Source organism: Bufo gargarizans, chromosome 1, assembly GCF_014858855.1.
Source record: "Bufo gargarizans isolate SCDJY-AF-19 chromosome 1, ASM1485885v1, whole genome shotgun sequence".
Classification (NCBI taxonomy): Eukaryota; Metazoa; Chordata; class Amphibia; order Anura; family Bufonidae; genus Bufo; species Bufo gargarizans.
The window spans coordinates 746,503,768-746,575,856 of record NC_058080.1 but is presented as its reverse complement, the minus strand read 5'-3'; the positions used below and the strand labels follow the sequence as shown (position 1 = coordinate 746,575,856).

Below are 72,089 nucleotides of genomic sequence, written 5' to 3'. Positions count from 1 at the left end.
GACATTTTTGAGGTAGAGGTGGCAAGAGGTGGAAATGGCTTGGACGTGTAGGTTGAAGGAATTAGCAGAAGCATAGGTTACTTGAAGGCAGTGGTCTTGCAGGACCGTGGAGAGCATGCAGCCAGGGGTGTAGCTACAGGGGGTGCAGAGGTGACATTCGCTACTGGGCCCAGGAGCCTGAAGGGGCCGAAAGACCCTTGTGCTGCATAAGAAGACACAGGTATTATAGAAAGTGCATGCTGGTCAAGTCATACCTCTGTCGGGAGGAAAGGTGTTAGGTCAAGAATTTGGCATGGGGGAGGTGCCGTTGCAATTTTTGCATCGTGAAGCATGAAGGCAATATTTGTTCAGATGAACACCGATGAACACCGTAAAAAATAAAAAATAAAAAATAAAAACTGTGTTAAATAAATACATTTTTTGTCACCTTACATCACAAAAAGTACAACAGCAAGCGATAAAAAAGGTGTTTGCCCACCAAATTAGTACCAATCTAACTGTGCCCTCATCCCGCAAAAAACGAGCCCCTACCTGAGACAAATACATATTTGCTATCGCCGCATTCGTATCGACCTGCTCTATAAAAGTATCACATGACCTAACCCCTCAGATGAACACCGTAATAAAAACTGTGCTAAATAAACAATTTTTTGTCACCTTACATCACAAAAAGTGTAATAGCAAGTGATCAAAAAGTCATATACACCCCAAAATAGTGCCAATCAAACCGTCATCTCAGCCCGCAAAAAATGAGACCCTATCTAAGATAATCGCCCAAAAACGGAAAAAACTATGGCTCTCAGAATATGGAGACACTAAAACGTGATATTTTTTTTTTGTTTCAAAAATGATATTATTGTGTAAAACTTCATACCCTAACCAAGGTAATCACCCAAACACGGAAAAAAACTATGGCTTTCAAACTATGGAAACACTAAAACATGATTTTTTTGCTTCAAAAAATAAATCATTGAGTAAAACTTACATAAATAAAAAAAAAGTATACATATTAGGTATCGCCGCATCAGTGACAACCTGGTCTATAAAAATATCACATGATCTAACCTGTCAGATGAATGTTGTACATAAAAATGGTGCCAAAACAGCTATTTCTTGTTATCTTGCCTCACAAAAAGTGTAATATAGAGCAACCAAAAATCATATGTACCCTAAACTAGTACCAACAATCCCATAGTTTCTAAAATGGGGTCACTTTTTTGGAGTTTCTACTCTAGGGGTGCATCAGGGGGGCTTCAAATGGGACATGGTGTCAAAAAAGCCAGTCCAGCAAAATCTGCCTTCCAAAAACCGTATGGCATTCCTTTCCTTCTGCGCCCTGCCGTGTGCCCGTACAGCAGTTTACGACCACATATGGGGTGTTTCTGTAAACTACAGAATCAGGGCCATAAATATTGGGTTTGGTTTGGCTGTTAACCCTTGCTTTGTAACTGAAAAAAGTATTAAAATGGAAAATCTGCCAAAAAAGTGAAATTTTGAAATTGTATCTCTATTTTCCATTAATTCTTGTGAAACCCTAAAGGGTTAAAAAAAGTTTGTAAAACCAGTTTTGAATACCTTGAGGGGTGTAGTTTAGAGAATGGGGTCATTTTTGGGTGGTTTCTATTATGTAAGCCTCGCAAAGTGACTTCAGACCTGAACTAGTCCCTAAAAATTGGGTTTTTGAAAATTTCTGAAATATTTCAAGATTTGCTTCTAAACTTCTAAGCCTTGTAACATCCCCCAAAAATAAAATGTCATTCCCAAAATGATCCAAACATGAAGTAGACATATGGGGAATGTAAAGTAATAACTATTTTTGGAGGTATTACTATGTATTATAGAAGTAGAGAAATTGAAACTTGGAAATTTGCAATTTTTTACAAATTTTTGGTAAATTTGGTACTTTTTTATAAATAAAAATGTTTTTATTTTACTTCATTTTACCAGTGTCATGAAGTACAATATGTGACGAAATAAACAATCTCAGAATGGCCTGGATAAGTCAAAGCATTAAAGGTTATCCTAAAACGTAACCTTTAATCAGTTTCATATCTAATAGTTAACTAAGGATGTTTTTAAAATTGCCAGTCCGTCTCTGCAATTGTAGGTAGTGGGTATCTTTCCCTGTTGGTATCTCCTAACACGGAATATACACTGTTGCCTTCCTGGCTGCGCGCTGCCAGTATTGCTGGAGGTACAACGTAGCTAATGTCTCCTACTTATGTTTTGCTAGAGACTGTGCTGTATTAAAACACGAGATCCACGCTGCCCCCGACATTAAAACATAAAGTAATTGTGCTCCAACAAAAACTTTAACAGTGCAACAACAAAACAATTGTGCTCGGAAATATTATTTACAAACAACTGGCACCGCGATGGGCACGATTTGTGCACCAAGTTTTGCTAACCTTTTTTTTAGGGTGGTGAATTTGTCATAGGCACAGTACCATAAAACAAATTCTGGACGACACTGGCATATTACAAACAGATACTGATATACAGGAAGTGATACCACGATACCCCACGATAACGTATAGAAGGGGAAACAATATGAGAGAAATGCTAGTTCATAGCCACTACCAACCTCACAAAACAACCTGGCTGGATCACAAAGGTTCGTACCCATGCGGGGACTGCACCTTTTGCGGCCGTATGAAGATCACGAAAACGTTTGAGAACCTGGTGGATGGGGGGAAGGGGGGGGGAAGTATGAAATAAGAGACTACATCAATTGCAAAACGAAAGGAGTAGTGTATATCATCCAATGTGACTGTCCCAGACTGTATGTAGGTAAAACTACTCAGGAACGAAGAAGATGAATTTCTAGACACCTGAGCAGCATCAACACGGAAGAAGACACAAGCCTAGCCAGACATGTGAGAGAAAAACACAAAGGAAAAAGCATGGATTTGAAGTTTTGGGGAGTAACTAAGATAAAATCAGGCCCACAGAAAGGCGATATAGACAGGAAACTTCAGCAGGAGGAGACAAGATGGATTTACCTGCTGAATAGCCTATCCCCAAGAGGCCTAAATGAAGGGTTCACGTATTCGTCCTTCCTGTAGCTCAGACCCCCTCCTAAGAAATTAAATACAAATAAAAAGAATTACTGAAAAGAAGGAAACAATAAGAATATTAACTGAAAACAGAGTCACTGTTCGGCAAAAATAATAACACAAATTATGCACAAACTATGCAAAAGCAGAACAAATGAAGGCATAGAAAGGACAATGGGGACAGACTTACCCGTACCTGGAGACCAATGTTTTGTGGAATGCGGAACAGATAGTATGTCATATAGACCATGTCCAGGAAAAAGTGCAGCATATAGGACATATTTGTGAACCAGTGAAACCATGTAGCGATAAGTACATCGAGCTCATGGATATACATCCAGGCACCAATATCCTAAATAGTATTATAAATGAAGCTTCATACACTGCAAGTTGATGTAAGGAAAAGTGCCAAAAACCAGTAATATGAGCCTATAATGAACGGCCCTAGGTCATAAAGGATCGCATAGGGAATCAAGCACTGATGCATATGGAGGCATAGGGAATCAAGCACTGATGCATATGGAGGCATAGGGAATCAAGCACTGATGCATATGGAGGCATACGATCTAAAATATAGTAATGTAGAAAGAGGAAACAAAGAGACCAAGTCCGGTGACATGCGCTCTGGCAAATATCCTTCACATTGGTAACTGAGTACTAACACATGCGCAGACGCAGTACCTAGCCATAGAAGTGCTGAAAACTATGTCTCCTGATAAGAAGAGTCAACAAAGAGACTAAGTCCGGTGACATGCGCTCTGGCGGTAGACGATTCAGGCATAAGTAACTAAGTACTAACGCATGCGCAGATGCAGTATCTGTCTATACATGTGCAGGAACATGGCCTGCTGGAGAGAAAAATACAAGTATCCACACATGAAGTAGACGGTAGCGTCGAAAAACGAAGTCCCAGGACATGCGCAATAGTATGCTAGTTTGGAGGAAAAATCGAAGTACTCACGCATGCGCAAATGCAGTACCTGGCCATGGTAGTGTCGAAAATGAAGTCTTAGGACATGCGCAGTAGTAGCGCTTGCTGGAGAAGAAACCTAAGTCCATAAGACATGCGTCGCGCGGACAGATGACAAGGTATGATCGCGACCAACCAGAAAGCAGAGTCTGGATGGGCGGCGACACCGGGGGGAGGGACCGGTGGGATGGAACGAATCATGGTCCGAGGCATACTGGGGAGTCGATCTCCATTGGATAGCCTTCCAGTGATGACATCATAAACAAAGGTTATATAGTTAAGCTGAACAGCAACACGCTCACACTCTGCCCTGACCCCTGAAGACGCCAGTACTCGGCGAAACATGTCGGGGGCCAGCGTGGATCTCATGTTTTTATACAGCACAGTCTCTAGCAAAACATAAGTAGGAGACATTAGCTACGTTGTACCTCCAGCAATACTGTGCGCGCAGCCAGGAAGGCAACAGTGTATATTCCGTGTTAGGAGATACCAACAGGGAAAGATACCCACTACCCACAATTGCAGAGACGGACTGGCAATTTTAAAAACATCCTTAGTTAACTATTAGATATGAAACTGATTAAAGGTTACGTTTTAGGATAAGAAAGTGCAGAATGAAAAGGTTAACGTTATCAGCACTTAAAGTGACACTGGTCAGATTTGCAAAAAATGGCCAAGTCCTTAAGGTGAAATAGGGCCGAGTCCTTAAGGGGTTAAAGGGGCAGGGAGCTGTGGATGACACTGTTAAGGGAGTGCTATGGAGGTGACAGTTCAGGGATCAGGTAGGGTGGCCATTCAGGCCACCCTCAAAAGACAGACTTAAAACCCCGCCCCCAGGTCCTGCTAAGCCACACCCCCTCCCACTCTGCAGCCAACGGGGAAAAAATGAAGGTAAAAATCATCTTCTGTCAGCTGCAGGGGATCGAGGGACGGTGACTTTCTCCCTGCAGCTCATGCTCAGACAGTACAGTGCTGCTGTCTGAGAGTGAGCTGTGCAAAAGAGCATCCCTGTGTCCGTCCAGGCCCTGGAGTCTGAAAGCTGGACTGTCCGGCCTAAAACCGGACCTCTGGCCACCCTAGGGGCAGGCTGCTGTGGACACTGCTGTATTTAGTGCAGTGCCAGACAAAAATGGCTTTTTCTATTTTATTTTTATTTTTTTGTGTGCATTTCATACAGCAGGTGATCATCACACGCTATTTTGGGGAATATTTGAGAAAACTTACATTTCAAAATTGTATTTTCAGTGGTAATTCAATTTCTTGCCTCAGGCTGTGAACAAACCCCATTTATGTCTGTATTTAAATAAAGGTCCACGTCTTACATCACAGACAGATCTGGTGTGTGGTAGACAGAGGGATATCTGCTTAGCAAATGTTTGGCAAAAGAAAACACAGTCATTTCTAGGTCCGTCCACTAGTAACATGTCCGCTCCTGCCGCCACTGCAAACCCACCACAGCCAGACATCTCCTGCCCCTTGTCCGTCATGTTCCATAGTGTACTGCCACCAACTACTACCACCACACAGCCAGACATCTCCTGCACCTTGTCCATCATGTTCCATACTGTACTGCCACCAACTACTACCACCACAGCCAGACATCTCCTGCACCTTGTCCATCATGTTCCATACTGTACTGCCACCAACTACTACAACCACACAGCCAGACATCTCCTGCACCTGGTCTGTTATGTTCCATACTGTACTGCCACCAACTACTACCACCACACAGCCAGACATCTCCTGCACCTGGTCTGTTATGTTCCATACTGTACTGCCACCAACTACTACCACCACAGCCAGACATCTCCTGCACCTTGTCCGTCATGTTCCATAGTGTACTGCCACCAACTACTACCACCACAGCCAGACATCTCCTGCACCTTGTCCATCATGTTCCATACTGTACTGCCACCAACTACTACCACCACAGCCAGACATCTCCTGCACCTTGTCCGTCATGTTCCATACTGTACTGCCACCAACTACTACAACCACACAGCCAGACATCTCCTGCACCTGGTCTGTTATGTTCCATAGTGTACTGCCACCAACTACTACCACCACACAGCCAGACATCTCCTGCACCTTGTCCGTCATGTTCCATAGTGTATTGCCACCAACTACTACCACCACAGCCAGACATCTCCTGCACCTTGTCCGTCAGGTTCCATACTGTACTGCCACCAACTACTACCACCACACAGCCAGACATCTCCTGCACCTTGTTCGTCATGTTCCATACTGTACTGCCACCAACTACTACCACCGCACAGCCATACATCTCCTGCACCTTGTCCGTCAGGTTCCATACTGCACTGCCGCTGCTGCTACCAGTTACTACTACCACTGGTGCCTCTACCATTCTCACTACACAGCCAGACATAATTTTATATTCAAATCCAGCCTTGTCTATGATGTTCCATGATGTTCCATACTGTACAGCCATTTATGTTGACGCACCACTGCTGCTTCCACCACTACACAGCGAGACATCTGCTGCTTTGCCCGCATCATGTTTCAAACTGTATTGCCGCTGATGACAATTTGTCACTGCCGCTATCACCATCACACAGCCAGTTATCTGTCGCTGTTATGTCCACCCTGATCTCTTCTGTATTGGAAATGTAGGCAACACCCATCTAGGACCTGCGCCTCATAAAGGAATACATTTTGGAAAGCCATTTAAAAAATCACACTTCTTAAATTTTTAAAAAATAATCGCGATCACAGCCACCAAATTTTTATCAAATTTGTGTAACAACTTCCTAGTTCTTAATAGATGGAAAAAGTCCTTTCGGAGTATGGATAATAGCCATTTCAATGTGAGCGACGGCTAAATCACATCAGCAGTACGAATCATCCCTGGTCCATAATAGATGGATAAGGTCCGTCTGGTGTATGGGAAATAGTTCACTGTGAGCAGGCTAAACCACATGTCTGAAGAGGACCTCACCAGCAGGAGAACCTCTCTGTATATAACACATAGAAAAGGTCCGTCTGTTGTATGGGAAATAGACAGTTCACTGTGAGCAGGCTAAACTCCATGTCTGAAGAGGACCTCACCAGCAGGAGAACCTCTCTGTATATAACACATAGAAAAGGTCCGTCTGTTGTATGGGAAATAGACAGTTCACTGTGAGCAGGCTAAACCCCATGTCTGAAGAGGACCTCACCATCAGGAGAACCTCTCTATATATAACACACAGAAAAGGTCCGTCTGGTGTATGGGAAATAGACAGTTCACTGTGAGCAGGCTAAACCCCATGTCTGAAGAGGACCTCACCAGCAGGAGAACCTCTCTGTATATAACACATAGAAAAGGTCCGTCTGTTGTATGGGAAATAGACAGTTCACTGTGAGCAGGCTAAACTCCATGTCTGAAGAGGACCTCACCAGCAGGAGAACCTCTCTGTATATAACACATAGAAAAGGTCCGTCTGGTGTATGGGAAATAGACAGTTCACTGTGAGCAGGCTAAACTCCATGCCTGAAGAGGACCTCACCAGCAGGAGAACCTCTCTGTATATAACACATAGAAAAGGTCCGTCTGGTGTATGGGAAATAGACAGTACACTGTGAGCAGGCTAAACTCCATGTCTGAAGAGGACCTCACCAGCAGGAGAACCTCTCTGTATATAACACATAGAAAAGGTCCATCTGGTGTATGGGAAATAGACAGTTCACTGTGAGCAGGCTAAACTCCATGTCTGAAGAGGACCTCACCAGCAGGAGAACCTCTCTGTATATAACACATAGAAAAGGTCCGTCTGTTGTATGGGAAATAGACAGTACACTGTGAGCAGGCTAAACTCCATACCTGAAGAGGACCTCAGCAGCAGGAGAACCTCTCTGTATATAACACATAGAAAAGGTCCGTCTGGTGTATGGGAAATAGACAGTTCACTGTGAGCAGGCTAAACTCCCTGTCTGAAGAGGACCTCACCAGCAGGAGAACCTCTCTGTATATAACACATAGAAAAGGTCTGTCTGGTGTATGGGAAATAGACAGTTCACTGTGAGCAGGCTAAACTCCATGTCTGAAGAGGACCTCACCAGCAGGAGAACCTCTCTGTATATAACACATAGAAAAGGTCCGTCGGTTGTATGGGAAATAGACAGTTCACTTTGAGCAGGCTAAACTCCATGTCTGAAGAGGACCTCACCAGCAGGAGAACCTCTCTGTATATAACACACAGAAAAGGTCTGTCTGGTGTGTGGGAAATAGACAGTTCACTGTGAGCAGGCTAAACTCCATACCTGAAGAGGACCTCACCAGCAGGAGAACCTCTCTGTATATAACACATATAAAAGGTCCGTCTGGTGTATGGGAAATAGACAGTTCACTGTGAGCAGGCTAAACTCCATGCCTGAAGAGGACCTCACCAGCAGGAGAACCTCTCTGTATATAACACATAGGGCCCCCTTTGTGCCCATTCTAGTAATAATTCTCCTTATAATTTGCGCCCGTACAAAAAATACCCCATTATAATGTGTGCCAGTGCAAATACCCCTTTACAATATGTGCTAGTAAATAAATTCTTCCTATTATTGTGCACAAGTGCAAAATATACCCCTTTACAATGTGTACCAGCAAAGAAAATACCCCCTTATAATTAATGCCAGTGCAAAAAATGCTTCCTTTTAATGCGTGCCTATGCCAAACATACTCCGTCTTAGTGGCCCTAGTAGAGTCATAATCTCCATAGTTCCCCCCTGCAATGCATGCCAGTCTAAGAACATGCTCCACCCCCTTATGTGTGCCAGCCCCTATTCAGTGCCCCAGTAGATGCTCTCATAGTGCTCACCTCACCCCTAATCTCACCATAGTACCCCCAGTAGATGTCCCCATAGTGCTCACCTCACCCCTAATCTCACCATAGTACCCCCAGTAGATGCCCCCATAGTGCTATCCCCCCAATGTCCCCATAGTGCCCCCAGTAGATGGGCCAGTAGTACTCCCCCCCATGTCTCCATAGTGCCCATGGTAGATGGCCCCATAGTTTCCCCCACTCCCATGTTAGATGGAACCATAGTGCTCCAGTAGATGTCCCCACATCATGATACTTTTTTCCACTGTGAGTAATGCAGTCTAGTCCTCTTCTGGCTTGTTTCCTGAGACGTACGCTGCCTGGCTCAGGCGGTGGGATGATGATTATGTCATCGCGCCGCCTATGCCGGCCTTTGACTGGGCCTGGAGCCTACCAACCTATCAACGGTACGACCACTGGCTTAGGGGCCAGGTCGCAGTTGCGACAGCTGCGGCCCCTATAGCAACGCCAGTGATGAGCTATTTAAAGAGAGGTCAGCGCTCGTATGAGCAGAGAAGGCATTGCTGGTACCATTGTTGCGCTCTCTTTAACCACCTCCGGACCGCCTAACGCACATGTGCGTTCCGGAGGTGGCAGGCTGGCGCACAGTCACGCATATACGCGTCATCTCGCGATACGCGAGATTTCCTGTGAACGCGCGCACACAGGCGCGCGCGCTCACAGGAATGGAAGGTAAGCGAGTGGATCTCCAGCATGCCAGCGGCGATCGTTCGCTGGCAGGCTGGAGATCCGAATTTTTTAACCCCTAACAGGTATATTAGACGCTGTTTTCATAACAGCGTCTAATATACCTCCTACCTGGTCCTCTGGTGGTCCCTTTTGTTAGGATCGACCACCAGAGGACTCAGGTAGGTCAGTACAGTCGCACCAAACACCACACTACACTACACCCCCCCCCGTCACTTATTAACCCCTTATAAACCCCTGATCACCCATGATCACCCCATATAAACTCCCTGATCACCCCCCTGTCATTGATCACAGCCCTGTCATTGATCACCCCCCTGTCAGGCTCCGTTCAGACGTCCGTATGATTTTTACGGATCCACGGATACATGGATCGGATCCGCAAAACGCATACGGACGTCTAAATGGAGCCTTACAGGGGGGTGATCAATGACAGGCGGGTGATCACCCATATACACTCCCTGATCACCCCCTGTCATTGATCACCCCCCTGTAAGGCTCCATTCAGACGTCCGCATGATTTTTACGGATCCATGGATACATGGATCGGATCCGCAAAACACATGCGGACGTCTGAATGGAGCCTTACAGGGGGGTGATCACCCATATACACTCCCTGATCACCCCCTGTCATTGATCACCCCCCTGTAAGGCTCCATTCAGACGTCCGCATGTTTTTTGTGGATCCGATCAATGTATCCATGGATCCGTAAAAAATCATGCGGATGTCTGAATGGAGCCTTACAGGGGGGGTGATCCGTGACAGGGGGGTGATCACCCTGATCACCCCCTGTCATTGATAACCCCCCTGTAAGGCTCCATTCAGACGTCCGCATGTTTTTGTGGATCCGATCCATGTATCCATGGATCCGTAAAAAATCATGCGGATGTCTGAATGGAGCCTTACAGGGGGGGTGATCCGTGACAGGGGGGTGATCACCCTGATTACCCTGATCACCCCCTGTCATTGATAACCCCCCTGTAAGGCTCCATTCAGACGTCCGCATGTGTTTTGCGGATCCGATCCATGGATCCGTAAAAATTATACGGACGTCAGAATGGAGCCTTACCAGGGGGGTGATCAATGACAGGGGGGTGATCCGGGAGTCTATATGGGTGATTACCCCCCTGTCATTGATCACCCCCCTGTCATTGATCACCCCCCCTGTCATTGATCACCCCCCCCCTGTAAGGCTCCATTCAGACATTTTTTTTGGCACAAGTTAGCGGATTTTTTTTTTTTTTTTTTGTTTTTTCTTACTAAGTCTCATATTCCACTAACTTGTGTCAAAAAATAAAATCTCCCATGAACTCACCGTACCCCTCACGGAATCCAAATGCGTAAACATTTTTAGACATTTATATTCCAGACTTCTTCTCACGCTTTAGGGCCCCTAAAAAGCCAGGGCAGTATAAATACCCCACATGTGACCCCATTTCGGAAAGAAGACACCCCAAGGTATTCGCTGAGGGGCATATTGAGTCCATGAAAGATTGACATTTTTGTCCTAAGTTAGCGGAAAGTGAGACTTTGTGAGAAAAAAACCAAAAAAATCAATTTCCGCTAACATATGCAAAAAATAAAAAATTTCGAGGAACTCGCCAGGCCCCTCATTGAATACCTTGGGGTGTCTTCTTTCCAAAGTGGGGTCACATGTGGGGTATTTATACTGCCCAGGCTTTTTAGGGGCCCGAAAGTGTGAGAAGAAGTCTGGGATCCAAATGTCTAAAAATGCCCTCCTAAAAGGAATTTGGGCCCCTTTGCGCATCTAGGCTGCAAAAAAGTGTGACACATCTGGTATCGCCGTACTCAGGAGAAGTTGGGGAATGTGTTTTGGGGTGTCATTTTACATATACCCATGCTGGGTGAGAGAAATATCTTGGTCAAATGCCAACTTTGTATAAAAAAATAGGAAAAGTTGTCTTTTGCCAAGATATTTCTATCACCCAGCATGGGTATATGTAAAATGACACCCCAAAACACATTCCCCAACTTCTCCTGAGTACGGCGATACCAGATGTGTGACACTTTTTTGCAGCCAAGGTGGGCAAAGGGGCACACATTCCAAAGTGCACCTTTCAGATTTCACAGGCCATTTTTTACAGATTTTGATTGCAAGGTACTTCTCACACATTTGGGCCCCTAAATTGCCAGGGCACTATAACTACGCCACAAGTGACCCCATTTTGGAAAGAAGACACCCCAAGGTATTCCGTGAGGGGCATGGCGAGTTCCTAGAATTTTTTATTTTTTGTCACAAGTTAGCGGAAAATGATGATTTTTCTTTTTTTTTTCTTTTTTCCTTACAAAGTCTCATATTCCACTAACTTGCGACAAAAAAAAAAAAATTCTAGGAACTCGCCATGCCCCTCACGGAATACCTTGGGGTGTCTTCTTTCCAAAATGGGGTCACTTGTGGGGTAGTTATACTGCCCTGGCAATTTAGGGGCCCATATGTGTGAGAAGAACTTTGCAATCAAAATGTGTAAAAAATGACCGGTGAAATCCGAAAGGTGCACTTTGGAATATGTACCCCTTTGCCCACCTTGGCAGCAAAAAAGTGTCACACATCTGGTATCGCCGTACTCAGGAGAAGTTGGGGAATGTGTTTTGGGGTGTCATTTTACATATACCCATGCTGGGTGAGAAAAATATCTTGGTCAAATGCCAACTTTGTTTAAAAAAATGGGAAAAGTTGTCTTTTGCCAAGATATTTCTCTCATCCAGCATGGGTATATGTAAAATGACACCCCAAAACACATTCCCCAACTTCTCCTGAGTACGGCGATACCAGATGTGTGACACTTTTTTGCTGCCAAGGTGGGCAAAGGGGCACATATTCCAAAGTGCACCTTTCAGATTTTGCAGGCCATTTTTTACAGATTTTGATTGCAAAGTTCTTCTCACACATTTGGGCCCCTAAATTGCCAGGGCAGTATAACTACGCCACAAGTGACCCCATTTTGGAAAGAAGACACCCCAAGGTATTCCGTGAGGGGCATGGCGAGTTCCTAGAATTTTTTATTTTTTGTCGCAAGTTAGTGGAATATGAGACTTTGTAAGAAAAATAAAAAAAATAAAAATCATCATCATTTTCCGCTAACTTGTGACAAAAAATAAAAAGTTCTATGAACTCACTATGCCCATCAGTGAATACCTTAGGGTGTCTACTTTCCGAAATGGGGTCATTTGTGGGGGTTTTCTACTGTTTGGGCATTGTAGAACCTCAGGAATCATGACAGGTGCTCAGAAAGTCAGAGCTGTTTCAAAAAGCGGAAATTCACATTTTTGTACCATAGTTTGTAAATGCTATAACTTTTACCCAAACCATTTTTTTTTTGCCCAAACATTTTTTTTTTATCAAAGACATGTAGAACAATAAATTTGGCGAAAAATTTATATATGGATGTCGTTTTTTTTGCAAAATTTTACAGCTGAAAGTGAAAAATGTCATTTTTTTGCAAAAAAATCGTTACATTTTGATTAATAACAAAAAAAGTAAAAATGTCAGCAGCAATAAAATACCACCAAATGAAAGCTCCATTAGTGAGAAGAAAAGGAGGTAAAATTCATTTAGGTGGTAAGTTGCATGACCGAGCGATAAACGGTGAAAGGAGTGTAGTGCCGAAGTGTAAAAAGTGCTCTGGTCATGAAGGGGGTTTCACCTAGCGGGGCTGAAGTGGTTAAACAACTGAGGGGCGCCGGGAATCTGACCCCCACCGATCTGATATTGATGACCTGTTAAGAGGCTAGTATCAAACAAAAATGGAAGAGCAGCACCCACGGACCTCACCGACCACACCGGACTGCACCAGCCAAACCGCGACTGCAGATCCTCAGCAGTCCAGAGACCAGCAATCAACAGAAGGTAACGGCAGCATCTCCAGTTCTTTCTTTAATTATCGTACTTCAAAGAATGTGTACACAAAAAGCCAGATGGCAACGTTTCGGCTACGTGGCAGCTTGATAAAGGCAATCACGTAGCTGAAACGTTGCTATCTGGATTTTTGTGTACACATTCTTTAAAGTACGATTAATAAAGAACTGGAGATGCTGCCGTTACCTTCTGTTGATTGCTGTCCAGAGGATAGGTCAGCAATGGAAAAAAAAAAAAAAAAAAAGCGGACAACCCCTTTAAGCTCCAGATGGGTATTAATGCTTGCATTTTTCTACAGAATTAACGCCTTATCAGGTGTAAGAGATCTACTTAATACTGAATGCAGTTTTTGTTGAGGAATGTGGGGACAGATCCTAAATACATTTCTTGTGTTAATGTGGTGCCCACTTGGCATTGAAGGACAAAATGTGTTGGAAGAAGGCAAGTTTCATTGCCAGATACAGTTGGCTTTTTCAGATTTTTAACCCCTTCTACCCGGGCCAGTTTTTCGCCCTCCTGCCCAGGCCATTTTTTGCAAATCTGACATGTGTCCACTTTATGTGGTAATAGCTTTGGAATACTTTTCTTTATCCAAGCCATTCTGAGATTAATTTCTCATGACACATTGTACTTATGATAGTCATAAATTTGAGTCAATATATTTCACCTTTATTTATGAAAAAATCCCAAATTTACCCAAAATTTAGAAAAATTTCAATTTATCTGCTTTTAAAACAGAAAGTGATACCTCATAAAATATTTATTACTTAACATTCTCCATATGTCTACTTTATGTTGGCAACATTTTATAAATGTCATTTTATTTTTTAGGACGTTATAAGGCTTAAAAATTTTAAGAATTGCTTCTACAATTCTAATAAAACTTCCAAATCCCACTTTTTAAGGACCAGTTCAGTTCTAAAGTCACTTTGTGCAGCTTACATAGTGGAACCCCCCCCCCCCCATAAATTATCCCATTGTAGAATTACACCTCTTAAGTTACTCAAAACTGATTTTCTCAAACTTTGTTAAAGGAAAATGGAGATGAAATTTCAAAATTTCACTTTTTTGGCAGATTTTCCATTTTATTCCATTTTTTTCTTTAACACATCAAGGTTTAACAGCCAAACAAAACTCAATATTGATTCTGCGGTTTACATAAACACCCCACACGTGGTCGTAAACTACTGTATGGGCACATGGCAGGGTGCAGAAGAAAAGGAAAGCCATATGGTTTTTGGAAGGCAGATTTTGCTGGACTGCCTTGTCCCATTTGAAGCTCCCTAGATGTACCTTACAGTAGAAACTCCCAAAAAGTGACCCCATTTTGGAAACTAGGGGATAAGGTGCCAGTTTTATTGGTACTATTTTGGGGTACATATGATTTTAATTGCTCTATATTATGTTTTTTGTGGCACCGTTTTTATTTTTTATTTTTTACAACATTCATCTGACAGGTCAGATCATGTGCTATTTTTATAGAGCAGGTTGTTACGGACACAATGATATCAAATATGTCTACTTTGTTTGTTTCGTTTTTTTCCTGCCGATTGTATTATGCAGGGGCTCGTTTTTTACAGGAAGAGTTGATGTTTTTATTGGTACTATTTTTGGGTAGTATATGATTTTTTGATCATTCATTATTACACTTTATGGGGCATGGTGACCAAAAAATTGGTAATTTTGGCACAGTTATTATTTATTTATTTTTACAGCATTCACCTGAGGGGTTAGGTCATGTGACATTTTTATAGGGCAGATCGCTACTGACGTGGCAATACCTAATATGTATAATTTTTCTTGTTTATTTTTTACACAATAATAGCATTTTTTTTACCCAAAAAAATATGTTTTAATGTCTCCATAGTCTGAGAGCCATAGCTTTTTATTTTTTGACCGATTGTCTTACTCTTCTAATTTGGGAGGTATACGCCTTTTTTATCGCTTGGTGTTGCGGTTTTTGTGAAGTAAGGTGCCAAACTGTTTTTATTTTTTATCTTTACGGTGTTCACCTGAGGGGTTAGATCATGTGATATTTTTATAGAGCAGGTTGTTAAGGACGCGGCGATACCTAATATGTCTCCTTTTTTTTAATTTCACTTTAGCACAATAATAGCAAATCATATTTTAGTGTCTTTATTGTCTGAGTCATTTTTTTTGACTAATTGTCTCAGGTAGCATCTAGTTTTTTGCAGAATGAGGTGACGGTTAGATTGGTACTATTTTGGGGGGCATACACTTTTTTGATCGCTTGGTGTTGCAATTTTTGTGATGTAAGGTGACAAAAAATAGATTTTTTTTGACAGTTTTTTTTTTTTTTACGGTGTTCACCTGAGGGGTTAGGTCATGTGATATTTTTGTAGAGCTGGATGTTACGAACACCTTGATACCTAATATGTATACTTTTTTTTATTTCTAAAGATCAATTCACTGCATACAAGCAATCCCTCCTCAAATTCAAATCCTCACTCGCTGATGCAAAACAGGCCTACTTCTCATCTCTCATACCTTCTCTTGCTCAGAGCCCTAAACAACTTTTAAACACTTTTAACTCCCTTCTCCGTCCCCCAGTGCCCTCACCCTCTCCTCTCATCTCAGCTGAGGACTTTGCCACATACTTCAAATACACAGTTCCCACAGACCCTCTACACAACTGCTCAGTCCTCTTCTCCCAAAACCCGCTTCTCCACCATTACAGAAAAAAAAACTCTCCACTCTACTCTCCAGATCACATCTCACCACCTGTGCACTTGACCCAATCCCATCCCACCTCATCCCTAACCTCCCCACAGTGTTTATCCCAGCCCTAACTTATCTCTTCAACCTATCACTAACCTCTGGTGTCTTCCCCTCTGCTTTAAAACATGCTACCATACACCCATCCTCAAAAAGCCTTCACTTGACCCATCTTCTTTGTCCAGTTATCGCCCCATATCACTTCTTCCATATGCCTCAAAGCTACTTGAACAACTATTCGGAACTGTCCTCTCACCTCTGCTCCTGCTCCCTCTTTGACCGGCTACAATCTGGCTTCCGACCCCACCACTGAACTAAGACTGCCCTTACCAAAGTCACCAATGACCTACTAACAGCCAAAACCAAAAAACATTATACCTTACAGACCGGACGTTTAGAGTCTCCTACTCTCGCACCACCTCCCTCTCTGTTGGTGTCCCGCAAGGCTCTGTCCAAGGACCCCTGCTCTTCTCTATCTACACTTTTGGCCTGGGATATCTCATAGAGTCCCATGACTTTCAGTATCACTCTTATGGTGACGACACACAAATCTACCTCTCTGGTCCAGACATCACCACTTTACTATCCAGAATCCCACAATGTCTATCTTCTACAGTCATGTGAAAAAATTAGGACACCCTTTGAAAGCATGTGGTTTTTTGTAACATTTTTAATAAAAGGTTATTTCATCTCCGTTTCAACAATACAGAGAGATTAAAGTAATCCGACTAAACAAAGAAAACTGAAGAAAAGTCTTTTCAAGATCTTCTGTAAATGTCATTCTACAAAAATGCCTATTCTAACTGAGGAAAAAGATAGGACACCCTTGCCCCTAATAGCGAGTGTTACCTCCTTTGGCTGAAATAACTGCAGTGAGACGGTTCTTGTAGCCATCTACCAGTCTTCGACATCGGTCTGAGGAAATTTTACCCCACTCCTCAATGCAGAACTTTTTCAGCTGTGAGATGTTTGAGGGGTTTCTTGCACGTACAGCCCTTTTCAAGTCACCCCACAGCATCTCAATGGGATTCAAATCTGGACTTTGACTTGGCCATTCCAGGACTCTCCATTTCTTCTTTTTCAGCCAATCTTTGGTTGATTTACTAGTATGTTTTGGGTCATTGTCATGTTGCATGGTCCAGTTCCGCTTCAGCTTTAATTTTCTAACTGATGGTCTCACATGTTCTTCAAGCACCTTCTGATACACAGTAGAATTCATCGTGGATTCTATGATGGTGAGCTGACCAGGTCCTGCTGCAGCAAAGCAGCCCCAAACCATGACACTTCCACCTCCATGCTTCACAGTTGGTATGAGGTTCTTTTCTTGGAATGCTGTGTTTGGTTTACGCCAAACATGTCCTCTGCTGTTGTGTCCAAATAATTCAATTTTGGACTCATCTGTCCAAAGAACATTATTCCAGAAGTCCTGGTCTTTGTCAACTTTATCTCTGGCAAATGTCAGTCTGGCCTCGATGTTTCTCTTGGAAAGCAAAGGTTTCCTCCTTGCACACCTCCCATGCAAGTTAAACTTGTACAGTCTCTTTCTGATTGTAGAGGCATGTACTTCTACATCAACAGTAGCCAGAGCCTGCTGTAGTTCTCGAGATGACACTTTAGGGTTTTTGGAGACCTCTTTTAGCATCTTGCGGTCTGCTCTTGGGGTGAACTTGCTGGGGCGACCAGTCCTGGGCATGTTGGCAGTTGTTTTGAAAGCCCTCCACTTGTAGACTATCTTCCGGACAGTGGAATGGCTGATTTCAAAATCTTTTGAGATCTTTTTAAATCCCTTCCCAGACTCATAGGCTGCTACAATCTTTTTTCTGAAGTCCTCTGACAGCTCTTTTGCTCTCACCATGGTGCTCACTCTCACTTCAACAGTCAGGAGCACACCAAACTAAATGTCTGAGGTTTAAATAGGGCAAGCCTCATTCAACATGCAGAGTAACGATCTACTAATTATGTGCACCTGGTGTGATATACCTGTGTGAGATCTGAGCCAATTTAAGAGGGAATACATGTGAGGGTGTCCTATCTTTTTCCTCAGTTAGAATAGGCATTTTTGTAGAATGACATTTACAGAAGATCTTGAAAAGACTTTTCTTCAGTTTTCTTTGTTTAGTTGGATTACTTTAATCTCTCTGTATTGTTGAAACGGAGATGAAATAACCTTTTATTAAAAATGTTACAAAAAACCACATGCTTTCAAAGGGTGTCCTAATTTTTTCACATGACTGTATATCATCCTTCTTCTCCTCTCGCTTTCTAAAACGTAACATGGATAAAACAGAATTCATAATCTTTCCCCCATCTTGCTCAACCCACCCAACAGACCTATCTATCACGATCAATGGCTACACACTCTTCCCGGTCAACCAAGTCCGCTGCCTTGGAGTGACCTTGGATTCTGCCCTCTCCTTCCGACCGCACATCCAAGCCCTTTCCACCACCTGCCGCCTCCAACTCAAAAACATTTCCCGCATCTGCGCTTTCCTTAACTTTGAATCTGCGAAAATGCTTGTACATGCCCTCATCATCTCCCGCCTACACTACTGCAACATCCTCCTCTGTGGCCTTCCATCTAGCACTCTCGCACTCCTCCAATCTATCCTCAACTCTGCTGCCCAATTAATCCACCTCTCACCCTGTTACTCCTCTGCCTCTCCCCTCTGCCAATCCCTTCACTGGCTCCCTATTGCCTAGCGAATTCAGTTCAAATTACTAACAAATACATACAAGGCCGTCCACAACCTGTCCCCTCCCTACATCTCTGAGCTACTTTCCCGATACATCCCCACACGCAATCTCCGATCCTCACAAGACCTCCTTCTCTCCTCTCCTCTTATAACCTTTTCCCACAATCGCCTCCAAGATTTCTCCTGTGCATCCTCCATACTCTGGAACTCGCCACCCCAACATATCAGACTCTCGTCTACAGTGGAATCCTTCAAAAGAAACCTAAAAACCCACCTCTTCAGACAAGCCTACAACCAGTGACCCTGCTGCCTCTATACCTTCTCCCATACCATGTAGATTGTAAGCCTCTCTCCTTCTGTATCAGTTTGTAACTCGTCTTGTTTATGCTTAGTGCAATTGTCTGTATTATGTATGTATACCCCTGTTCATATGTACAAAGCTATGGAATGAATGGCGTTTTAATAATAAATAATAATAATAATTTATTTCACTTTAACACAATAATAGCATATTTGAAACAAAAAAATGATGTTTTAATGTCTCCATGTTCTGAAAGCTATAGTTTTTATATTTTTGGAGAGATTTTCTTATGTAGGGTCTCATTTTTTGCGGGATGAGGTGACGGTTTTATTGGTACCATTTTGTAGGACATACGCCTTTTTGATTTCTTGTTGTTGTACTTTTTGTGATGTAAGGTGACAAAAATAGCTTTTTCTGACACCGTTTTTATTTAATTTTTATCGGACGGGTTGGATCAGGTGATATATTTAAAGAGCCGGTTGTTACGGAAGCGGCGATACCTAATATGTGTGTTTTTTTTTCTTCTTTTTCTATTTTTTATTATAAAATCTGGGGAAAGGGGCGTTTTTTTCTTCTTTTACTTGAAATTCTTTTTTATTTTCTTAAAAACACAATTTTTTTTACAAACTTTATTTCTGTCCCACTCTGGGACTTGAACTTTTTGGGGTCTGATCCCCTCTGCAATGCATTACAATACATCTGTATTGTAATGCATTGCCTGTTAGTGTATATGAGGCTGGATCTTCTCGGCACCTGTAGAAGGCAGGTCCCGATGCCGTGCAAGGCATTGGGCAGCCTCTGCACAGCATCTGGCTGCATTGTCACACATCGGGTCCCCGCCACAGCAGTGTGGGGACCCGATTGGCTCCATCACCCGCAGCAAACCCCTTCCATGTCGCGGTCAGCGCTGACTGCAGCATAGAAGGGGTTGATCTGCCGATGATGCCAGCGGATACAGTAGGGGCCCGGCTATCAGGGACTGCCGGACCCCTGCAGTGATCACCATGATGTACTATTTGGTCAAGATGCGGGAAGCCACTGATTTCCATGATGTAATAGTACGTCATACAGTGGATATAAAAAGTCTACACACCCCTGTTAAAATGTCTGGTTTCTGTGATGTAAAAAAATGAGACAAACATAAATACATTCAGAACTTTTTCCACCTTTTAATGTGACCTATATACTGTACAACTCAATTGAAAAACAAACTGAAATCTTTTAAGTAGAGGGAAGAAAATATATAAAAATAAAATAATATGGTTGTATAAGTGTGCACACCCTTAAACTAATACTTTGTTGAAGCACCTTTTGATTTTATTACAGCACTCAGTCTTTTTGGGTATGAGTCTATCAGCATTGGACATTTTGACTTGGCAAGATTTGCCCACTCTTCTTTGCAAAAACACTCCAAATCTGTCAGATTGCGAGGGCATCTCCTGGGCATGGCCCTCTTCAGATCACCCCACAGATTTTCAATCGGATTCAGGTCTGGGCTCTGGCTGGGCCATTCCAAAACTTTAATCTTCTTCTGATGAAGCCATTCCTTTGTTGATTTGGATGTATGCTTTGGGTTGTTGTGATGCTGAAAGATTAAGTTCCTCTTCATGTTCAGCTTTCTAGCAGAAACCTGAAGATTTTGTGCCAATATTGACTGGTATTTGGAACTGTTCATAATTCCCTCTAGCTTAACTAAGGCCCCAGTTCAAGCTGAAGAAAAACAGCCCCAAAGACTGATGCTGCCACCACCCTGCTTCACTGTAGGTATGGTGTTCTTTTGGTGATGTGCAGTGTTGTTTTTGCGCCAAACATATCTTTTGGAATTATGGCCAAAAAGTTCAACCTTGGTTTCATCAGACCATACCACTTTTTCCCACATGCTTTTGGGAGACATATGAAGAATACGGGAGATTGTTGTCACATGTACCACACAGCCAGTACTTGCCAGATATTCCTGCAGCTCCTTTAATGTTGCTGTAGGCCTCTTGGTAGCCTCCCAGACCAGTTTTCTTCTCGTCTTTTCATAAATTTTGGAGGGGTGTCCAGTTCTTGGTAATGTCACTGTTGTGCCATATTTTCTCCACTTAATGATGTGTTCCATGGTATATCTAATGCCTCGGAAATTCTTTTGTACCCTTCTCCTGACTGATACCTTTTAACAATGAGATCCCTCTGACGCTTTGGAAGCTCTCTGTGGACCACAGCTTTTGCTGTGAGATGCGACTAAGAAAATTTCAGGAAAGACCAACTAGAGCAGCTGAACTTTATTTGGGGTTAATCAGAGGCACCTAAAAGATTCCACCTAAAAGATTTCAGTTTGTTTTTTTATTGAGTGGTACAGTTTATAGGTCACATTAAAGGTGGAAAAAGTTCTGAAATGATTTATCTTTGTCTCAGTTTTTTACATCACAGAAACCTGACATTTTAACAGGGGTGTGTAGACTTTTTATATCCACTGTATATCAGGAACGGGTTAAGCTACAGTATGTTTGTGTAATAAAAGTTGTAAACCAGAACCTGAACCATGTCATCTTATAAATTTGCCTTTGAACAAAAAAACCCCCTCAAATTCCAATTTTTATCTTCACAGAAAATCCTTGTGAGAATTCTGAGGAAAAAATTATGTTATCAGTAAATTATAAGGTAGAAAAAAAAAGATGTAATACACGGCTCTTCAGGAGAAAGCCTTAATGTATATCCAGGACTACTCAGTAAAAATCTATCATATAATCCCTCTAATCATGAGGAACCTTCTGCTTACCAATCACAAATTATTTGTCACGCCAGACAGGATCTCAGACATACAGATAAACCAGCAAACCAGGCTCTAGGCGAGAAGCAGGGGAAGGGTCACCTCCGAGCAAATCCCTGACTTCTCTCCCTGCTCTGCTCAGCCCACATTCAAACCTAGATGGTAGGAATGATGTGTCCTCGTGCCTGGGCTAAAACACCCTAGATTCCCTGAGATGGTGAAAAGGGGAATAGGAGCAGCCTGCTCGCACAGAACCTGGATGGGAGAGATGACACCAACACAACCAAGATAGCAAACAACAAAAACTGAAACCACACTTATCTTTTCTGAGCTGGAACAGACAACCTTCCTTCCTTGCTTCCAAGGCCAGAATGATTTCTATAACCCGCTCAGAGCACTGGGATAGAGAGCTATTTAAACTAATGACCCTACCCAGTGGACCTGATGGGAGGCGGATCCAGCACAGCACCAAAACAAAACATTAAAACACGTGCTGGTGAGGGGCGTGGCCGGATGCCGGGAGGAGAGGTCGCATAGTGCCAGAGCTCCGGCTGTGGAACTCCGACAGCGGCACAAAGCAGCTAAAATTCAAAAGATTTGGGGATACTTACCTGCCCCAGAACGGACCTTGCTCCAGCACTTCTTCCGATGATGACCAGAGGAAGGAAGAAGGGATCGCAGCCTCAGAAGATGACGGCATTCTTCCATCCAGCTCCTGGGTCTTCACAAGATGGCGCCGGTTCCCGCCACACAGAGGGAGCGCCCTGCCCGTCCTCTGCAGCGGCGCTCATTCAGCGTTCACCAGGGTCTCCCTCTTCAGCAGGATCCGACTCTCCTTCTTCACAGGAACCTAAAAAACAAAAGAGGGTGAGTGAACAGCAGCCATACAGTCCTCCCCTTGATACTTACCCTGCGTCACCAGGCATAGATCCTGGATTAACAGTCAATGCAATGCAGGACATGCTGTCAGATCTAAAACGATCTATTCATGGCGACTTTAAAGAGACAATCTCTGTTATTCATGCAGACATAGTCGCTATAGGAGAAAGAACCGCACATTTGGAAGAAAAAATGGAGGAATTTGTCTCAGCGCATAACTCACTAGTTGATAATCATAATGCGGTTGAAGATGACATAGCCACCATGAAACTTAAAATCGCTGATCTGGAGGATCGCTCCAGAAGAAACAACATTAGATTCAGAGGCATTCCTGAAAGTGTTCTGGACTCTCAGTTGCAGGACTTTATTGCGGACCTCATAGTGGCATATCTGCCAGACACTCCAGGGCCAGAGTTGATAATAGACCGGGTTCACCGGGTTCCCAAACCCAAAGCTCTTCCAGCCTCTATTCCCAGAGATGTTCTTGCCAGAATACACTTTTATCACCTAAAAGACTCCCTAATGAGAGAAGCTCAAAAAAAGAGGACGGATATCCCTGAAAGATTTTGTAATGTCCTCCTATTCACTGACTTATCACCAGCGACACTGAGCAGGAGACGCGAGTTCCAAGTATACACCAAAGCACTAAGGGATAACAATATTCCTTACAAATGGGGTTTCCCTGTCAAGCTGATTGTGAGATACCAAAATTCATCAAATGTCCTAGTTTCTCCACAGGAAGCGTCAGTAGCTTTTGCCAAATGGAACATCTCTGTGCCACCGGAGGGCGCCAAAGCCAAAGACAAAGACAAAGAAAGAGACAAAGCAATGAACTCTCCTTCTAATAGACCTTCCTCTGATAGAAGCCACCTTAACCTAACTCCAGAATGGACCAAAGTGGGAAGAAATCCTCCGTGAAACTTATGCTGGACAGTTTCTTTGATACCATAAGTATCCTTCCATGTTATACTTGTTTGGTTATACTACTATTATGCTATTCTTATGGGGTTCCACACCCTGATGCTCTACCTCTGAGAACACATATTACATCTCTGTGTTCACATTCCCTAATCCACTGTTTTCCTAACGCCTCCCATACTAAGTGAGATACATCACTACTTGTGGTCACTGTTAGACCATTGTTATGTTTCTGTTATTTATTAATCTTTTTTTTTCTATGTTTTATCTTATTGTTTTACAAGGTTACACAAAAAAGGTCTACCTCAAACAAAGGAAGTCAAAGATTCAAATCTACGTTCCCCACAATTTCTTCACGGTAACTTAGGTGTACTTCACTATTTCACTCACACACTAATAATTAATCATCTCTGGTTAGAATATTAGCATATTGCATTAGAAATCAATATGGCTAGTAAAGGTATAAAAATCTTCTCTGCAAATGTTAAGGGTCTTAATAGCCCATTTAAGCGGTCAGCATGTTGGAATGAGGTGAGGAAACAAGGAGCTGACATTATCTGTATTCAAGAGTCCCACCTTAATAAGGAAGACTCCTACAGATTTTCTCACCCCTCCTTTCCACACATCTTTTTCTCATCAGCTTCAAATAAAAGAAAAGGTGTGATTATAGGTTTTAAAAATTCTGTTGCCTTCCAGTGTCATAATACAATAATTGATGAAGAGGGCAGATACATCATCATTATATGCGATATAAACAACTCTAGATACACAATAGTTAATTTATATGCCCCTAATGCTGATCAGATCAATTTTATCAAACGTACAGTCAAATTAGCTCAGGATTCTAAGCAAGGCTCTCTATTGATTTGTGGCGACTTCAACATGTGTCCTGACTCCTCAATTGATAGGCTGCCCTCTCCTCTTCCCTCTCAAAAGAATTCACACCTCAGAGATTTCTTATTCCAAGAGGGTCTTCTAGATATATGGAGGGTTCACCATGCTAATGAAAAAGATTTTACTTTTTTTTCACACCCACACAATACTTACTCTAGAATTGACCTCTTTGTATCAGATAAATGGCTCCTTCAAAAAGTGTTAGAAGTATCAATCTCTAATATAACGTGGTCTGACCATGCGTTTATCACTCTTACTCTGGATGATAAGTATAGTAATAGAATATATTCCCCATGGAGACTCAATAACTCCTTACTCCAAAATTCTTCTATTCGTACAGAAGTAGAAAATTCATTAAATGAATATTTTAAATCCAATGACAATAAGCTGGTTTCAGATATTACATTATGGAGTGCGCACAAGGCATTTATAAGGGGTGTTTTGTTAAAACATGCGGCTATCCAAAAGAAGAATAGACGGAAAACTCTTGATAAATTACTAGCTGATATCAAAAACCTAGAGGATTCTTCTAAGATTTCGTTAGACCCTAAAATTATCAGCAAATTAAAAACAGCCAGACACCATTTATATCTTCATTTACACGAAAAACATGAATTCCACCTGCGTAAACTCAATTCAGACCACTACTCTCAAGGTAATAAAGCGTCAAAAATTTTAGCTAATAGAATTAAAAAAAGAGAAATTAAATCAAGAATCCCCTTCTTATACGACAGTCAAGACCAAAAATTATATAATCCCAAGCATATAGCAGAGGAATTCGCCAAATATTATGAAAATTTATATAATCTGGAGAATGCGCCTGACATTGTCCAACCGACTACTGAATATATTAATGATTTCCTTACTGGTATATCACTTCCTTCCATAACTCCAGCCCAAAACCAATCCCTTAACTCTAAAATCACACATCAGGAAATTTCTGAAGCAATACATTCCCTCAAAAACAATAAATCTCCTGGTCCGGACGGACTTACAAATGAATATTATAAAATTTTCTCACACATTCTAAACCCCTTTTTGAATAGATCCTTCAACTTAATAGCAGAACAGGAGTCGATCCCCAAAGATATGTTAAACGCACTGATAATTACGCTCCCCAAACCTGGTAAATCTGCAGACAAGCCGGCTAACTTCAGGCCTATATCGCTACTAAACTCAGATATAAAGATTTTTGCGAAAATTCTGGCAAAAAGATTATCTGGTATCCTTCCTACATTAATAGCTAATGACCAAATTGGTTTTGTCCCCAACAGGCAATCATCAGATGGCACTAGGAGGTTCATAGACCTTTTAGATGTAGCATACTCTACACGAACGCCTTCTCTGCTCCTCTCCTTGGACGCGGAGAAGGCGTTTGATAGGATACATTGGAAATACATTCATGCAACCTTGAAAAAATTTGGATTTGGTGATTTTTTCCTGTCTGCGGTAATGTCCTTATACTCCAACCCTAGCGCCTCTATTTACTCATCTAGTTTCTTATCTGCTCCATTCAATATTAAGAATGGAACTAGACAAGGGTGCCCCATGTCCCCTTTAATATTTGCCCTTGCAATGGAACCCTTTGCGGAAGCATATTAGATCCTCCCCTCTCATTAAAGGGTTAACGGTGGGGAACACAGATCATCGCATAGGCCTTTTTGCAGATGATGTGTTAATCTTAACATCAAATCCTGCAACTGCATTAAATGCTATTAACAATATAATTACTAAATTTGGCAAAGCGTCCTTCTATAAAGTTAATATCAACAAGTCCCAAATTCTTGACCTGGGTTTATCCAGAACTACCAAAACTTAATCTCCAACTCATACAAATACCCCTGGGCTGTAGAATCATTGACATACCTAGGCATTCAGCTTGCATTCCCTACTAGTAAATTATTCAAAGTTAATTTTTGGCCACTATATAATAAGATAAATGATTCCTTAAACAACCTAAGAATGGACTCTCTTTCATGGTTAGGGAGAATAGCAGCAATTAAAATGATGATATTACCCAAAATTATTTATATGTTTCGTAATATTCCAATTGCCATTCCCAAAGGATATTTATCTAAACTACAAACCTTACTCAACCGACATATATGGGGGAAATTTAAACCCAGAGTGAAAGGTCTCATCCTTCAAAGATCACTTAAAACAGGCGGACTCAACACCCCTTCTATTAAACACTACTATGCCTCTTCTATACTTGATCAAATGAGATACTTGATTAAAAATGATACCTCTAAAAAATGGGTTGTACTGGAGAAAAATATAATGGGTGCCCATGACTTAAACTTATGGCTCTCAGCCACAGCGGTCTTTGGTATTAAACATGTCTCTTCACTATCAACCCTGAATGCAATCTTTAGCATCTGGTATGTCATTGCTAGAACAGAAAAATTAGTTACTTCTTCAATCTCCTCCCTACCTCTAGAAATATGTGAATTAGCCATACCAGACCTTCAGATTGGTAACTGGATATCCTCCGGTATTACAGATATTGGTCAATTGAGAATTAATGAAGTTTTTGTTGACTTTGCTTATCTTCATAGAGAATTCAGCATTCCCAACTCAGATTTCTATAAATACCTTAGAATAAGACATCTACTTCAATCCCCAAGAAACTTTCAATTTACCTCACAAAACCATTCGCTAATGGACTGGATCCATATGACACATAGACTAGATAAAGGTATCACGAAAGGATATCAATTACTAAAAGAATCTAGCACAAATCCATTACAACACATCATGGACTTGTGGAACTCTGAGTTGGGCTCTGTTCTCACAGAAGCGGAATGGGGGGAAGCCTTCAACTCTGTATCTAAGCTTTCCAAATGCTCAGACCATTTAGAAGGAGCGAGAAAAATACTATATAGATGGTACAGAACCCCTATGTACTTGAATAAAATATTTCCTGAAATGTCGCAAGCATGTTGGAGATGTGGTAATGCCCCTGGTACATACCTACACATGTGGTGGGACTGCCCATCAGTTAGTTGTTTATGGATCTCAATTTTTGAATTAATATCTCATCTAGCAGGCTCCCAAATCGCTCCCTCTCCTAAGATGGCTCTTTTATCTGTAGGCCTTATTGAACTCCCTCAACATTATAGATCCATTGTTAGCCATCTAATATTTGTTACCCGCCTAAAAATTGCTGCCTGCTGGAAAGCCGGTGATCTCCCCAATATCAAGAGAATTCTTAGAACGCTAGATAATTGTTGTTTATATGAAGGAATTTGGGCGTCATCTAGGAACTCGAAACTTACCTTTCTAAAGAACTGGGATATGTGGTTGAACGACAATAAGTGCAAGATACCTCCCAATGCGTCTATTAGGTTATAACATTTCAATCGTGTTGCAGTTACCTGTACACTAATATTTTGCTATGTGAAGTACCTGTGATGTCATTTCTTATTACTGGTATCAGTTTATCTGTCTTATGAAGTGTAATTTCTAATGTTCTAAAAGAAGTTTCACAAGTGCCTAAAAATACCTCTGCTAAGAATGTATTCATGTGATTGTATTCATGCAATTGTAACCTTTTTATTTTTTTTTATTTTATGTAAATCTTAATAAAAAATTATTGTTCAAAAAAAAAAAAAAACACGTGCTGCTATTCTGGCCAACCTCCGCACATAGTCAGAGCAGGGCATGACATTATTACCACAAGTATAGGTCACAAAGGGGGTAAAGGGTTCACAAAAAGTTCAGGTCTGTCTACACACAGAAGTTATTCACAAAGAGGAGACGTTATACTCCTGTTCAGATTGTGAGAAATGTTTTACATATAAATCACTTGCTACACATGAGAGAATTCACACAGGAGAGAAGTCATAGTCATGTTCAGGATGTAGGAAATGTTTTACACAAAAATCATATCTTGTTACACTCAGACAAGTCACACAAGGGAAAAATTGTACTCATGATCAGAATGTGGAAAAGGTCTGAGGCTACTTTCACACTAGCATTTAAGATTTCCGGTATTGAGATCCGTCATAGGGCCTCAATACCAGAAAATAAAATGCTTCAGTTTTGTCCCCATTCATTGTCAATGGGGACAAAACTGAACAGAACGGAATGCTCCAAATAGCATTCCATTCCGTTTAGTTGCGTTCCCAAACGGGAGAGCAAACCACAACATGTTGTATTTTGCTTTCCGTCCTGGGATGCAGAGCAAGACGGATCCAGCATTACCCCTAAAGCAAGTCAATGGGGATGGATCAGTTTTCTCTGCCACAATAGAAAACGGATCCGTCCTCCATTGACTTTCAGTGGAGTTAATGACGGATCCGTCTTGACAATGTTAAAGATAATACAACCGGATCTGTTCATAACGGATGCAGATGGTTGTATTATCAGTAACGGAAGCATTTTTGTTGGACCCTGCCGGATACAGCAAAAACACTAGTGTGAAAGTGGCCTTACATGTAAAGCTCACCTTGCTCAACATGAGCGAATTCACACAGGAGAGAAGCCATATTCATGTTCAGAATGTGGGAAATGTTTTACACAAAACTCATCTCTTGTTAAACATAAGAAAAGTCAAATAGGAGAGAAGCGATAATCTTGAATTGCTATAAGAGTAGAAAATAACTTTATTTCCATGTTACTTAGACTGAGTTCACACCACTGTTATTTTTCTGTTCTTCTTATCTGTTAGAAGAACAGAAAAATAAAAAATAAAACGGATCCTGTGCATGAGTTATGCATATTTGCCACCCGTTTGAGCCATTTCCGTCAGAGATCCATTATTTTAGACAAAAAAAGTCCTGCATACAGTACTCTCCCGAACACTCCTGTGACAGGGGCCAGGAGATCATAGAGACTGGCAACACGTGGGCTAATCTGAATGGTTCCCTGTGGATCATTTGTGTCTCTGTTGTTTTGGTATGACCATACCTCTGGCAGATATTGTTGGTTTGGTCATGTAACTTCCCCTATCTATTACTGCTTACCCCTTCTAGGGGTGCGGTTTATAGCTTTAGTTGTCGGTTCTTGGTTGAGCTCCTGGCGCTGCCTTTACTCCACGTGAAGTTAAGTGTCGTCTTTCCTATTTGTATTTTGTTTGTTATATTCCCCGGTCTGTTGTGTCCAGGCTTGAGGGAGACTCCTGTTCATCCTTCTAGTAGAGGAATAGGTTGTTTAAAGTCCTGTCACTATACCAGGGCCCTACAGGGTGCGTTATGTTTCTAGGTTCCTGTCAGGACTGTTGTTCTAGGAGGTGACCTTCTCCTTTACCCTAGTTTCCAGGCCTCGTTCCTATCCCCTTCCCTAATGTACTTGGTGTGGAGTTTTCCACCCACACCACATCCATGACAAGTACCTTTTTCCATCTAAAATAACGTATTTTTGACGGAAATGGCTCAAACAAATGCCAAATTTGCATAACTCATTCCCAGGATCTGTTTTTTTCCCCTATATTTTTCTGTTCTTCTGATGGATCAGAAGAACGGAAAAATAACAGTGATGTAAACTCTCCTTTATTGACATGTGGGACTGCATGGTATCATGTGTGGTGCGACAGCAAGTTTCAAAATAGTTGTGCAACCTGCTGTCATGCATTTTATAGCTGCTATTTGGTTGTAAAAAACATTCCTGCGGTTTAATGGTAAACCTATCTAGATACTGGAGCTGAGTGATATATCGGTGGTGGGAATCGCTTGTGATATCACATCTGTTAATTAACCCCTGAATAATGCCAACATGAAGTCAGTGACCAAGTGATGCTTGTATATTTGTTTCATATGTATCCTGCCTCTTTCTTTATTACCTGCAGAACATGAATGGAGGCAGATGCTAAATTATTAGTATCTTGAATGTCTGAGATAAATACTGGCCGGTAGGTTGTTCAGTATAGAATGTACTTCATGCATTTTTTTTATTTTTAACACACTTTTTTTATTTTCCCCCCCAAACATTTTATTAATCCATAAATTAATCCATTAATGCTGCATGGCATGAAGGTGATCAACCTGTGACAGTGTTGAGATGTTATGGAAGACCAGGCTGCTTTGATAGCAGCCTTCCACTTATCTGCATTGTTGGCTCTGGTGTCTCTAATCTTCCTCTTGCTAATACCCCATAGATTTTCTATGGGGTTTAGGTCAGGCAAGTTTGCTGGCCAATCAAGCACAGTGATACTGTGGTTATTAAACCAGGTATTGGTATTTTTGGCAATGTGGACAGGTGCAAAGTCCTGCTGGAAAATTAAATCATCAACATTAAAAGAAATAAACACTTGAAATAGATCACCCTGTGTATAATGAATTTATAGAATACCAGTTTCACTTTTTGAATTGAATTAGTGAAATACATGAACTTTTCAATGATATTCTAATTTATTTACATTTATGACATATCCACAGGCTGAGAGGAGGCCTGGTTACAGATACAGTCAAGACCACTGTACTACGCTGTATCTTTACCTCACATTCACTTCTATGAGCCTTACATAAATAGTAGTGCAGGGAATTTGGCTGCTTTTTGCAAACCCAACCAGATCCTGCAGTTGGATATGAGGGCCAGTGAGACAAGGTCTGGTGTCCCCCTGTACTAGGTGCAGATTCCAGCAGTGGGACCCACATCTCAGGTATGTCTGAAATAAGAATAAAACAACTTTGTGGTGTTAATTATATTGAAGTTAATGATATGTAGCATTGCCCTGAAGTGAAATCCTGGTGACCATCTACTGCTCTGACTTGCTTCATGTGCTCCCACCTGAATTTAAATTAAGGACACTCAAAGTTCTGTAATAAACTTTCCTACATGAATGAACTTTTTATCTCTCACTAGTGTCGGACTGGGGTGCCTAGGGCCCACCAGTAACATTTATTCTGGGGGTTCACTACACAGATACATGCACATATATCCTGTTCACAAAGTGGTAGGCAGCAGCAAGACCCTACAAGGTGATTGATTATAGGGGTCCCTGCAGCCACTTCAAGAAGCCAGGTGCCTAGTTAACGGATACTGTCTGGCCTGTCCCGGTGTACAGAAGTCATCTTGGCCACCCAATAAATTGTGAAATAATCCATCCAGTTTTTTTAATGGACATAGGCAGCATCTCAACCAGCCTATCTTTATGTAGTGAAGTCACTCTACTGTACCATTTGTGCAGGGGGTGGGGAACTAGGCGCTCAGCTTGCCCGGGGTCCACTGGGTGATTCACCTGTACCCCTGTGGGCCAGTCCAAGCCTGGCCTCTCTCACAATTGACACACCATGACACTTCTCTCCAGCTACACTCTCATATGGTGGACTTCAGCTGTGTCACATCCCCTGCCCCAGCAACAAACATGGTTGAGGAGATGGTCTTCTCCTATCAGATAACTTCTCCTTCAGCCCAATTGCACTGCTACTCTCCACTACACTCCCTTCTTTTGATCTGCACTCTGTCTGCATCTACTTTCCCTCCAATTTCCTCCAGTGGCTGTCATTTACCGTCTCTGGCTCTGCCGCCACCTTTTAAACCACTTCACCACGTGGCCCCGACATTTTCTTTCCGCTAACATCCCCACTATCATCATTCGTGAATTCAACATCCCCACTATCATCATTGGTGAATTCAAAAACTTGTTAGTGCCACCTATTGAAAGTGTAAATCACAGAAAAAATGCACCACACGGATATGCCACTGACTATACTGGCTAGTCATAAATGCAGATATTAAAAGCTGAGACTTTCGCCAATATATTCCTGTCAGGAAGATATCGGAGCCCACATGCACCATGTCACGGCTCTCAGCATGGCAAGGGTTCCTACCACTACGCTACCTATGGTGTGAACAAGGTCTGAAGGTGATGTAATCCAGCTCACAGCCAAGCTTCCACACAACCGCCCAGCAGGACAACTAGTGCAATGTGAACAAAGCCAGACTGTAAGCCACACCCATATCAGACCATGTGATGGAGGCTACCAGGTGCAAAGAAGAGTGTTTAAATGCCAGGTAAAGGCACATACACTACATATAAAACAAGACAAAAACACAGAAATATAGTGGCAAATCTGGGGGAGCTGCTCAACCCCTAACACTGTAGCGTGTTTTTCATTGGGGGAGCAGCCCCACCGCATGTGGACCGCAGCAAACGACTATCCCCAGCAAAAAATATTTTGCATACGGTGGAGGATGTTGGCGCGGTCCACATGCACCACAAAGGCATCCTACACAAAACGGAGCATTGTGCGGATGAAAATATAATCATAAATCACAGAAAAAATGCACCACACGGATATGCCACTGACTATACTGGCTAGTCATAAATGCAGATATTAAAAGCTGAGACTTTCGCCAATATATTCCTGTCAGGAAGATATCGGAGCCCACATGCACCATGTCACGGCTCTCAGCATGGCAAGGGTTCCTACCACTACGCTACCTATGGTGTGAACAAGGTCTGAAGGTGATGTAATCCAGCTCACAGCCAAGCTTCCACACAACCGCCCAGCAGGACAACTAGTGCAATGTGAACAAAGCCAGACTGTAAGCCACACCCATATCAGACCACCTATTGAAAGTGGCTCCAAGATCGACTTTTAACAAGCCTTGTAATGTGTCAAAGAAAAATAGCCAAGCCAGACACCCATCTGTAGACAGCTGTTTCAGAGTGTTTGCCTTCTGATCATTATGTAGTAGGATACTGGCTTGCTAAGTGGAATGCCTTGGAAGTTGCTTAGGCATGGTGCTGGATTGACCACAGAAGAGGCTTAGGCAGGGCGTTGGATAACCCAAGAGATTAACCCTGTACGGAGAGTGATTGGAGGTACTCCATTATTGGCCAGCAATTTGCCAATAATTCTCGATACAATGGAGCACTACCAGTAATTCTCCATATAGGACTGGTCTCTTTAAGGAGATTCAGCACCCTGCCTAGGCTGCTTCCAAGGCATCTCACTAAGCCTCACATAGTGGGCTCACAAAGCCCTGTTATTGTTGCAACTAGGGCGATTTTTAGTGGAGCAGTGAGCTGGAGAACAGTAAATAGACGGCAATGAAGGGCAATAAAGGGTTATCTGGCAGTAATATGATGGATATGAATATGAGGATGCCTGTACCCGTGTTTTGCCCAGGTATTAACAAAATGTTTCAGTCGGGCCCCTGCACAAGTCTTAGGAGTATAATCATGTTCAGGTAACAGTTAATATTGGTGCTCAGGAACTCTGGGATGCTGGCTCTCTGGTTACAGCCCATTAGGCATGCAGACAGATATCTGGAAGAGGTAGTGACAATACTGTCTGGCTGCAGGAAGACAGAGAAGCAGAGACACACAGCATGGAGGAGATGTCTCTGCTTTTCATCCCAGACCAACCCTACAAGATAGCTGTGTGGCAGGAAAATGGTGCATTAGGCACAGCAGAATTCACTACTCAGGTATCTCATTCCTCTTCAACGGACTTCCATCCATGTTCCGTTCTCCAAGTACACTCCGCTGCAGTAATGTGGCTCCTCCAGTCTCAACTGCTAGTACTGGCAATGGATGCATAGAGTTATGAGCTCCATGGATTTTTTTTACCAGCTGGTCACGTGGCAAGGAGGTGATGGAAGCATCCCCAGTAGATAATAATGGCCTTAGAGAGTTAGGAGTAGGACACAATTGCCAACATGGGCTCAGGATTTGTCCGAGTGTAGGTCTTGCCACTGAATTACATCCATGTTGGCTGCTGGTCACATCCCCAAGCCATGTATATTTTAATGCTTATCAATAAAGTTTTACTTTTAGGCTTTATATTTGCTCATACACCAATTCATTACATTACATGTCTCTTCATTCTTTGACGGTGGAGTGGTGGACATGTTGTGGAAGATATTAGTAAGGAAATTAAGGCAACGATTAAAGGCCTACACAATGTAAAATAGCATACTAACACTTTTTAGTAGGCTAGGTTTATTTTAACTCCTTAAGGACACAGCCTTATTTCACCTTAAGGACCAGGCCATTTTTTGCAAATCTGACTAGTGTCACTTTAAGTGGTGATAACTTTAAAACGCTTTGACTTATCCAGGCCATTTTGAGATTGTTTTTTCGTCACATATTGTACTTCATGACAGAAACCACCAAAAGTTCTGAATTTAGATTTTTGGGCAAATTTTCCATTTTAATCTATTTTTTCCAGTAACAAAGCAAGGGTTAACAGCCAAACAAAACTCAATATTTATTGCCCCGATTCTGTAGTTTGCAGAAACACCCCATATGTGGCCGTATACTACTGTACGGGCACACAGTAGGGCGTAGAGGGAAAGGTGCGCCATATGGTTTTTGGAAGGCAGATTTTGCTGGACTGGTTTATTTACACCATGTCCCATTTGAAGCCCCCCTGATGCACCCCTAGTTTAGAAACTCCATAAAAGTGACCCATCTAAGAAACTACACCCCTCAAGGTATTCAAAACTGATTTTACAAACTTTGTTAACCCTTTACCGGTTTATTTACACCGTGTCTTGTTTCAACCCCCCTCATGCACCCCTGGAGTAGAAACTCCCTAAAAGTGACCCCATTTTGGAAACTACGGGATAAAGTGTCGGTTTTGTTGGGACTATTTTTAGGGTACATATGATTTTTGGTTGCTCTATAATTTTTCTGAGGTAAAGTTACCAAAAATTGAAATTCTGAAATTTCATCTCCATTTGCCATTAACTGTTGAGGAACACCTAAAGGGTTAATAAAGTTTGTAAAAATCAGTTTTAAATACCTTGAGGGGTGTAGTTTCTTAGATGGGGTCACTTTTATGGAGTTTCAACTCTAGGGGTGCATCAGTGGGGCTTCAAAAGGGACATGGTGTAAAATCGGCCTTCCAGAAACCATGTCGGTCCTTTCCTTTTGCACCCTGCCTTTTAGTGATACAGCAGTTTACAACCACAAATGTGGTGTTTCTGTAAACTGCAGTATCAGGGTAATAAATATTACGTTTTGTTTGGTTGTTAACCCTTGCTTTGTTACCGGAAAAAAACGGATTGAAATGGAAAAGTGGCAAAAATAGCTGTTTTGGCACAGTTTTTTTTTGGACCGTGTTAATCTGGGGGGTTAGGTCATGGGGTATTTTTATAGAGGAGATTCTTACGGACGCGGCGATACCTAATAAGTCAACTGTTTTACAATTATTTAGGTTTTAGACTAGATTATCCTTTTTGATACCCAAATTTTTTTTGGGTATCTCTAAAGTCTAAGAGTAATTTTTTATTTTTTAGCCGATTATCTTATGTAGGGGCTTATTTTTTGCGGGATGAGAGGACGGTTTTATTGGCACTATTTTGGGGGCTATATGACTTTTTGATCGCTTGCTATTAAACTTTTTGTTATGGACCGTGTTAATCTGGGGGGTTAGGTCATGGGGTATTTTTATAGAGGAGATTATTACCGACGCGGCGATACCTAATTTGTATACTTTTTTAAATTATTTTAGTTTTTACCATTTTTTGGGTGTCTCAAGTCTGAGAACCAGTTTTTTTTTATCCGATTGTCAGTGGCTAAATTGGGATATAAATTTAGTACTCCATGGAAGTGTGGTACTCCCTGAAGCAACCGTCAATGCAGAAGCCCGGATGATTGTGGCACGTGTCGCACTGAGTAGTTGTGTCCTTCCGTATCCCCCTCCTGCTACACACTCTGCACTATTTTTGGGTTCGTCCCTTCTTTCCAGTATGGGGACCACACCTGGAAAGTGTTGGCCAGGGACAATCCGGAAGCTTCCAGTTCCCGAGTTATTCCGGCCTGCTCTTTCCCGGTCCGAAAAGATCAGGGCTTTGAGGACTGCCTCATAGAACTGAAGGAATGTCCCTGTGTTGCCAGCACTCCGGGACAGCACAAAAGAGTTGTACAAGGCAACCTGCACCAAAAGTAGACTGCAACTTTTTTGTACCATGCCCGGGTTTTGCGCATGGCGTTATATGCTTGAGGACTTGATCAGAGAGATCAACTCCTCCCATATACCGATTGTAGTCAACGATACAATCGGGTTTGAGGACCGTTGCCACGGTACCTCGCACAGGGACAGGGGTGATGCCGTTACCATGAATTGTGGACAGTACAAGGACATCCCTCTTGTCCAGCAACAGATTTTCACTGGTAAGGGCACGGGTCTCACCCTTGGGGATAGGTACCTGGAGGGGGTGGGCAGGGAGGCCGCGTTGATTTCTCCGCACGGTCCCACAAGCGGACGTGGATCTGGCGGCGAGGGACTGGAACAAGGGGATACTAGTATAAAAGTTATCCACGTACAGGTGATAACCTTTATCTAGCAGTGGGTGCATAAGATCCCACACAAGTTTCCCGCTAACACCCAGAGTGGGGGGACATTCTGGGGGTTGAATACGGGAATCTCGCCCCTCGTACACATGAAACTTGTAAGTGTACCCTGAGGTACTCTCACAAAGTTTGTACAGCTTCACGCCATACCTCACCCGCTTTGAGGGAACATACTGGCGGAAAATGAGTCTCCCCTTGAACGCAATGAGAGACTCATCAACCGCGACCTCCCTTCCAGGTACATAGGCCTGTACCAATTTGGCCCAAAGTGATCGATGACCGGCCATATCTTATACAGACGGTCATAGGCAGGATTACCTTGGGGTGGACATGCTGCATTATCTGAATAATGCAGGCATTTCCGGGTGGCCTCAAACCGAGTATGTGTTATGGCCGTACTGTAAAGTGGGGTCTGGTAGAGGACGTCCCCACTCCAGTGATGCCTGACACTAGGTTTCTTGCTTAGGCCCATGTGCAGCACGAGGCCCCAAAATGTCCTCATCTCAGCTGCACTGACCGGGGTCCAGCCACCGGGCCTAGCCAAAAAGGAGCCCGGGTGTTGAGCAACGAACTGTTGGGCGTACAGGTTCGTCTGCTCCACCATTAGATTTACCAGTTGGTCACTGAAAAAAAGACTAAAAAAAGTCATATTCAGAGAAGCCCACTGTGGAAATCTGGATTCCTGATTGGCCTACAAACTCAGGAAACATGGGCTCAAATCTCTCTGGGGTACACCAGACAAGTTCACCGGCAGGGGGCTCAGGTGGATTTAACTGGTGGGCTGGAAAACTAGTACGAGCCCCAGAGCTGCTCATACAAGGGTGGGCCACAGTGTCCCTAGCATGGCGGTCCCCTTGCTCTGCCTGGCGGCGTCTCCACCGCCTTGGGGGCTCATCATCATCGCTAGATGATGAGGAGGATGCGGATGACAACAGGAAAGTGGGGTGATGCTCATCCTCACTAGGACTCTTGGACTCAGAGGCAAGCTGGGCGTATGCCTCCTCGGCCGAGAACATCCGGCGGTTCATAAGGGGAGTGTATGTCTGAGTGTGTGTGTGCGTGTAAATCTTTATTCAATGTGCGTGTGTGTGGGGGCACGGGTGTTCAAGTACTTATCTCTAAAACTAACAGAAAAAAAAGACTAACAAAAAAAGGGGAAAAATGTGAAAAAATTATAATTTCAAAACCGCTGATCAACCGTCCGAAGTTGATCAGCGGTGGGGTGTGCGATGCGCTAACAGTGGCCGGACGCCAAGAGTGCCGGCCACAGTCAGCGTATGCACAAAAAAATAAAAATAAATGCCTGCGCCCCAAAAAAGTTGTGGGGGGGGGCAGGCTGCAGCACCCCTGGGGGGTCTAGGGTCACACAGCTGTGCTGTGGACCCCAGACACCTTACTTAGGGTGATGCAATAAAACTTTTTTCACACTAACTTTTCCTTTATTATCCCTGCCTAGCCCAACCTTTCCCTAGACTTTCCCTAATTACCTGCTGATCAGATGGGGGCAAGGATGGGTTCTGCGGCACAGATGGGGTGATGCTGGCTCAGATCCACACGTGCACAGCAGCGCTCCTCTCTCCTCGGGCTCCGGACACAAAGGAGGAGAGGAATTTGAATCTCCCGCCGGCCCGCCCACCTACCAATCAGAGGCGATTCTGAGAGGTGATGTCACCATCACCACTCAGGATCTAAGGATGGTGATTGGTGGGGTAAAAACACACTACCGATCACCATCCTGTTCCGGGTTATCGGGTCCTCAGAGACCAGAATAACCCGGAAATGCAGCAAACCGCAGGTCTGAATTGACCTGCGGTTTGCTGAGATCGCTCAATGATTTGAGCAGGCACCAGGTTCCGATCACCGCCCGCCGCACGGAAGAGGATAAGGACCATGTGAGGCCAGCACTTGTGTTGAAGTGTCAATTTTGACAGATCTAAGGAAGATATAAGGAAATGAAGGAAACGATTAAAGGCCTACACAATAACAAATCTCCTGTCCCTGGTGAATTTATAAAATGCTGTCAGAACAGATTACACTCCTCTGTTGAGCTATTACAATATTTTACGCACAGGTTCGATGCCAGATTCCTAAAGGTGGCTTACATAAAATTGCTACATAAAGGCGGAAAACTTCCTAATGATTCCAAGTTCATATTAGCTTATTTTCTTCATATAAACTGACTTGAAGCTATAGTCCAAAATGCTAATATGTTTGTTGGCAGAAGAGTGGCTGTTATGAAACACTGCAAGGTCCTGAAAGTTCTAGACAAGGTCTGGAACCAGGGGCGGACTGGAAACTAAAAGTGGCCCTTCTCACTGTTTACCACAGGCCCAGTGACGTCACGACTAGTATCAACTTGCCTGGCACGGCTAAGCTCCGTTCACTAGAATGGAGCTTAGCCCAGCCCAGGCAAGTTGATACTAGTCGTGACGTCACTGGGCCAGCGGTAAACAGTGAGAAGGCCGTGGCGCTGCTGGAGCGCCGCTACCTTCTCAAACAGCTAATCAGATGCTGATGATCTATCCAGAGGATAAATCATCAATTTAAACAAAGTGCAGAACCCCTTTAAAAATGGCCCCATATTGCAGGAGGGTCCAAATTGACAAAAGGCAGAGCAACATAATTAGTCAGTGACAACATATGTCGGCAGGGACAAAAGAAGTAGGGAGGGCCAGCAATACCATAGTGCAGCGCAATATACCACCCCAGCTGATCCAAATACCTCAATACTGCCTCCTGCGCCACTGTATTGAACGGTATCACTGTCCTGAGGACATCGATTCAGTTGAATTCAGGAGGGCACCTGTGGCTGCTGAACAGGTGTGTAGGAGAGAATCAGATCATTAGGAGGGCTTGGGTGGCCCTTCTAGGCATCGACCCACCGGGAAATTTGCCTGTAGGGTCTATGGCCAATCCGCCCCTGTCTGGAACCATCGTTAGATGGGTGAGTATATCACATTGCTAGCACTGCACACAAAGAAAGCCTTTAATACTGTTAGGTTGAGCTGGCTGGGGAAGGTACAAGACAAGACGAGGGTTTGGGGTAATTTCAGTCTTCATTTGGGACCTATAGGAAAATCCCAGTTTGAATTTATACTGAAGGCTTCTTTCTGAATCATTTAAATTAACCAAGGGGATGACTCGGGATTGCTCCCTGTCACCCTCACTATGTAATGTTGCCTTCAAACCACTGATTTATCTTGAGGACTCATCCTTTTATCAGGGTGGTGTTCTTCATCAATGAACACTGTCCACCATTGACAACAAATTTGAACAAAACTAGTATTACAGCTACAGAAATTGTTGTGTCTAGATATGGCATACGTGGAACAACAGACCGAAACAGCAAAACTTCTTTGACAAAAGGAAACCCTTTTATTGTTAAACATTCATCAAGAACAAAAATAGTTCAGTCTATGACAATCCACCAAAATAATCAATGGCTGTTATCGAGAACTTCGGGGAACTCGGAGTGTCTTTAATCTACAGGCTTCCTTGAACACGGCTTTAGGTTGGAGAGCCTGGAGCAAGTCTGAGCAATAGTCACACAGGAATTCACTTCAGGGCAATACTACATGACATTATTTTCAATATCATTAAAACAGCAATCTCAGAAACGTATGGCGTCCTTTGGACCTGCAGGTATCTGTAGAACGGGAAAATCCTCATCAAGCCCAGTGTATCCAGGTTTCAGTGGAGTCTTGGTTACCAAGAAATAGCCAAGATTACTGTCCTATTGTTTCCGTAAACCAGACCTCGCAGCTTCATAAATATCTGAGATGAGAATACCTTTTTAATTGTAAAATTTAAAATATAAAAAAGTCAGTAACCCTTTAATGACCAGGTCTAAAAAGGTCTTCATGATTGGACATTTTCTTTTTGTGATTAAGTGTGGATGTAATGGTTTAACAGTTCTAACTTTATTCCCCCAGTTCAGCCTATTATATTGCAAAAGTTGACCTGGAGTGGCTTAGGCTACTTTCACATCTGTCACAGAGTAACCTGGCAGACAATGTCAGGAATCAGCCGGACAAATACTGCAGTGTGCAGCGGTTTGTGTCTGGCCAATTCTCTTAATATCTGCCAGACCCCACTATAGTTAACGGGGCCAGCGGGAATTCTGGTTGCATTGGCCAGTGCCGGATTCAGAGAACTCCAGCAGGCTGTTCTATGCAGGAACAGCCTGCCGAAATTGCTGCAGATGTGAAACTGCACTCATTATATGCTATGCAGCAAGGAAAGGAAAAGGCAGAAGCTGTAATAAATCAATTTTGTCTACTCCTCCTGGGCTTCGGCTGTCAGTGACAGGCAAAGAGAGGGCCTGCTCCTGGCTAAATTGTAGGAGCAGAAACTTTAATCCTGCAGTGTAAATGCACAGTGCTCCAGATTAAAGCCCAGCACCAGTGTTTGGTCAAGAAACTATACATCTTCCTATTCAGGATTTATCAGATGTTTCCTGGAAGCCGCCAGCATCAATTTTGAATCTAAATGTACTGTCGTGGTCTATAACGTGACAGGTGTCAGAAGATCTAAGAGACTGAGTTATCTGACAACCTCTTTGGTTTACTTGTTTTCAGTGTTGTTGCTGTTAATGACCACACCTCTTGTCTCAGCTGTAGTCATTACAACTCCTCTATTTAGTGTGGCTTCACCCATCATGCTATGCAGTTGATAGCTTCAGTTTGGTATTGGAAGTGCTGGTGCATCGTCCTCTTGAATTTCTGCTCGTTCATTTACTTCTGAAGTTAAGTGTTACCTCCCTTTCATATTTTGTGGTTTCCCCTCTGTCTTTTATTACTAGGGAGACACTGGTTCTTTCATATTGGAAGGAACAGGCCGTCTCAAGCCCAGACACTATTCTAGGGCGATTCAGGGTTTCCAGGGTCTTAGGTTCCAGTGTATGAACATTCCTACCCTCAAGGTCCGTTCATACAGATAGGAGTCAGGGCTAGGATTAGGGTTTCCATAGGTGGTGTCCCTAACCCTTTTCTCTTTCCCTAGCTTTGAGGCCTAGTTCCTTTTCCCTCCCACATCCCTACGTGACATATACAACCTGAAATGAAAACTGTGAATCCCCCAGAGATAAATAGTTTGATTATACTGTGACCATATACAGTGAGGAACAGAAGTATTTGATCACCCTGCGATTTTGCAAGTTCTCCCACTTAGAAATCATGGAGGGGTCTGAAATTCACATTGTAGGTGTATTCCCTCTCTGAGAGACAGAATAAAATAATTAAAAAAATCAGGAAATCACATTGTATGATTTTTAAAAAATATATTTGTCTTGCACTGCTGAACATAAGTATTTGAACACCTGAGAAAATCAGTGTTAATATTTGGTACAGAAGCCATTGTTTGCAATTACAGAGGTCAAACGTTTCCTGTAGTTTCCTTGACCAGGTTTGCACATACTGCAACAGGGATTTTGGCCCACTCCTCCACACAGATCTCCTCTAGATTTGTCAGATTTCAGGGCTGTAGCTGAGCAACATGGAGTTTCAGCTCCCTCCAAAGATGTTCTATTGGATTTAGGTCTGGAGACTGGCTAAGCCACTACAGAACCTTGATATGCTTCTTGCGGAGCCACTCCTTGGTTATCCTGGCTGTGTGCTTCGGGTCGTTGTCACGTTGGAAGACCCAGCCATGACCCATCTTCAATGCTCTGACTGAGGGAAGGAGATTGTTGCTCAAAATCTCACAATAAATGACCCTATTCATCCTCTCCTTAATACAGTGCAGTCGTCCTGTCCCCTTCGCAGAAAAGCACCCCCAAAGCATGATGTTACCACCGCCATGCTTCACAGTAGGGATGGTGTTCTTGGGATGCAACTCATCATTCTTTTTCCTCCAAACACGACAAGCAAAGTTTAGACCAAAAAGTTCTACTTTGGTCTCATCTGACCACATGACTTTCTCCCATGCCTCCTCTGGATCATCCAGATGGTCATTGGCAAACTTCAGACAGGCCTGGACATGTGATGACTTGAGCAGAGGAACCTTCCGTGCCATGCATGATTTGAAACCATGACAGCGTAGTGTTCTACCGACAGTGACCTTTGAAACTGTAGTCCCAGCTCTCTTTATTTTTATTTTCATTGACCAGCTCCTCCCTTGTAGTTCTGGGCTGATTAATCAACTTTATTATCATCAGTGATACCCCACGGGATGAGATCTTGCATGAAGCCCCAGTTCGAGAGAGACTGACAGTCGTCTTTAGCCTCTTCCATTTTCTAACAATTGCTCCAACAGTTGATCTATTTTCACCAAGCTGCTTGGCAATTGCCCCATAGCCCTTTCCAGCCTTGTGGAGGTCCACAATATTGTCTCTGGAGTCTTTTGACAGCTCTTTGGTCTTGCCCATGGTAGTAGTTGGCGTCTGACTAACTGTGGGGTGGACAGGGGTCTTTAATGAGCTCAGACAGGTCCTACTAAGTTATATTAATGTGTGGAGTAGAGGTGGACTTTTTAAAGGCACAGTAACAGGTCTTTCAGAGAGCCAGAATTCTTGCTGTTTCTCAGGAGTTGAAATACTTATGTTCAGCAGTGCAAGACAAATAATTTTTTTCAAAATCATACAATTAGATTTCCTTTTTATTTTTATTTTTTTTTATTCTGTCTCTGAGTCGGAATGCACCTACAATGTGAATTTCAGACCCTTCCATCATTTTTAAGTGGGAGAACTTGGAAAATCGCAGGGTGTTCAAATACTTCTGTTCCTCACTGTAGCTGTATAACTGTGTTGCTCTTGTGCAGTTGTATATTTTACATACTTTTCAAAAATCTAATAAAATGTGTTTTTAAAAAGAAGAAATTGTATTACATGTATCAGATCTTCAACAAGCAGAACATAAATGAGCGGGTGACCTACCGACCAGTACTTATCTGAGACATACAAAATACCAATAATACATCAACATTTCTTTGCACAAATATAAGATTTCCTTTTATCTTTATAAGGGTTCTCCTGCTTTTTATTTTTATTTTAGAAAGCACATCTTTTCTTCTGTGCCATGGAAGACAGTTTAGTACGTACCTGCTCGTTGAAAAGCAGACTCAGCTGCACGCCCACAGGCTGAGGATCCTGACTGGATATGTTCCTTTCCTGTTCATTTGCATTTAATATTATCTGGTTAATATAATCTGGTCAGGACATAGGAGGAAGAGCCCGCAGCCTGTGTGAGTGAAGCAGAGACTGCAGCATTGGCGGCACAAGTGGCTTCTCTTTCATTGGCGGCTGCTGTGTGGCGTCTCTCATGTCTAATAAGATGTGCTTTCTGTGTAAAACATTTCGGACATTCTCTACATGAATATGGCTTCTCTCCTGTGTGAATTCTCTCATGTTTAACAAGATCTGATTTGTGTGTAAAACATTTCCCACATTCTGAACATGAATACGGCTTCGCTCCTGTGTGACTTCTCTCGTGTGTAACAAGATGTGATTTATTTGTAAAACATTTCCCACATTCTGAACACGAATATGGTATGTCTCCTGTGTGAAATCTCTGATGTGTAACAAGATTTGATTTCTGTGTAAAACATTTCCCACATTCTGAACATGAATATGGTTTGTCTCCTGTGTGAAATCTATGATGTTTAACAAGGACTGATTTATTTGTAAAACATTTCCCACATTCTGAACATGAATAAGGCTTCTCTCCTGTGTGATTTCTCTCATGTGTAATAAGATGTGCTTTCTGTGTAAAACATTTCCCACATTCTGAACATGAAAAGGGTTTGTCTCCTGTGTGAAATATATGATGTTTAACAAGATCTGATTTGTGTGTAAAACATTTTTCACATTCTGAACATGAATATGGCTTCTCTTCTGTGTGGCTTCTCTCATGTCTAATAAGATTTGCTTTCTGTGTAAAACATTTTCCACATTCTGTACATGAATATGGCTTCGCTCCTGTGTGAATTCTCTCATGTTTAACAAGATCTGATTTGTGTGTAAAACATTTCCCACATTCTGAACATGAATATGGCTTCTCTCCTGTGTGAAATCTCTGATGATTAACAAGGGCTGATTTTTGTATAAAACATTTCCCACATTCTGGACATGAATATGGCTTCTCTCCTGTGTGTAATATCTGATGTTTAACAAGGGCTGATTTTTGTGTAAAACATTTCCCACATTCAGAACATGAATATGGTTTGTCTCCTGTGTGAAATCTATGATGATTAACAAGGGCTGATTTTTGTGTAAAACATTTCCCACATTCTGAACAGGAATATGGTTTGTCTCCTGTGTGACTTCTCTTATGTGTAATAAGATGTGATTTCTGTGTAAAACATTTCCCACATTCTGAACATGAATATGGTTTGTCTCCTGTGTGAAATCTCTGATGTTTAACAAGACTTGATTTCAGTGTAAAACATTTCTCACATTCTGAACATGAATATGGTTTCTCTCCTGTGTGAATTCTCTCATGGTTAACAAGATCAGATTTTTGTATAAAAGTATTTCCACATTCTGAACACGAGAACAGCTTCTCTCCTTTGTGACGTCTCTCATGTTTAACAAGATCTGATTTGTGTGTAAAATATTTTTCACATTCTGAACATGAATATGGCTTCTCTTCTGTGTGGTTTCTCTCATGTCTAATAAGATTTGCTTTCTGTGTAAAACATTTCCCACATTCTGTACATGAATATGGCTTCGCTCCTGTGTGACTTCTCACATGTTTAACAAGATTTGATTTGTGTGTAAAACATTTTCCACATTCTGAACATGAATATGGCTTCTCTCCTGTGTGAAATCTGCGATGATTAACAAGGGCTGATTTTTGTGCAAAACATTTCCCACATTCTGAACATAAATATGGTTTGTCTCCTGTGTGACTTCTCTCATGTGTAATAAGATGTGATTTCTGTGTAAAACATTTCCCACAGTATGAACATGGATATGGTTTCTCTCCTGTGTGAATTCTTTCATGAATAATAAAATTTGATTTATATGTGAAGCACTTCCCACATTCTGAACAGGAGTATGGGTTCTCCTCTGTGCGAGTTCTTTTTTGTGTAGAAAGGTCCAAGCTTTTTGTGACCTGCTTACCACACTGAAGTCTTTTACCCACTTTCTGAGCTGTACCTGTGATAAAGTGCAATTGTTCAGGAAAAGGTTCCTCATTATTTGACAATTCTGTACTGTGAAGACCTGGATGTACATTAAGGTTTTCTCCTGAAGAGCGCTGCATTATATCTTCATCTTCTACTTTATAATTTCGCAACAACATGAAGTTTTCCTCAAAATTCTTACTGGGAATTTCTGTTAATATAAAAATTGAAATTTGAGGTTTTTATTTTACCAAGCTGTTAAGAAGACAAACTTATAAAGTTCCTGTTAGGCTGGAAGTGGATCCAGCAAAAAGGAGCGGTAAAATCCATTAATTCCACTCATTGTGGCAAAAAAAAAAAAAAAAAAGCCTAAAAAAAACTGGATTTGTTATTCCAATCTTATAAAGCTTTCTATAACATTTTCTGATGTCCTGATCTTTTGGTTTGCACCTGATCACAACTTTTATTATATACAGTAAGTCAAGATTTGATAAAACTCTGAATTTTAACAGCCCATGTCTGGACACCAGCCTCGCACTTTGTCAACACATATATGACAGACAAGCATCCATCACCACGTTCCTCAACACAAACTGTATTGATTATAAATAGATCTTAGACCTGATGATGCTGATGTCCTCACTACAAGAATCCATGTCTTAATACCCACCTAAAGCTTAATTCACAAGCTCTTTTGAGTGTACCTCCTCGTCTGCTGCTGCTGCTGAAATCTCACAATACTCAGAACAAGCTTCTAATTGCATCTGCTGCTTTTCTTTACTGCACAGCTATGAGGTATGCAGCCTGCACTGCGCATGTGTGAGATATCAGGAGCAACAGTGGGAAGAGACTGAGTACAGCTTGTGAATATAGGACTCGTGAGCGATCTTACTTTCTCACTTTAATATTAGCATTCTGAGATGGAATTTCAAAACAAGTACACCGGCCTCATCAGGTCTAAGAGATCTGTTTAATACTACAAGCAGTTTGTATTATGAAGTCTAGTGAGATCCTCTTTAACATTGTTATCAATAATTTAATCATGGCCACAGTTTACATTTAACAAGATGATATGTCATGACATTCTGTAAAGCGCACATCTCAGGCTGAATTCACGGACATGAAAATGCGGTCCATATGACCTAGGGGCTGCACAGTCCCCAGATCTCAGGTTTATAGACATCTGTAGGATGCAGTGGAATAGACAGAGTGAGGTCATCAATCAGAACCTGTAATAAAAGGTTTCCATCACCTTGTTAGGTCCATTACACTAAGAATTCAGGATGTTCTAAGGGGAACGAGGGTCCTAACAAGAATTAAGATGGTGGATGTAATGAAGGGTCCTGTGAGTGCAGATGACCATCACTGAGATGTCTGTGTCTGTACAATAATCACATGTGACATCGGAGCTTCCTGATAATTAGAGTTGAGTGAATCAAGCTTTGGATCAGAGATCCAAAGTTGATTAGTTCGAACACTTCAGTTTCAATGCTGTCTCTGTAACGCATTAAAATGTATTGTCTCCGTGTAGGCAAAATTCATCTCACCCGAAGTCGTATGAGATTTGGTGAATAAATTCGGTAAATCTACAAATTCATCTTCTACAAATTTGAATCATAAAATTTATCAAAATGGCATCCATCATTTTACACTTCACAGTACAGTAGTGAGCACAGCAGAGCAGGGGTGATTAATAGAGAGGATCACAAGACCCCTCCCCTTCCAGGGCAGGGACTCTCCCATAATGCCTTGCAGTCAGCCTCAGCCAATCAGATAGAACGATATGGATAGGTCATAGGTACTATGATCACAAACAAGGAACCTATTCTGAGCTTGGACATGGATGAGGCAGGACCTCTCAGCAACTCGAAAAAAGAAAGTTATCAGCGAGTTCAGGGTCTGATGGGGAATCATTTAGACATTTACTTAGATGGATTGATTTCATTCATTTATAGAGTTTTTAGCTGGTGACAGTAAGGGCTGTTTCACACGAGCGGATGCCGTGCGTGACATCCGCTGCGTGAATGACAGCCAAGACCCGATGCGGACTGCAGAGGCACGGAGCAGTAACATGACTGATAATGCTCCGTGCTTCTCTGTGATCTCTTTACTACGAAATCACAATGACAACTTTATCTCACTGTGATTTCGTAGTAAAGAGATCACAGAGAGGCACGGAGCATTATCAGTCATGTTACTGCTCCGTGCCTCTGCTGTCTGCATCAGGTCTTGGCAGTCATTCACGGAGCGGATGTCACGCACGATATACGCTCGTGTGAAACAGCCCTAAAAGGGTCATATAGGGTTCTGTGTGTTGCTTTGCTGCCTCCAGCCATGGGCAATCCTGCGCTTGCTTTGTTGTAGTATGCCTTTCTTCTGGTGTGCAGGAGCCATGTACTGGCTGCTGAATTTTTTGTTAACATCATTGCAGTGGACATTGTCAAAACTACACATTTTTTCCAGAAAGCTGTTGCACAGATTCTTCAAGTTTCAGCATATATTTCATCATACATATTCAGCATACTGTCTCCAACTGGGCATTTTTTTTTTAATTGTTGAAAATGTTATTACAAAAATTCCATTCATGACAAACTAGTGTACCGGACATTACATTCTGTGTCACTCACTGTTATATTGTAGTTTACTACGTCCAATCAAAAACTTTTTACTACAAAACTGCTGCTCGGGAGAAGGCGATGCCGCTGCTGTGGGTACAGGTTCAAATAATGTCAGAAGTAGGGCAAGCTGGTGGCAGAAATGTTAGCATTGCTGGTGGTGGCTCTGTCTGGGTAACTGCTTTGTGGGGATGTTTCTGCACAGTGATGGCAGATATTGTAGGTTTAAAAAAAAAAAAATTTACAAAATTGATTTACAAAGATTCCATTCCTCAGGCAGCCTAGTGTACGTGACGTTTTTTTGAGTCTCTTTCCAATTGCACAATTTATTTTCTCTAAAAAACAGAATTTTTTTCAAAAATTCCATTTAGCACAGACTAATGTACCACCTGACTTATATTCCTGCATCACAATTACCATCTATTGTAGTAGACTGTCCAAATGACCATTTGTTTCTACAAAACTATTGTGGAAGAAGGCAATGTCACTGCAGTTATTGGTGCAGTCTCAACAGCTGTCAGACCCAGGTCAAGCTTGGATGGTGGTGACTCTGCATGGCCATCTCCCATATGGAAATTTTTTAAAACAGTGGTGCCAGCTACCAAAACCATTGCAGTGAGCGAGCTCAGCAGGCCACAAATAAGATGTGGCCAGAAAACTGGCCACCAATGTGAGCAAAACAGTCCTTTTTCTGCCAATCATCATTCTAGTAGCCAGTTCAAATCCAAAAGCAGTACGGTGTTGTTGTCATCATCAAAAACATCATCGGCTATTGCTTCTCCTGCTCAAACAACTCCTCCTTCCTGTTCGCTGCTTCATCGTCAGTCATCGATAACAGAAAGTGTGAGCAGGTAACAACCATACGTGCCCATTGATCTGTTTGTGTGCAAACTGAACTGCCACTGAGCCACTGGTGGTGTAGCTGCTGCCACACCACTTAGTGGATTTCACTACCTTCAGGAAAATGATTTATTGATGGAGGATGCAAAGCCACCATTTAAATAAAAAAAAAAAAAAAAAAAAAACACAACATCCATCCTGTATACTCTCAGGAAAAGGAAGGCAAAATCATTGTATTACCAGGTTACGCTTTCTACCCACCTTGACTCCGATTTTGGTAAGGAGATGCCTGCCACCCATGTGTCTGACCAGGAAGCCCGTCTCCATCCCTAATGAGTCACCACTCTGCTGCTGTCTCTGTTATCTCTCCTGAGGTAGCTTAATCACATCTTATCGCTTCAGTCATGCAAATGCGATCAACATCTTACCTCCATGAGATCCCTGACCTTGTGTTGATTATGATAAACAGATTATGCTGAAGTGTTTAGTGCCGGAGATTCCTTGTCGTTCTAAGAATCCTTAAAGGGGTTGTCTCACTTCAGCAAATAGCATTTATTATACAAGCCACTTACTAATGTATTATTATCCATATTGCTTCCTTTGCTGGCTGGATAAATTTTTCCATCACATTATACACTGCTTGTTTCCATGGCTACGACCACCCCACAGTCCATCAGCGGACTCTTTACATATTTGATTCCCATGTAGCATTACCAATAGATCTCCATACTATGTAGTACTTCCAGTAAGTCTCCATACAGCACTGGTCTCTGTACGATGAGTCAGTATGCTGCCTACGCCGGCAGAGAGCTTGGAAGGGCTGGATGCTGTCCTAGGAGACCCCAGAGTGTCAGACACAACTTTTCAGTGCAATCTGAGGATTTGGTGTGAATTTATTGTTCCCATTGACTTTTCTGATTGATTTGTTAGAATTGGACGTGAAATAAAAGTAATTTGATCATTTCTAGTCATTTTGATTGCACCCTGTCTGAAGACATGGGCTATGGTCACTGAAGGAACGTGAGGAGAATGGCTCTAAACTCCCTCCCATGGTGAGAATCCTCCTCCTGAGCCGTATTCTACCTCCCCTGAAGTGGGAAAGATGCAGGTAGCTCCCATCCTGACCGACTTGTATCTGAGGCAGTTACTATGGGATTCCTTTTACCCATCGCTCTCCGTCGTCTGCTCAGCTTGAATCTGTCCACCTTCGGTTCTGTCTATTACACCTTTTGTTCTGTCCTGTACGCCATAATGTTTCTTCACTGTGAGGGGCACTGATGGCGGTTGTGCAGGGGAAGGAGTCACAACATTTGGAACGTGACAGCACATAACGGACCCACACTATTCCTGAGAGGAGTTTATAAAGGGGCTGTTTTGGCTCCATTAGGTGTGGAGTGTCATAGACAGAGTGGGGGGATGTATTAGGATTGACGCTTCCTACACCAGTCTAAATAGTGAACCCCGCTGGTGTACGATGCGCCCAAATTATTAACAGGTAATAAGTCTGGAGCATCTTCTGAGGTTCTGTCTGGCAGAAAATCTACAGCTGCTCGGGAGCTGGAGAGGATTTCTGGTCTACTGTACACATGCTGTTAAATGAGTCGGGCCGCAGAGATGTTGGTGCAGGAGAAACACAGGAGGCGCCACTGACTGACTGCAGGTCTGAGAAAGGATGGACAATAAGGACCATAAGGGCGGTACAAAACTGTGGCTAAATAGCAACACACAGTTCAGCTCTGTACGCCGCCCGCACCGCTATCCCTATTTACTTGCATGATCCACCCTGACTAACAGCCCACAACTCGGCAACGGGCCCTAACTTGACTAACTGCAGGAGCCTAAACCTAGTGGGGTAAAAGAGAAGTCAGACAGAAAGAGGTCAAAACCAGACTGGATCAGAATCCAAAAGTAAGTTAAAATCAATCCAAACCGGAGAGATACGTCACAGCACAAACAAGATACAAACACAGAGTCAAATACCAGATGTGGTCAGAGCCAGCAGAGAACCTCAGAGGAAATATTCAGCAATCAGAAGCAAGGTCAGGGACAATCTAAAAATCTGAATGCCAGGGATCTAGACAGTAGTACAACACACGCCAGTGAGGCTTAGAAGACCAATCACAGGCACCTGTGAGCAACCGACTGTGAAAATGGCCCACCTCAGGAAGCATGTGACACCGGCACCGAGCCCAATTGGCTCTGCATCCCTGCTAAAGGAACTAAACAACTCCGGCTGCACCACAACAGAGAGGCCAGGCTCACTGCTGGAGAACAGACAGGTGAGCATCTGACAACTACCTTAGATTCTGACCCACTGCAGGAAGATGAAGTCCACAGCTCCAGGGTGGAAGACCTAGAAGGCCAGTTGTGGAATCCCTAGCACATTACAGGACGGCACCTTTGGAAGAGACAGACGATGGATCCTCCTATCCTCCTTCCCTAGTAACTGGTCCTCCATTACATGTCACTGCACACACGTGTACACACTGCACATGACGGCTCTTACCCTGTGATATAAGAGGCTGGTGCTCCTCCATTACATGTCACTGCACACACGTGTATACACTGCACATGACATGTCTTACCTTGTGATATAAGAGGCTGGTGCTCCTCCATTACATGTCACTGCACACACGTGTATACACTGCACATGACGGCTCTTACCTTGTGATGTAAGAGGCTTGTGCTCTTCCATTACATGTCACTGCACACACGTGTACACACTGCACATGCCGACTCTTACCTTGTCATATAAGAGGCTGGTGCTCCTCCATTACATGTCACTGCACACACTGCACATGACGGCTCTTACCTTGAGATATAAGAGGCTGGTGATCCTCCATTACATGTCACGGCACACACGTGTATACACTGCACATGACGGCTCTTACCCTGTGATATAAGAGGCTGGTGCTCCTCCATTACATGTCACTGCACACACTGCACATGACGGGTCTTACCTTGTGATATAAGAGGCCGGTGCTCCTCCATTACATGTCACTGCACACACGTGTACACACTGCACATGACGGCTCTTACCTTGTGATATAAGAGGCTGGTGCTCCACCATTACATGTCACTGCACACACGTGTACACACTGCACATGACGGGTCCTACCTTGTGATATAAGAGGCTGGTGCTCCTCCATCATGGCCTCCTTGTACAGGTCCTTGTGTCCTTCTATATACTCCCACTCCTCCATGGAGAAATAGACAGTGACGTCCTGACACCTTATAGGAACCTGACAACACAATGACACCGTCATCACCCAGACCCCTCCAGTGCTGTTACTGGAGAATTTCCCAGCATTCCCAGCAGTGTCACCTCTCCAGTCAGCAGCTCCATCATCTTGTGGGTGAGTTCTAGGATCCTCTGCTCATGTATCAGGGGGTGAGGGGGAGGCACTGTGATGGGGGGAGGGGTCTTGCTTTGCCCTCCTGACTCCTGGAGATGGATGATGGGAGTCACACAGTCCCCCGATGTCTTCTTCACTATTGTGTACTCCTGTGGATGGAGAGAGACACTTAGGGAATAAACCCTTCAGGGGCCATGTGCTCTCCTCCGGCCCTCTCCTCCTGGTACAACATGCCTACTTACCTTCTCATGGCTCCTACAACATGACTATCGGTCACTGGTCACATGACACATCACTCACCATACTGGGGGCTGATCTTCAGGTTCTCCATCACTTGGAAGGTCTGGAGGCCTTCTCCAGGACCCTGGACTCTTCCTATCACTTCCTATGATGGATTCTCCTTCCCGATGTCTGACTTGTTACAGAATACAATAGGAGAAAAATCTAGAAAAGTTTACCTCTCCGCTCAGCAGGGAGATGATCTCCAAGGTGAGGTCTAATATTCTTCTGCTGATCTCCTTCCTGTCCATCCTTGGTGGCTCTTTCAGGAGAAGGGTCGTATTGCTGGTTTTCTTCATCCCTCCTGAAAAAAAAAGGAATAAAAGGTTAATCAATGAGTCCCATGTCCCCTATATTGAGGCCAAGAAAAAGTACAACTTATCCCCATAACTCAGACCTTCATAAACCTGCACTGACGGGAAAACCCTGAGTTCCCTTCCTATCTAAGCTCCTGGCAGTGCAGTTTGTGGAAGCTGGAAACTCTGAGCTCCCTGTGTATCTAAAAAGTAGGGTTCTCCCCTGTGTTGTAAGGGTATTTTACATTGGTTCTGTCCCTTTTATTGTTATATTACCTTCTATATTCTTTGTAATTATATTCCTTGTAATATATTGCATTAAGGATAGTTAGATAACATATACAAACCCTCCATTATGCTGAGAAGACTGCATTACTGAGTTATCTTAGAGACATACATACTGCACACTGGACATCCTTAGGAGGAGGGGCTGAAAGGTATAAACATTTTTTGTGCACAAAGACAAATAACTGGAACTCCGCCTAGAAAATTATCCAGGTAGGATGTTGTAGGTTACTATCTCTCTCTTGTATAACCATGGGTGTTGGCCATGTGCTACGACAGCAGTCCCCCCCCCCCCCCCATTGTACTGCAGCAAGGTGATTGATTATTGTTTAGCTTTAATATTCAGTATGTGATTTGTCTCTTTTCATATTTATATATTTAATCACACTTTGTAAATATTTTTATCACTTAGCCTACTTAAGCCTAAATATTCTCAAATGGTCAAATTCACATTAAAACATTCCCTTACAATGAGTAGTACAGACACCTGTATATCACTGCACACACATGCATACACTGCACACACGTGTACACACTGCACATGACGGCTCTTACCTTGTGATATAAGAGGTTGGTGCTCCTCCATTACATGTCACTGCACACACGTGTATACACTGCACATGACGGCTCTTACCCTGTGATATAAGAGGCTGGTGCTCCTCCATTACATGTCACTGCACACACGTGTACACACTGCACATGACGGCTCTTACCTTGTGATATAAGAGGCTGGAGCTCCTCCATTACATGTCACTGCACACACGTGTATACACTGCACATGACGGCTCTTACCCTGTAATATAAGAGGCTGGTGCTCCTCCAATACATGTCACTGCACACACGTGTATACACTGCACATGACTGCTCTTACCTTGTGATATAAGAGGCTGGTGCTCCTCCATTACATGTCACTGCACACACGTGTACACACTGCACATGACGGCTCTTACCTTGTTATATAAGAGGCTGGTGCTCCTCCATTACACGTCACTGCACACACGTGTATACACTGCACATGACGGCTCTTACCTTGTGATATAAGAGGCTGGTGCTCCTCCATTACACGTCACTGCACACACGTGTATACACTGCACATGACGGCTCTTACCCTGTGATATAAGAGGCTGGTGCTCCTCCAATACATGTCACTGCACACACGTGTATACACTGCACATGACGGCTCTTACCTTGTGATATAAGAGGCTGGTGCTCCTCCATTACATGTCACTGCACACACGTGTATACACTGCACATGACGGCTCTTACCTTGTGATATAAGAGGCTGGTGCTCCTCCATTACATGTCACTGCACACACGTGTATACACTGCACATGACGGCTCTTACCCTGTGATATAAGAGGCTGGTGCTCCTCCATTACATGTCACTGCACACACGTGTATACACTGCACATGACGGCTCTTACCCTGTGATATAAGAGGCTGGTGCTCCTCCATTACATGTCACTGCACACACGTGTATACACTGCACATGACGGCTCTTACCTTGTGATATAAGAGGCTGGTGCTCCTCCATTACATGTCACTGCACACACGTGTACACACTGCACATGACGGCTCTTACCTTGTGATATAAGAGGCTGGTGCTCCTCCATTACACGTCACTGCACACACGTGTATACACTGCACATGACGGCTCTTACCCTGTGATATAAGAGGCTGGTGCTCCTCCATTACATGTCACTGCACACACGTGTACACACTGCACATGACGGCTCTTACCTTTTGATATAAGAGGCTAGTGCTCCTCCATTACATGTCACTGCACACACACGTGTATACACGGCACATGACGGCTCTTACCCTGTGATATAAGAGGCTGGTGCTCCTCCATTACATGTCACTGCACACACGTGTATACACTGCACATGACGGCTCTTACCCTGTGATATAAGAGGCTGGTGCTCCTCCATTACATGTCACTGCACACACGTGTATACACTGCACATGGCGGGTCTTACCGTGTGATATAAGAGGCTGGTGCTCCTCCATTACATGTCACTGCACACACGTGTATACACTGCACATGACGGCTCTTACCTTGTGATATAAGAGGCTGGTGCTCCTCCATTACATGTCACTGCACACACGTGTATACACTGCACATGACGGCTCTTACCTTGTGATATAAGAGGCTGGTGCTCCTCCATTACATGTCACTGCACACACGTGTATACACTGCACATGACGGCTCTTACCTTGTGATATAAGAGGCTGGTGCTCCTCCATTACATGTCACTGCACACACGTGTACACACTGCACATGACGGCTCTTACCTTGTGATATAAGAGGCTGGTGCTCCTCCATTACATGTCACTGCACACACGTGTATACACTGCACATGACGGCTCTTACCCTGTGATATAAGAGGCTGGTGCTCCTCCATTACATGTCACTGCACACACGTGTACACACTGCACATGACGGCTCTTACCTTGTGATATAAGAGGCTGGTGCTCCTCCATTACATGTCACTGCACACACGTGTATACACTGCACATGACGGCTCTTACCCTGTGATATAAGAGGCTGGTGCTCCTCCATTACATATCACTGCACACACGTGTACACACTGCACATGACGGCTCTTACCTTGTGATATAAGAGGCTGGTGCTCCTCCATTACATGTCACTGCACACACGTGTATACACTGCACATGACGGCTCTTACCTTGTGATATAAGAGGCTGGTGCTCCTCCATTACATGTCACTGCACACACGTGTATACACTGCACATGACGGCTCTTACCTTGTGATATAAGAGGCTAGTGCTCCTCCATTACATGTCACTGCACACACGTGTATACACGGCACATGACGGCTCTTACCCTGTGATATAAGAGGCTGGTGCTCCTCCATTACATGTCACTGCACACACGTGTATACACTGCACATGACGGCTCTTACCCTGTGATATAAGAGGCTGGTGCTCCTCCATTACATGTCACTGCACACACGTGTATACACTGCACATGGCGGGTCTTACCGTGTGATATAAGAGGCTGGTGCTCCTCCATTACATGTCACTGCACACACGTGTATACACTGCACATGACGGCTCTTACCTTGTGATATAAGAGGCTGGTGCTCCTCCATTACATGTCACTGCACACACGTGTATACACTGCACATGACGGCTCTTACCTTGTGATATAAGAGGCTGGTGCTCCTCCATTACATGTCACTGCACACACGTGTATACACTGCACATGACGGCTCTTACCTTGTGATATAAGAGGCTAGTGCTCCTCCATTACATGTCACTGCACACACGTGTATACACGGCACATGACGGCTCTTACCCTGTGATATAAGAGGCTGGTGCTCCTCCATTACATGTCACTGCACACACGTGTATACACTGCACATGACGGCTCTTACCCTGTGATATAAGAGGCTGGTGCTCCTCCATTACATGTCACTGCACACACGTGTATACACTGCACATGGCGGGTCTTACCGTGTGATATAAGAGGCTGGTGCTCCTCCATTACATGTCACTGCACACACGTGTATACACTGCACATGACGGCTCTTACCTTGTGATATAAGAGGCTGGTGCTCCTCCATTACATGTCACTGCACACACGTGTATACACTGCACATGACGGCTCTTACCTTGTGATATAAGAGGCTGGTGCTCCTCCATTACATGTCACTGCACACACGTGTATACACTGCACATGACGGCTCTTACCTTGTGATATAAGAGGCTGGTGCTCCTCCATTACATGTCACTGCACACACGTGTACACACTGCACATGACGGCTCTTACCTTGTGATATAAGAGGCTGGTGCTCCTCCATCATGGCCTCCTTGTACAGATCCTTGTGTCCTTCTATATACTCCCACTCCTTCATGGAGAAATAGACAGCGACGTCCTGACACCTTATAGGAACCTGACAACACAATGACACCGTCATCACCCAGACCCCTCCAGTGCTGTTACTGGAGAATTTCCCAGCATTCCCAGCAGTGTCACCTCTCCAGTCAGTATCTCCATCATCTTGTGGGTGAGCTCTAGGATCTTCTGCTCATGTATCAGGGGGTGAGGGGGAGGCTCTGTGATGGGGTGAGGGGTCCTGCTCCACTCTCCCGATTCCTGGAGATAAATGATCGGAGTCACACAGTCCCCCGATGTCTTCTTCTCTATTGTGTACTCCTGTGGATGGAGAGAGACACTTAAATGAACAACTGGATGACAGTTACTGGTAATTTTCTTTTCATGAGTCATCCACGGCAGCTCTACGCTGATGAGACCCTCCGCCAACCAGACAGGAACAGGAAGAATAGATGTGACCCTCCTCTGGTTCCTTCCTTGTAGAAGGGTCAGTGATGACTTTTGGAAGTTGATCATCGAACCCAACTTCTGTAGCGTCTTCAATACAAATGGTAACTGCCTGTGAAAGTCCTGTTTGTCATTCTCTAAAATCAATAGGTCATCTAACTATGGACTTATCATAACAGAACGGAATCAGATCTGACATCACCATTGTGAAGAGCCTCGGGGAGAATGAAATCCCAAAAGGGCAGGCATGTGAATTGCTAGTGTAATATCCTTAACTTTTTTTTTTTTTATTGAAAAATCTTAAAATCTTTTAGTGGTCTGGATGAATTGGGATATGACAGTACTCATCCTTCAAAATCTAATGTCACCATCATTGCCTCGAGTATCATTGGAATGGCTGATCTTATTGTTTCCATCTTGAATTTTCTGTATCTGATCCCGTTCAATACTTTTTAGATTTATTATTCTCCTGTTACTCCTATTTAGCTTTTCTATCAGAAATAGATTTGAGTAGAATCCCTGCCCCTGCATTTAAAATCACTAAAACAGGAGGGTAGCGAGGAAGCATTTAAAAACGATAAGGAAAAATAGAATATATAAAAGACAAATAAAAGCAGCCAAACTAGAGACAGAGAGATTCATTGCCAAAGAGAGTAAAACTAACCATAAAATGTTCTTCAATTATAAAAATGGTAAAAAGTATAAATCTGAAGGTGTCGGCCCTTTACAGAGTTTGTGTGTGTGTGTGTGTGGGGGGGATGGGGGGGGGGGTTGCAGAAAGCAATGAGGAGAAAGCAAAGCTATTCAATATTTTTTTCTCCACTGTATTCACAGAGGAAAATAAACTGTCAGATGCAATGCAGAATGTAAAAGAAAATTCCCCATTAAAAGTGCCCTGTCTGACCCAGGAAGAACTACAGCGGCGTCTTAAAAAGATTAAAATAGACAAATCGCCGGAACCAGATGGTATACACCCCCGTATCCTAAGAGAATTAAGTAAAGTCATAGCCAGACCCTTATCTTTCTCTCTCTCTCATATATACAGTATATATATATATATATAAAAAACTAAGGACGTATATGTGTGTATATGTATGCATGTATGTATGTATCTTCCGTGATCACTCAAAAACGCAACCATTGATTTCAACGAAACGTGGTATACACATCCCTTGCTACCTGGAAAGAAATCTTGTGGAGGTCACAGCTCTCTAGCATGTACCGTTCCTGAAATATTCCCCAAAAATGCAAATATGGCACATCACATGACCAACCTTAGCCAATAGAAGACTGCAGGTCTTTCTCTTCATATCCCAACTGCCATACACATGTCCCTTATCAGCCAATAGAAGCTTGCAGATCCTTAGTCTCCACATACACACAGTTTTACACCAGGTTTCCATAACAACCCAGCAATTTTTCTTCACCGCTGCAGGTCAGCTGTGGATGGCACTGTTAAGGGAGCGGAGTGCTGTGGAGGTGACAGTTAAGGGGGCAGGTAGGGTGGCCATACAGGCCACCCTCAAAAGACAGACTTAAAAACCCTGTCCCCAGGTCCTGCTAAGCCACGCCTCCTCCCACTCTGCAGCCAACGGGGATTGAATAAAGGAAGGTAAAAATCTATTTCTGTCAGCTGCAGGGGATTGAGGGAGGGCGACTTTCTCCCTGCAGCTCATGCTCAGACAGCACAGTGCTGCAGTCTGAGAGTGATCTGTTCAAAAGAACATCCCTGTGTCCGTCCAGGCCCTGGAGTCTGAAAGCTGGACTGTCCGGCCTAAAACCGGACCTTTGGCCACACTAGGGGCAGGCTGCTGTGAAGGTCACAGTTAAGGGGACGGTCCGCTATGGAGGTCGGGGTTAAGGGCAGATTGCTGTAGAGGCCACTGTTAAGGGGACGGGGTGTTGTGGAAATCACTGTTAAGGAGATACTGTGGAGGTCACTAATGAAGGGGCGGCCTCCTGTGGAGGTCACTGATAAGGGGGCGGAATGCTGTGGAGTTGGGCTGCAGCTATCAATTATTTTTGTAATCAAGTATTATACCGAATACTCCAACGATGAATCGAGTACTCTAATAAGAAAAAAACTAATTAAAATAACGTTTTCCTTTATAAAAACTCATACCCCCCCCAGTGGCATAGCATGGGGAGGGACTTTGCCCTGAGCGCAAAACTTTAAGGAGCGCCAGCAGGGCCGCACCGCCAATTAGGCAAAGTGAGGCGATCGCCCCAGGCGGTGTGGCCCTGCTCAAAAGTGGGGGGCGGCAGCAGGGCATCAGGTTCCACCCCCCCCCCGGTGCAATCAGGTTCCACCCCCCCAGTGCAATCAGGTTCCACCCCCCCCCAGTGCAATCAGGTTCCACCCCCCCCAGAGCAATCAGGTTCCACCCCCCCCCAGTGCAATCAGGTTCCACCCCCCCAGTGCAATCAGGTTCCACCCCCCCAGTGCAATCAGGTTCCACCCCCACCCCAGTGCAATCAGGTTCCACCCCCACCCCAGTGCAATCAGGTTTCACCCCCCCAGTGCAATCAGGTTCCACCCCCCCCCCAGTGCAATCAGGTTTCACCCCCCCAGTGCAATCAGGTTCCACCCCCCCCCCAGTGCAATCAGGTTCCACCCCCCCCCCCAGTGCAATCAGGTTCCACCCCCCCCCCCCCCAGTGCAATCAGGTTCCACCCCCCCAGTGCAATCAGGTTCCACCCCCCCCCCCAGTGCAATCAGGTTCCACCCCCCCCCCCAGTGCAATCAGGTTCCCCCCCCCCCAGTGCAATCAGGTTCCACCCCCCCCCCCCCAGTGCCATCAGGTTCCACCCCCCCCCCAGTGCAATCAGGTTCCACCCCCCCCCCCCCAGTGCAATCAGGTTCCACCCCCCCCCCCCCCCCAGTGCAATCAGGTTCCACCCCCCCCCCCCAGTGCCATCAGGTTCCACCCCCCCCCCCCCAGTGCCATCAGGTTCCACCCCCCCCCCAGTGCAATCAGGTTCCACCCCCCCAGTGCAATCAGCTTCCACCCCCCCCCCCCGTGCAATCAGCTTCCACCCCCCCCCAGTGCCATCAGGTTCCACTCCCCCCAGTGCCATCAGGTTCCACCCCCCCCAGTGCCATCAGCTTTCACCCCCCCCAGTGCCATCAGCTTCCACCCCCCCCAGTGCCATCAGCTTTCACCCCCCCAGTGCCATCAGCTTTCACCCCCCCAGTGCCATCAGCTTCCACCCCCCCAGTGCCATCAGCTTCCACCCCCCCCAGTGCCATCAGGTCCCAACCCCCCCGTGCCATCAGGTTCCACCCCCCCCCCCGTGCCATCAGGTTTGACCCCCTCCCAGTGCCATCAGGCATTCTCCAGTGCAATCGGGCTCCCTTTCTAGCTATCAGTCCCCAGCGCCAGTGAAGTAAATTACTTACCTTTCCTGTAGGGGCACTGCCGACACTCAGCAGTTACATCGTCTTCTTCACGCTCTGCACGTCACACAGCGTCAGGTCATAGTGAGCGCTTACGTGCACTACATCCTGACCATGTGTGTATGTCAGGATACAGTGCAGTGCGGTGCTGGCCGGCGGGAGACTTGAGTAATAGCAAGCGCTTTACTCGTGCTCCATAGTCACATGACACAAACTAATCCTTGATACCAAAAATTGGCATTGAGGATTTTTTTGTGTCGAGTTATTCGATTTAATTGAGTAATCATTTCAGCCCTACTGTGGAGGTCACTGTTAAAGGGGCGGGCGGCATTAAGGGACGGGGTGCTGTAGAGGTCACTTAGGGGACGGGGTGCTGTAGAGGTCACTTAGGGGACGGGGTGCTGTAGAGGTCACTTAGGGGACGGGGTGCTGTAGAGGTCACTTAGGGGACGGGGTGCTGTAGAGGTCACTTAGGGGACGGGGTGCTGTAGAGGTCACTTAGGGGACGGGGTGCTGTAGAGGTCACTTAGGGGACGGGGTGCTGTAGAGGTCACTTAGGGGGCGGGGTGCTGTAGAGGTCACTTAGGGGACGGGGTGCTGTAGAGGTCACTTAGGGGGCGGGGTGCTGTAGAGGTCACTTAGGGGACGGGGTGCTGTAGAGGTCACTTAGGGGACGGGGTGCTGTAGAGGTCACTTAGGGGGCGGGGTGCTGTAGAGGTCACTTATGGGGGCGGGGTGCTGTAGAGGTCACTTAGGGGACGGGGTGCTGTAGAGGTCACTTAGGGGACGGGGTGCTGTAGAGGTCACTTAGGGGACGGGGTGCTGTAGAGGTCACTGTTAAGGGGGCGAGTTATTGTGGAAATCACTGTTAATGAGACGGGGTACTGTGGAGGTCACTAATAAAGGGGCGGCTGCTGTGGAGGTCACTGTTAAAGGGGAGGGCACTGTGAATGTTACTGTTAAGGGGGGCAGGTACTGTAGATGTTATAGTGGATATTGTCGATATCTTTTAATGACAGACACAAACATTAAATGAAATAGATGAAATATACCCGAGCGAAGCCGGAACCTTCTGCTAGTTTCTGATATATAAGAGTGTCCCACAGGATTGGCGCATGGCAAATGTGGTGCCAATATTCAAAAAGGGTCCAAAAACAGAGCCTGGAAACTATAGGCCGGTAAGTCTAACATCTGTTGTGGGTAAACTGTTTGAAGGTTTTCTGAGAGATGCGATGTTAGAGCGTCTCAACGGAAATAAGCAAATAACGCCATATCAGCATGGCTTCATGAGGGATCGGTCATGTCAAACTAATTTAATCAGTTTCTATGAGGAGGTAAGTTCTAGACTTGACAGCGGCGAATCAATGAATGTCATATATCTGGACTTCTCCAAAGCATTTGACACTGTACCACATAAAAGGTTAGTATATAAAATGAGAATGCTCGGACTGGGAGAAAACGTCTGTATGTGGGTAAGTAACTGGCTGATAGAAAACAGAGGGTGGTTATTAACCCGTTCGCTACCAGTGCCGTACATGCATAAAAATATATGGGGGTCAGAATATGGTGATGTAAAAAATAATAATAATTATATCAAAGTTTAAATTTATTTTTATACTATTTAGACATAAAAAACCTATACATATGGTGTATCGTTGTAATCGTACTGACCCAAAGAATGAAGGGCATGGGTCAGTTTTGCTGCAAATGAAACGCCGTGGGAACTAAACCAGTGAAACGGTGGAGGAATTGAATTTTTTTTTCCAATTCCACCCCATTTGGAATTTGTTTACCGCTTCTCACTACATTTTATGCCATAATTAATGGTGGCATTAGAAAGTACAACTTGTCCCGCAAACAATAAGCCCTCATACAGCCATGTGACCGGAAATGTAAGAAAGTTACGGCTCAAACAAAATAGGGAAGAAAAATGAAAACGCAAAAACAAAAACTCTGGTATCCTAAGAGTTAACAGTACACACTCATATTGGGCCACTGTCACTAGTGGGGTACCACAGAGGACAGTATATATTAGCATACAGAGCGGGATAATATACCGGGGGCCACAGCGGGCGAACGGAGCGGAGGAATAATAGTAAGCGCAGTGAGATCCCCGGGCGCCGCGCTACATATCCTGATAGTTTACAATGTTTGGACCCATGAAAGGTCCTCTACTATCATTGGTGGCGCAGTGCGCCCGCCCCTGCATCTTCTTATTGGCAGCAGCGGTGGCACAGAGGGAGGGAGAGAGTGACTCCTTCTCACCAGTGCTGCTGAGGGAACATGAGCGCGCTCCATGCTCTCTGATGCTAGGCTGCCCAGTAGTATCAATAAATGGCAAATCCCGGTATCGCATCGATACCGGGAGAAAAGTATCGATTGGGTATCGATATTTCAATACCCGCAACAACCCTACTACAGAGGAGAGTATAATATATATATATATATATATATATACACACACACTACAGTGGACAGTATAATGTATACAGTGCTGCCCATAATTATTCATACCCCTGGCAAATTTTGACTTAATTACTTTTATTCAACCAGCAAGTAATTTTTTTACGGGAAAAAGATAATAGGACGATGTACAAGAGGCATTATTGTGAGAGAAAAAAAAAAAAGAAGGACGCGTCTCACCTTGTGTAGTTGCCCATTAGTCTCTGCTTTTGATTAGTTCTTTTAACCCCATCAATCTTGAGGCTCACCGTCCTCCATTACACCCCCCACCTTCTCTCACCCACATGGCTAGGCTGCAGCCCACACAGTTAAAGGGGTTGTGCGCTCATTTCCATGACCTCTCAGACATGCAGATCCATGTTGCTGACCATGCTTCCTTCATCCCTAGGTGCTGGTCCTTGGCTCATTCGCTTCTAGGCCTCCGCTGCTTGTCTTGGGTTTCTCCATGAAAACTTTTATCTTGATGCCGCTGCAGCCAATCACTGGCCACAGTGGAGATCTGCTCCCTTGCATCTCATGACCATTTAACATAATGCAAGGGAAGCAGTGGTCAGCAGTGATGGCCAGTTCGCCCGCGAACACATGTGGGCTGCCATCTTAACTCGCAAGTCCGGCGAGGCACAGGTAAGCCCTTGCCTGTGCCGCGAGCCGGTCTGAAACAAATGCGGTCACCGGGAGCAGGCAGTTCCGAGAAACTGCCAGCTCCCGGTGATCGCATTTGTTTCTAACCGACTCGCGGCACAGGAACAGGTAAGGACCTGTGCATCGCTGAACTTGCGAGTTAAGATGGCAGCCCACATGTGTTCGCGGGCGAACACGGCGAACTGGCCATCACTGGTGGTCAGTTATTGGCTGTAACGGCGTCAAACAGAAAGTTTTCTGAAGTGACTCAAGACAAGCAACGGGGGCCGGGGAGCAAACGAGCCGGGACCCCGCACTGGGGATCAGGTAAGTATGAGTGTATACAAACTAGGGATCGCGCTGCACTGTCCTGACCCCATACGTCAGGATGTAGTGCGCGCACTATGACCTGACGCTGCACGCAGTCAGGTAACAGTGCAGCGCGGGCCGGAGAACAGAGTGGAGCGAGATGCTGGACCCGGAGATGAAGAGGAGCCGCGGCGCAGGAGAGGTGAGAAGTTTTTTTATTTTATTCATCTGAGGTCTGATAGGGGTTAATAAAGGTCGGATCTGAGGTCTGATAGGGGGTTAATCAAGGTCTGATCTGAGGTCTGATAGGGGGTTAATCAAGGTCTGATCTGAGGTCTGATAGGGGGTTAATCAAGGTCTGATCTGAGGTCTGATAGGGGGTTAATAAAGGTCTGATCTGAGGTCTGATAGGGGGTTAATCAAGGTCTGATCGGGGGTTAATAAAGGTTTGATCTGAGGTCTCATATGGGGTTAATAAAGGTCTGATCTGATGTCTGATATGGGGTTAATAAAGGTCTGATCTGAGGTCTGATAGGGGGTTAATAAAGGTCTGATCTGAGGTCTGATATGGGGTTAATAAAGGTCTGATCTGAGGTCTGATATGGGGTTAATAAAGGTCTGATCTGATGTCTGATATGGGGTTAATAAAGGTCTGATCTGATGTCTGATATGGGGTTAATAAAGGTCTGATCTGAGGTCTGATAAAAATTATTATTTTTTTACTCCATTTTACCAGTGTCATGAAGTACAATATGTGACGAAAAAACATTCTCAGAACGGCCTGGATAAGTCAAAGATTTTTAAAGTTATCACCACTTAGAGTGACTCTGGTCAGATTTGCAAAAAATGGCCAAGTCCATAAGGTGAAATAGGGCTGTGTCCTTAAGGGGTAAAATTTTTATTTATTTTTTACGCTTTTTATAGATCCCATAGGGTAATAGGGATGTAATCTGTTACTATCAGGCACTTGCATTGGACTCTACGATGATTTCACTACTTTCCTATGGAGCCTATTACAGGCAAGGTCTCCTCAGGAAACACTATGCCGCAGCCTCCGGTCAGTCACAGAGACAGGGGCCGCTGCACACAAGCTCCGGCTCCTCCGATCGCCGCACAGGGGAGCCGGCGCACCACCGGAAGCGCGCGCTTTCGGTTTTCAACGCGCTCAGATGCCGTGGTCAGGATTGACCACGGCATCTGAGGGGTTAAATGTGCGCAATCGGCATTACTGACGGTTGCGGACATGAGCCGCGGGTGTCTGCTATAAGAACGTACTATTACGGCGCTGGTCGGGAAGGGGTTAAACAGGCAGAGCAGTGGAGGGTCTAGGCGCAAATGGCAACAATACTACAAAGTCTTGTCGCCATCTTGCAATTTTAAGTCACATTGGCGACCATTTTGCTTACAATCTGGAGCGCTGGAGAACTATGACAGGAGGATCCCGGATTTCCGGGGGTCCGTCCACCACCGAGCGCTGCTCCCATGGAAGTGAATGAGAGCGCACACGCGGCTCCTACTCCCAGTCATTTCTATGGGGCAGATGGAAATACACGAGCCAGCGCTCGGCTATTTTCAGCGGCCCCATAGAAATGAATGGACGGCGCCTGACTGTGTGACCTCCGTTCATTTCCCTGCTCTGTTCTCATTGTAGGTGCAGATCCCAGAGGTGGGACCCGCAGCTCTCAGGACAATGGGGCCTATCCTAGCAATATACCCCCATTGTCTGTGATGGGAATACCCCTTTAAAGGCCTCGGATTTCTCCTGAAAGCTTCCTCAATTCTTAAAATAAACCCGAAATAATCGGAGAAAAGGAGGCGCAGATCATCAGCAAAAGAGTCTGTCAGCCGGGCCGTTCTCCAGGACCCCGGACTCTTCCTATCACTTCCTATGATGGATTCTCCTTCCCGATGTCTGACTTGTTACAGAATACAATAAAGAGGAGAGAAATCTAGAAAAGTTTACCTCTCCGCTCAGCAGGGAGATGATCTCCAAGGTGAGGTCTAATATTCTTCTGCTGATCTCCTTCCTGTCCATCCTTGGTGGTCATTCGGGAGAAGAGGAGAGAACTGGAGGAGCTGGAGGCTTCTAGGACGTCTAGGACCTGGGGTGATGTCACTGTCATCTGATCCATTTTGTTGAGTCCCGCCCCATACTGTGATCACATGATGGTGATGTCATCACAGGTCCTTCACCTTCTGGTTACTCCACTACTGAGCCCCGCCCTACAGTGATCACATGATGGTGATGTCATCACAGGTCCTTCGCCTTCTGGTTACTCCACTGCTGAGCTCCGCCCCCTGCACTGATCACATGATGGTGACGTCACCCCAGGTCCTTCAGCTCTGGCTGTGCAGCAGATACTGGGCAGGTCCTGGTCTCTTCTCTAGGAGTTCTGGACACAGCTGAGCACAGCCCAGAGGTGGGACCTGCATCTATCAGACATTTATCTCCTGTGGAGCCACCAGAGATCTCCATGTTGGGGCCCTTGGAATCCATGTGGTGGGGGCTCTGAGAAGCGGGGCCCCTCCAGGCTCAGGAAGTGCGGTTCTGGAGGTGACATCTGGTCTTGTCCCCTGGATGATTTCCTCTCCTCTTCTCATAAAGGCGCCTGCAGTACTAGTAGCCTCCAGCTCCTCCAGTTCTCTCCTCTTCTCCCGAATGACCACCAAGAATGGACAGGAAGGAGATCAGCAGAAGAATATTAGACCTCACCTTGGAGATCATCTCCCTGCTGAGCGGAGAGGTAAACTTTTCTAGATTTCTCTCCTCTTTATTGTATTCTGTAACAAGTCAGACATCGGGGAGGAGAATCCATCATAGGAAGTGATAGGAAAAGTCCAGGGTCCTGGAGAACGGCCTCCAGACCTTCCAAGTGACGGAGAACCTGAAGATCAACCCCCAGTATGGTGAGTCATGTGACCAGTGACCAATAGTCATGTTGTAGGAGCCATGAGAAGGTAAGTAGGCACGTTGTACCAGGAGGAGAGGGCCGGAGGAGAGCACATGGCCCCTGAAGGGTTTATTCCCTAAGTGTCTCTCTCCATCCACAGGAGTACACAATAGTGAAGAAGACATCGGGGGACTGTGTGACTCCCATCATCCATCTCCAGGAGTCAGGAGGGCGGAGCAGGACCCCTCCCCCCATCACAGAGCCTCACCCCCTGATACATGAGCAGAAGATCCTAGAACTCACCCACAAGATGATGGAGCTGCTGACTGGAGAGGTGACACTGCTGGGAATGCTGGGAAATTCTCCAGTAACAGCACTGGAGGGGTCTGGGTGATGACGGTGTCATTGTGTTGTCAGGTTCCTATAAGGTGTCAGGACGTCACTGTCTATTTCTCCATGGAGGAGTGGGAGTATATAGAAGGCCACAAGGATCTGTACATGGAGGCCATGATGGAGGAGCACCAGCCTCTTATATCACAAGGTAAGAGCCGTCATATGCAGTGTATACACGTGTGTGCAGTGACATGTAATGGAGGACCACCAGCCTCTTATATCACAAGGTAAGAGCCGTCATGTACAGTGTATACACGTGTGTGCAGTGACATGTAATGGAGGAGCACCAGCCTCTTATATCACAAGGTAAGAGCCGTCATGTGCAGTGTATACACGTGTGTGCAGTGACATGTAATGGAGGAGCACCAGCCTCTTATATCACAGGGTAAGAGCCGTCATGTGCAGTGTATACACGTGTGTATAGAGCCTGACGTCGGAGCTTCTGTCAGAGGGAGATATCAGGAAACCCTCCAGTGATATTTCCTCCGATCACTAAACCTAGAAGCGAAGGAGCTGAGAGAAGAGTCTGATCTATAGACAGATCTACAGGAGGCCATGTGTTCAGTCACTGTGTGCGTGTGTCTCCACAGATGGATCCAGGAGGAGAGATCCACCAGAGAGATGTCCCCGTCCTCTGTATTCCCAGGACTGTCCAGAGGAGAAGGTCCCAGAGAACCCTCAGGTAGATGGAGCTGAGCCCTATTCACATCTATATAGGGGGGTCCTGCAGTCATAGAGGGGTCATAGATTGTGGGGGTCTTTTATGTGGATCTGTTAGATTTCCCACCTGTCTGCTGTATTGTACTGAATTGTTACAGATGACAAATCAGGGGGAAGATCTGACTGATATTAAAGTGGAGGATGAAGAAGAGAGGATTATGGGCGATCCCCCGTGTAAGAGTGAGGTGGAGGAGGACATTCCAGGAGATGTCACCACAGGTATGGAATCATGAATGGGGAAATGGAATTTTGAGTTTTGTTAAAGGGTTTTCCCCAATAACATTGTTTATAAAATCATAAGGCCCATGTTTCCTGTGATGACTACATCAATGCTGTGCAGTATGGTTGTGCCACCGCTCCCAGTCTTTCCACACACAATGGGCCAAATTTAGTCTTCCAGAGTAAACTATCTCCTAATTTGTAGTTGTCCGTTTCTGTTCCTGCAGAGTTCCCTGAGGTCCTTGGTAAGAACCACTGAGTGTATTGTTATAGACAGGACTATTTTTGTCACTTCTCAAACAATTTTGGGGCTTCTTTGTGTTGTTCTATGTATGTCTTGGGTTTCTCAAGAATGAGTGTGATGTCATTGGTGGACAATGCTACTTTAGATTCACTGGATCCAGTTTAATTTTGTGGTAAAGCGATGAGTCTTCGAGATAAGAAATCAGGGGTTCAAATTGAATGGATCTAAAAGAAAGCTTTGAGCATAGAGCTGGGCTGTAGGATTTTTATATAGGTCTGAAATGAATACTCTGAAATTGCCCCTGAAACGCCCCTCAAGTCTTGAACCTTCCCAGCTACACTATTAAAAACTCTTTACTTGTAATGTGATAATCTCACCAATCTAAGGATGGTTCCGGACCGTGTGTAGATCTGTTAGGACCTTGCAAATGTTCATAAGAGCCACTTGTCCCCCATCAAGTCCTTCCTGGGATGTACTGATAATATTAAGAAACAGAGAAGACAATATATTATTTTTGACAGTAGCTCCATCTAGTAAATCAGATGATATGAGTTTGGGATTATTAGGAAGTTTCCACGTTTATCTGGCACTTTGCTGTAAGCCGGCTTCATCGGAATCCAGCATTGAGCCTATCTGTAAGACATTTTAGTAATAGCTCAACAGAGGAGGAGTGATTCGTTCTACCAGCACTTCATATATTCTCACTGTGTAGTCTTCGATGCCAGGAGATGAAACAAGCTGGAGTAAGTTGTGACAAATGTATTAAGTAGTGCAGGACAGGAAAACGGCAGATATAAAAACAAGAGGAGCCTCTCCATTCCTGTCATGGCGCAGTGTGGTAAATACATTCCACACTGACACACAGAATGGAAGGAAAAAGGTATTAGTTCTGGAACCTAGGGAAATGGAAATGGTCACACCTAAAGAGTCCCTACGCCGAGCCCTGACTGCTATCAGTATGAACAGACCCTGATGGTAGGAATGTTCATACACAGGAACCTAGCCCCAATCTCACCCTAACAGGGCCCTGCCTTCCTAGATGAAGGAATAGGAGACCCCTAAGGCTTAATATCAGCAGGTAGTGGAAAACCACAAATGACAAAGGAGATTAACTTAACTTCCAGAAGTATGCAGACGAGCAGGAACTCAGAGAGAGCCAACACCAGGACTTCGACAAACAAGGAGCTATCAACTGCATAGCATGATGGGTGAGGTCAGACTAAATAGAGGAGAAGGAATGACCACTTAAACTACACCTGAGACAAGAGGTGTGGTCATCCCCAGCAACAACCAAAGCAGCTGTGAATCACGTGCAGCCAGTCTCCTCAATCTTCTAGTTCCTGTCACAGACCGGACTGTGACAGTATCCCCCTTCTACAGATGGCCTCCGGGCACCTCGAACAGTCTTTTTCCGGATGAGCCCTGTGAAATTCCTTCACAAGGCGATTAGCATTAACGTCGGCTGCTGGAACCTACAGTCATGTGAAAAAAATTAGGACACCCTTTGAAAGCATGTGTTTTTTTGTAACATTTTTAATAAAAGGTTATTTCATCTCCGTTTCAACAATACAGAGAGATTAAAGTAATCCAACTAAACAAAGAAAACTGAAGAAAAGTCTTTTCAAGATCTTCTGTAAATGTCATTCTACAAAAATGCCTATTCTAACTGAGGAAAAAGATAGGACACCCTCACATGTATTCCCTCTTAAATTGGCTCAGATCTCACACAGGTATATCACACCAGGTGCACATAATTAGTAGATCGTTACTCTGCATGTTGAATGAGGCTTGCCCTATTTAAACCTCAGACATTTAGTTTGGTGTGCTCCTGACTGTTGAAGTGAGAGTGAGCACCATGGTGAGAGCAAAAGAGCTGTCAGAGGACTTCAGAAAAAAGATTGTAGCAGCCTATGAGTCTGGGAAGGGATTTAAAAAGATCTCAAAAGATTTTGAAATCAGCCATTCCACTGTCCGGAAGATAGTCTACAAGTGGAGGGCTTTCAAAACAACTGCCAACATGCCCAGGACTGGTCGCCCCAGCAAGTTCACCCCAAGAGCAGACCGCAAGATGCTAAAAGAGGTCTCCAAAAACCCTAAAGTGTCATCTCGAGAACTACAGCAGGCTCTGGCTACTGTTGATGTAGAAGTACATGCCTCTACAATCAGAAAGAGACTGTACAAGTTTAACTTGCATGGGAGGTGTGCAAGGAGGAAACCTTTGCTTTCCAAGAGAAACATCGAGGCCAGACTGACATTTGCCAGAGATAAAGTTGACAAAGACCAGGACTTCTGGAATAATGTTCTTTGGACAGATGAGTCCAAAATTGAATTATTTGGACACAACAGCAGAGGACATGTTTGGCGTAAACCAAACACAGCATTCCAAGAAAAGAACCTCATACCAACTGTGAAGCATGGAGGTGGAAGTGTCATGGTTTGGGGCTGCTTTGCTGCAGCAGGACCTGGTCAGCTCACCATCATAGAATCCACGATGAATTCTACTGTGTATCAGAAGGTGCTTGAAGAACATGTGAGACCATCAGTTAGAAAATTAAAGCTGAAGCGGAACTGGACCATGCAACATGACAATGACCCAAAACATACTAGTAAATCAACCAAAGATTGGCTGAAAAAGAAGAAATGGAGAGTCCTGGAATGGCCAAGTCAAAGTCCAGATTTGAATCCCATTGAGATGCTGTGGGGTGACTTGAAAAGGGCTGTACGTGCAAGAAACCCCTCAAACATCTCACAGCTGAAAAAGTTCTGCATTGAGGAGTGGGGTAAAATTTCCTCAGACCGATGTCGAAGACTGGTAGATGGCTACAAGAACCGTCTCACTGCAGTTATTTCAGCCAAAGGAGGTAACACTCGCTATTAGGGGCAAGGGTGTCCTATCTTTTTCCTCAGTTAGAATAGGCATTTTTGTAGAATGACATTTACAGAAGA

At 44.1% G+C, this 72,089-nt stretch overlaps 1 protein-coding gene across 4 annotated transcripts; it reads right to left on the bottom strand.

Annotated features, from left to right (window-relative positions):
• Positions 1-43,514: 43,514 nt before the first annotated feature.
• LOC122925025 (zinc finger protein 260-like) lies at positions 43,515-57,431 on the bottom strand. 4 transcript variants are annotated; one of them, XR_006387482.1, is made up of 3 exons: positions 57,374-57,431; positions 53,176-53,300; positions 52,817-52,866 (listed from the first exon to the last, which is right to left on the bottom strand). XR_006387482.1 is itself a non-coding variant. In XM_044276559.1 (2 exons), exons 1-2 carry the CDS (start codon positions 57,405-57,407, stop codon positions 43,980-43,982), a joined length of 2,172 nt encoding a protein of 723 aa, XP_044132494.1. In that variant the 5' UTR covers positions 57,408-57,431; the 3' UTR covers positions 43,515-43,979. The 4 variants fall into 4 exon arrangements, 2 of the variants coding, with proteins under 2 accessions (XP_044132494.1, XP_044132493.1); XR_006387483.1 differs by lacking the exon at positions 57,374-57,431 and adding an exon at positions 56,979-57,005; XM_044276559.1 differs by lacking the exons at positions 52,817-52,866; positions 53,176-53,300 and adding an exon at positions 43,515-46,117.
• Positions 57,432-72,089: the final 14,658 nt, after the last annotated feature.

Excerpts from the sequence above, each read along its gene's own strand:
- LOC122925025 (XM_044276559.1), bottom strand. The coding sequence starts at position 57,407 with ATGATGGAGGAGCACCAGCCTCTTATATCACAAG. Across the intron at positions 46,118-57,373 it reads CCAGCCTCTTATATCACAAG|AAATTCCCAGTAAGAATTTT; the intron begins GTAAGAGCCGTC and ends TTATATTAACAG.